Here is a 61,751-nt window from a genome sequence, read left to right as displayed (position 1 = left end):
AAATCCCTTGTAGTCATCTAATTCTACAGTGATTGGTCAACCCACTGCAGAGTTGATTTAACACACCTCAGCACAGATATAAATGAGCTGTAAGGAATCAGGAGGAATGACTGATTCCAGTACACAGTATAAACGTACAACAAGGTAATTGTGGGCCACTTTGCTGTTCAAGAAAGCAATAGGAGTATCAAATATGATTGTGATCATCTTTCCAGTTTACAGTAGCCATCGAAGGGGTTCCAACTAGTCAAATATGGGACAAGTTGAGCATAAAAAGCAAACAACTTCAATGAATTGAAATATGAAATATGTAAAAACTCATTAGTTCATAATAACACTCAAAAGATGAGTATACTGATTACTTGGGAGATTTCTACCACAACAACTCATTTTTCTTAACATTCTTAAATAACTAACAGGAAAGAACTAGCAATTAATCCTGTCATTCCTGTATAGATTAGATTTTAGGATAATCAAGTATTGATAAAAGAAAATGATCTGTAGAAAGAGTCCTACTAATAAATGCAAACAGAATGGTAGCATCAGAGTGACACCACTTTGCAACTGCTAACAGAATAATGGCTGTGAGCAATAGACATCCATCGATGCTAAAATCTTAAAGGCAAAGCTAATGGGAGTTTTGTAATGGAGAGAGCAGGCTGGCACCGCCTGAGCCCACTGACCAATGTTGTCATTGTTTTTTTAAGAATATATCAAGAGCTGTGAAGGGACCGAGATTTTATTCTACTTGTAAACTAACAAATTAACCTGCCACAGTTTCATGGAAGCTGGTAGAAGATCCAGATTCTGGGTCAGAGATTATGATAGTGGATTTTATGTGTCAACTTGACTGGGCCACAGGGTGCCCAGATATTTGGTCAGACATTATTCTGGGCATGTCTGTGAGGGTGTTTCTGGATGACATCAACATTTGAATCAGTAGGGCAGTCTGAGGAAAACAGACTGCCCTCCCTTTCGCGGGTGGGCCTCATCCAATTCAGCAAAGGCCTGAAAAGAATAAAAAGCCGAGTAAGAAACAATTCCTTCTCTCCCGACTGTGTTTGAGCTGGGACATTGGTCTTCTCCTGCTTTCAGACTTGGACTCAGACTGAAACTCAACCCTATTCAGCTCTCTTACTCCTCAGGCCTTTGGACTTGGACTGGAATGTAATTCATTGGTTCTCCTGAGTCTCCAGCTTGCTGACTGCTCTGATCTTGGCCTTCCCAGCTTCCCTAATCACCTCAGCCAATTCCTTACAGTAAAGCTGTGTGTGTGTGTGTGTGTGTGTGTGTTTCTCTGGAGAATCTGGACTAATATAGAGACCAAAGACAGTCTACTGATATAGCAATAGCAGTGGCCAGGGTATTATCATGTTTACACTGGTTCCCCGAGCCTCAATTCACACAAAGAGAGTCAGATGACCCTGTGCACATAGTGGGCTGCTTAGAAGAAATAACCCCCAAGCTTAGGGGATTCTGATATTTTATACTGTCCAGTGAGCTTTATGTGCCCTTTGCTCCAGTGGGAGACACTATCTTTCTTCTAAGACTGCTTCACTACACAAACAACCTTGAGAAGTAGTGCAGACAAAGAGCAGTCAGAGGCTCTTCTTGCGAAAGATAAGGAATGCAGAGCCCCATGGAGAACTGTCACTCAACAGCCAAATGAGCTGATCTAGCTTATCACTGAAAATGGGACATCACATGTCTCCTGATGAGGTGCAATAAGAAACACAAAGCACTACCTAGGATGTGTTCTTGCCAAAGAAGGTTTACCTGAATCTAATCAAGCCTGGAGATCTAGCTACCAGTTTACAGGAAATACAGGGAAGAAATACAGAAACAAGTTGGACAAGGAGGCAATCAGCCAAATATAGAAGATAGGAAAGTGTATGCAATAAATGACCCAGTTTCCCCAACAGATAACTGGAATTTTAAAAGGTGGAAGAAGAAGAAATAGTTATGGTTGAAAAGAGACTTGGGAAATAATGCAGTGTGCGAATCTTGTTCAATTATAACCTAAACGAACCAATTGTAGGACAATTTTTAGACAACGGGGAAGATTTGAGCCTGAGGGAATTAGGTATTATTAAAAGTACATGACAGCCCTGGCTGGTGTGGCTCAGTGGTTGAGCTCCGGCCTGCAAACCAAAGGGTTGCCAGCTCCATTTCCAGTCAGGGCACATGCCTGGGTTGCAGGCCAAGTCCCCAGTGGGGGCTTGCAAGAGGCAACCACACATTGATGTTTTTCTCTCTCTTTCTTTCTCCCTCCCTTCTCCTCTCTAAAAAATAAATAAATAAAATCTTTTAAAAAAATTACATGGCAGAAATATTGTTAGGGATGATAATGGCCAGGCCTTGGGGTAAGGTTATGTCTTGAAAAATCCTTGTATGTTAGTTTCGGAACTATCTATGGGTAAAATGATATAATGTCAAATTTGCTTTAAATTATTTTGCCACCACCACCAACAGAAGTGGAAGGAAAAAGATGAAATAAGATTAGCCAAATGTTATTAATTGTTAAAGCTGGGTTGCAGTACAGAAAAGCTCATAATACCATTTTCTTCTATGTAATTCTGAAATTTTCCATTAACATTTTTAATAAATAAAACTATAGACAAATGAAGAAAGAGAACCCCCGAAAGTGAGAAAACCTAACTGCACACCTGAAAGGTTGTAGGGGCCTCTAGCAGAGGTACTTGGACCTAGACTTCAGTAGAACATCTCTGGTCTGTGGAGGCCTGCCCTTCAAGGGAACAACTTCCACTTTTCCTTCTCAGTGCGGAATAGCTCACACCCTTTGTTCAGCGAAAGGACAGACTTCCTGTGGGGAAAAGTGAGGCAGGAAGAGAAATAGGAAGAAGTAGGGAAGGGAAGGGAGAGAGAGACTAACACAGATGGATCCCCTTCTCATGGATTTTATGGTCTAGTACAGGAGACATCCGTTAACCTAATAGTCACACAGACCGAGTGTCTAATTATTAGTGGAGATAAATGCTATGAAGTGAAAGAAGAAATTTCTTTGAGAGCAAATAACATGAAAACTTGGGGGGCTAAGCCAATCTCCCTAAGGAGGTGAACCTCGCTGGAGCTGAGACCTGAAGGGTGAGTGTATGGGCATTAGGCAGAGGGTGTGGGGAGGGTGGTTCTAGGACAGTCACATGAGAAGGCTGCAACCTTAGGATACAGCGCAAAGAACGAATTGAAGGGGACACTGGGGTGTGCAAAGAAGGGAGACTAGGAGAGTCTTTCAGCGGCCCCACCAAAGATAGTAACGGCTTACACCAGAATGATAGCAATGGAGGCAGACAGAATTGGACCGAGAGATATTTAGAAACAAAAATTCACTGGATTTGGTGATTATTAGGTGTGGTGATGGATATGGACATTTCATATTGTGCTCTTAGCGTTATTTCTGCACTGTTGTTGGGGGAAGTCCTCAAGGGGATGTGACTGCCAGTTGTCCCAGGAGCTGGACCCAGGCAATCAGAGGCTCTTTACACGGTTTCCTGCCCTTGGAAGGTTTGTCCTGCACACTGTTCCCACAGCGGAAGCCAGTTCAAAGACATAGACTTGAGAAAGTAGTGTTGCTGAGACCGTCCAGACTGAATATGTGACTGAACCCAGTTACATTAACTCTATTTAAACTTCTGAGATTCTGGCTGGTGGATGCACAGATCTACTCATCTTGCGGTCACCCAAGACAAGCCTCCTTGTAAGTTCCCTTGCTTATTAAACCTGCCACCTACGAATCTGGAGTCATCGGCCTCTTTCATCAGTTTTGATCTCCATGTACAGGAAACAGTTTCGGGGTTCACCAGGGACTCTCCCTTGGTTGCAAACTGACAGTTATCTGCCTAAGGCACTGAGTTTTGGTAGCTGCTATTACCCAGTTTACAACTGGATAAATTGAGTTGTAGGGTTTCAGGAAAAAGGACTAGCAGCTGGTCCCAAATAACTCATCTAAGTATTTTATTTCAAGCCTAGAGGAGAGAACTATTAGGAGAGAACTGGGGCTACTGTCTAGCCTCTCAACAATCCTACCCATTTATACTCACATACCTTCAAGCCCGCTGCCCAGGCTCTAAGGACAGAGGAATAGACTAAAGTCAGGAGATCTGGTCTGAATTCTGATTCTGGCTCTTACAAACTGAGAGAATTGGTCAGTGCAAGTTCCTGGGTCAATGCACTCAAGTGCTGCCATTGAGGTCTGTGGACCAATAGCCCCTTGACTCCTGTAATAGGCACCTGGGCTGAAATCTTGAGGGAAAGAACCTGGGGGGAGGTGGAGGCAACAAAAGTAGCAGTCCAGTTCCGGAAGTGATGAGCCCTACAGTAATACTTTGGGAGCTGGTCCTTTCTTCTTGTGAAATCACCCAAATGGTCCTTTTTAAAAAAAGATTTGTTAAATTTATTTTTAGAGAGGGTAAAGAAGGGAAAAAGAGAGAAACAGAAACATCAGTGTTGCACTGACTGGGAATCAAACCAGTGGCCCTTTGGTTCTCAGCCTGGGCTCAATCCACTGAGCCACACCAGTCAGGGCAAAATGGTCCTTTTTATTGTACGATGGTCCTTATTATTTCCTTTTTAAATGTAAAGGAAAGAACCTCTGTGAAATATTTCCATTTCAGAAGAGGGTCTTTGGCTTTAAAATTTGCATAACTAAAACCTGGCAGCAGTAAAGGGAAACCCCCGGGTTACATCTGAAGTTACCTTTGACAGATTATAAAAGAAGAGTAAAACCATTTAACAAAGCGTGTATCTCATGTAAAGGATCAAAGAAACCAGCAACTAGACAGCAGCCAGATCCTACACCCAGAACACAGGGAAAATACTGTGCTCTGGTCACCATGTACATTCTCATTCTAAAGGACCACCTACCCGTGAAAGATGCCTACCCTCGGGTGAAATAAACCCATCTAATAGCTCTAATTTTTTCCCAGACTACATTAAGCATAGAGATGTTAATTGTCTGAAAAAACTGCATTCACATTAATCACTGACCTCTATTTCTATATTCTGCTTTAAAATTCAAAGAACCGGTCTAGTATAGAAAACAAAGTCAGAATATAAGAGGCTGGTCAATATAGTATTTATTGCACAAAGCACTGGATTTAAAGACAAAGGTCAATGGTTAAAAGTCTTCATGGCCACTAACTAGATGTGTGATCGCGTGCAAAGTAACACACTCTCTGTGTCTCCCTTTCCCCATCCGTGCAACTGTGATAATAGAGTCACCTGCCCACTAGGTGACGTATGAACATTGAATGCAACACTCTGAGAGCAACTCAACATAAATAAGTGCTGATGGATAGCTTGCTTGCTTTCTGCTTATCTTTTCTGTCATCTGTCTTTGTCCCACAAGGAAAACTGAAGAGAGAAAACAGACTTTTACCCGGGATTGAAAGCACATGGACTCAGTCTGTCTCCAGTCACTTCTCAGGCTTAATGAAAACACCTGCCAGCCAAACCCAAAGGCCTGAAGACCCGGCCCATCACCTTGGTGGGGGTAGGGTGGGGGTTGCTGTAGTTCTACCCTGTTGGCCAGGTTCTGGCTTGGATGCTACCCCTTTCAGACACACTAGCACAGCCTTGACACATGAATGTTGACAAACCACTGACACATCTGCCCTATGGTGGCAGGTGTTGGCAGACACATTCAACACATTGATTTATTTGCTTGTTGATTATGAAAGCTTTGATGGATCTAACGATCAGTTCAACCTTGGATGTGACCGGGAATAATGGACCACAGCTTCTAAACTAGAACTCCCCTGGTCTCGTGTAAAAACATGAAAATCCAGTGTTTCTCAAGATGTGGTCCCTGAGTTACCTCCTCCTAAATCTGCTGGGGATCTCATTAAAATGCAGACATTTCCCAGGGCTACTGAATCCAAATCTCTGGGTACGGGCCCAGGTGCCAGCATTGTTAACCAGCGCCACAGGAGTTGGGTGCCCACTAAAGTTTGAGTGCTTAGTGCAATCTGAGTTTAAGCTCGTGGCAAAACCTAATTTTTGGAATTTTACCTACATCGACCGAGCACATTGGTTGCACTGAAATGAGCAGCTCTGTTCATCGTGCAACAAAATGATTGACATTAATGGCTTCCACAGGGTGTTACATCAGTCTCCGACAGTGGAAATGAGCACAGTCGATGGTTACTTGCTAAGTCAATCACTAATTGTAACAATTGACTGTGAACCCTCACTTCGGCTTTTTGCTTGTCTGTTTTGAATTTAGAATTGTATTTAGGTAGGAAGAGCACATTGCACTGAGTAGCAGAACTTCTAATTTAGGCTTCATTAAAGAAAGAATATAGCATCTCTTCTCCTTCCAGTTCCCTTAGTTAAGGTCAAGAACTTGGCTGGTGTCGCATGGTCAGTGGGGCTGGGGCCAAAGAGGCAGCCTGTACGGTCAGAACATTGGTTACACACGGGAGGAATGACAAGCTAAGTAAACATATTGAGGCTAAGGGAGCCAAGTTTCTCGGGGCTGGAGAATGGCACAGCAAATAGGTAAAAGAGGAAAGGATAAACCTTGTGGTGTTGGATTGGAATTGAAGGTAGAAATGTGAGTTCGTGGTGTTTTAATGTAGATGCAATAGATAGAAGGGCAGACAGACAGACAGATAAGGATGTGTGCATATATATATGAGTGGGTATGTGTGTATGTACCTATTTCCTAGTCGGCTGAGAAGAATTAAAAGTAGTGACACCTTTTTAAGAAGAATTAAAAGTAGTGGCATGGAGATCACGGTTTCTAAATGACAATCTCCCATAAAAGGAACCAGGACTCTTTAAAGAAGTAACTCCTTCCAGGGCCGTGACAAGGAAATGGCAGATGAACCTGGAACATCATGTTGAACCGTAAATTGAGGAAGTGCTTCAAGGAATGATGGAGACACATGGAAAGGACAGAGAAGCCTGCTTGAGGGGCTAATGAACAATCACAGTAACAGATAATAACCCACTGAACAAAACAGAAGTCCACAAGCCCATTTTTACACAAATAAATGAGTGAACATATAAGTACATGAAGGGAGAGATAAAGCTCTGCCTTTTAAGAGAAAGCCAGATAAAAATACAGAGGTACTAATGACATTAGAAAGTGACCAAAGACAAATTAACCGGAGCCTACTAAAGAAGTAGTTGGCTCTATAAACGATTGAGTTAAAAGCTTATCTACCTAATTTAGAAGGGGAAAAGGATGGGAGAGAGAAGGCCTTTCTGGGAAGAATAAGTAGGTTTCTTTGGGAAAGATGAATAGATTTTTAGGATAATAATCAAAGGATTAAACAGTTAGCTGATAATGGATAATGCTTGTCTACACAGACACAAATGGCTTTCTGTGCCCTCCAAGGCCATAAAACTGCCCCCAGAGAAGGAATTTAGAGTAGGTTTTATTCATGTTCTTCCTTGTGGGCATAAATCTGCCCACAGAAGAAATTTATTTGTGGCTTAGTTCCCCCAAATTATTGGTTCCAGTTAGATAAGGGAAGCTCCGAGAAGACATCTTTCCACCTGTTGATTCTCAAATATCTTCAGCTAAAAATAATATTTATACCAACTCTGGAGTCTTGAGTGGGTCCCTACATTAAATATTGGAAAATGTTGATGAGAGATAGATAAGGGTTCTTTGTAGTATTTTTTTCAAATTTTCTATACATTTAAAAGTATTTCAAAATAAAAAGTTTTAAAAATATATGCAACCCATCCTCACAAATGGGGAACTGAATTTTAAAAAATCACTGCCAGCTGCCCCGGTGGGTGTGTCTCAGTGGGTTGGGTGCTGGCCTATGAACCAAAGGGTCTCCAGTTTGATTCCCACTCAGGGCACATGCCTGGGTTGGGGGCCAGGTCCCCAGTAGGGGGCATGCGAGGGGCAAGCACACTGAAGTTTTTCTTCTCTTTTTCCCTCCCTTCCCCTCTAAAAATAAATCAATCAATAAATCTTTAAAAAATGCTGCCAGTCCATTTACTTTATTAAAGAAGTGCCAACTCTGAAGGGCAGATTAAATTGTAAAAGAAAACAATTCATTTCCATAAATAGGTGAGAAGTAAGTGTCTGTCCTGGAGGAAGAGAGCCCCGTAAGGAACATTAGTAACTCAATCCAAGTGGAGCAAGGTCTCATCCCAGGATCCTCAGGGCTCTTCAGGAAGAAATGCGGCCCTTCCTGTCAGACAACAGATCTCAGGCCGAGCGTAAGATAGGCACTTAGCTGAAGGCTCTGCTGTCTGGGTTGCAGCCCATTGCCAAGATGCCTTTGTGTCCATGGTTTGATTTTCTTGCCAAATTCCTATCTTAGAGACTAACGTAATGTTCAGATCTTCACCCTAGACTAACAGGTTCTTGCTTTTCTAGGTTGCGAAATAAAAGTCCCCATATTTTCCACTACTACTGATAATGCAAGCAACTCACGGTTACTAAATACATGCACTGTTTTGCTTAATCATCTCCATTTCCCTATGAAATAAGAACCATTATTATTTTCTTCATTTCACAGACCAGGAAACCAGATGCTCTGAGCGATTTAACACTCCAGATCACAAAGCTCCAAGTGGCTGCCCCAGGGTTTGAACCCAGGCTTTCTAATATCAAGGCTCATACAATCAGCCACGACATGAGATGCTGTGCTTTGCTTCAACATTCTGTGGTTCCCTCTAGACTCCAGCATATCACTTAGGATCAATATCCCATGACAAATATATCATCTCAGTTGTAAAAAAAAATCCTGGGTATTTGAGATGCCCAAATGGAAAACAATGGAAAGTAACCATCTAGTTACAAACCGCAGGAAGAGGGGAATGGCCCTGCAGGGAAGAGCTACCTTATGTCCTAGCTGACTCACATCATACCATTCTAGTGTAAAGGCCTCGGGTTGCTCCATTGCTACAGCCAACCGGTAAGTGTTTAGCTGTCTTTGGTTGCTTTGGTTAAAGGGCAGGAAGGAGAGGTTCTTCACAGGAGGCAGTGAAGAATACTCATCTCCAATATTAATTAACTTCCCTTTATATTCTTTTTTTAAAGATAAAGTCTATTTTTTAAAGATTTTATTTATTTATTGTTAGATGGGAAGGAAAAGAGAAAGAGAGGGAGAGAAACATCAATATGTGGTTGCCTCTCAGGCACCCCCCTCACTGGGGACCTGATCCACAACCCAGGCATGTACCCTGACTGGGAATTGAACCAGCGACCCTTTGCTTTGCAGGTCGGCACTCAATTCACTGAGCCACACCAGCCAGAGTATATTCTTAACTAGAGACTGGACTCAATTGTCATTCTCCCTCAGTTAAATTTGATATATGGCAAACAGCTATTCCTGAAGAGTATCTACTAAAATAAAATGGGATCATGCAAAAGCCAGAACCAGAAAATCATGACTCCCACCTCCTAGGAGCTCTCAAACTTTCTTTCCGCTCAGATACACAGTAGCTGAAACGTGACATACACCCTGGCACCTTTTTCAGAGGATCAGCTGGAACTCTACTCATTTCTCTTTCATACAAGAAAGAGCAGCAGAATCAAGCGAACTCAAGTGACATTATGATTGATGCCACTTACTCTAATTTATGGGAAAGAATACCTTTTGCAAACTTTTATGTGTCAGCTGTTCCCAGTAATAATTCACAAGTAATAGGTATATATCTCACTGGTATATGTATCTAGGTTAAATTTCATCATTGCTTCCTTTTAGGACTGTCTCATTTTCCCCTCTTCTTTTGCAATTACTCCATTTTAACCAGATCCCTACGAAGCTGATCTGAGAGGAGGATGATAGAAGCAAAGGAGTGTGTTAGAATTTGCTCCAGCCCAAGAATTCAGACTTACCAAGTCTAGGCCTGTCCCACGTCACCTAGGAGACAAGGATGGTGAGGACTGGGACGTGGAGAGCAGGCCTTAGGAATGTTTTTCAGCTTCATTGAGGTACAAGTGGCAAAGAAAAACTGTATCTATTTAAGGTGTACAACTCCAAGTTTTCACATACAGGTACATTGTGAAATGATGACTGCAATCAAGCCAATTAACATACCTATCACCTCATATAGCTACTGATTTTTTTAATGTGGTGAGAACATTTAAGATCTACCCTTTTGGCAAATTCCAAGTCTACAATACAGTATTGTTAGCAATAGTCCCATCGATATACACAGGGGTACACAAAAGTAGGTCTTCACTCTGCACTGAAGTGTGCTTGAGTATAGCAAGTAGACTACCGAAATGAGTCAATAATGAGGGCCAGCAATGAGCAACTATAAACCTACTTTTGCCAACCCCTGCATTAAGTCTCCAGAACTTACTCATCTTCTGTAACTGAAACTTTGTACCCTTTGGTCAATATTTTGCATTTCCTACACACACACACACACACACACACACACACACACCTGCCCAACCTCTAGCAACCATGGTTCTACTCCCTGCTTCTATGAGTTTGCTTGTTTTAGCTTCCACATGTGGGGGCACACAGTGTTTGTCTACATAATTCCCACATGCAAGGCTCCTCCCATTGTAAAACATTATCATCCAGGCCCTGGTGAACCAACTTTGGTAATCACGTTGGACTCAAAGGCAACAGGAGTCAAGGTCCAATGGGACCAAGGGCTGGGTGCCCCCACCCACATGGCGGCCCTACTCGTGCGTACTTACATTTGGGTCTGACCCTTGTACTCCTAGACCTCAGCGAGCTGGACAGGTAGACGTCACAAGTGTCATCTCCAAACCCTGCCCTTGGTCTCCCTGTGAGAAATAGGCCCTAAATGCTTTAAATAATAACGATGATGAAAATAAATTCGAGTGTATCATGAAACAGTGACTGGTATTTATCACCATAAACATATAAAGTAACTTTTTATTATTCCTTGTTCTCCAGGTGAGAAAATTGAGGTTTACAGTATTTAAATAGCTCATCCAAAGTCAAACACAGACATAATTTTGAACCCGAATGTCTCTGACTCCCGGGCAGTGCTTTTAACTCCAAGACGCAGTTTTGGTTGGGCTGAGCCCTGTCATTAACCTCCTAAAACTAGACCCTGGGCGAAGCTCAGATTTCCTGCCACAGTCCTCCAATATCCCATCAGTTCTTGCTGGGAAGAAACACAAAGATGGCTGGTGTTGAAGCTATTTATGAAAAGGGCCTCAGTCTCTCTTCCAGTCTCAGATCCCTTCCAGGCATGCCATGTGTGATTGCACCCGGGTTCCTTGGGAAACAGACCCTGAGATGAGAAATGGCCTGCAGGAAGTTTGTTAGGAAGCAGCTGAATGGAAAGCAAAGCTAAACTGAGATGCAGCTTCCACGAAGGTTCAGGCAATTCCAGGGGGAATTCCGGTATCCAGGCCCTTTGGCACTGGGGCGGGGCAGCCAGACCCTACAGGTGAAGGTCAACCAGGCTTTGCAAATGGGCTGCTCTGGGAAGGGGCATCACAGTGGGCAAAGCAGCCCTCTTTGGCTGTAGTACTTCCTGACACTGAGGAGTGTCTGCCAGCAACACTGTGGCACCAATAAAGTGTTCACACTTTATAGTGTGCAAGTGTGTGTTGGTATTGGTAAGTGCTATAAAATCCATAGTACTTACCAATACCTTTTAGATCTTTTTTAAAGAGGAGGGACAGAGAGTTGCTATAAAATGCTGATTATGGACTGAAAAGAGAATTATTAGACTGCTGAAAATGTCCAGCTACATTTGCATTACTCATATTGCCCAGTTTTAAACTGCTTATAAGAAGGATGGCTTCTCCCTTGCTTCCTAATTAATCCTTCAAAATTTCCCTTCCACAGCCCTGACTCACCATACAACTGAATGCTTATTTAAGTGTTCCCAAGCTTACCATTAATTTGGGGACTGCTCTCTGCTTGAAGAATACAGATGACACCAGGGCCCCTTAAGCCTTCAATCAGTGCTTCTTCTTCCCTTCCCTAGACTTCTGCTCTCTTGGACTGCACACACTATTTGATGCTAATAGAGTGGAAATTTAGCCCTGACTCTTGTAGCTCAGTGGATTGAGAGCAGGCTGTGAACCAAAGGGTTGCTGGTTCAATTCCCAGTCCGGGCATATACCTGGGTTGCAGGCTGGTTCCCTGGTGGGGGCCATGTGAGAGACAACCACACATTGATGTTTCCCTCTCTTTCTTCCTCCCTTCCCCTCTCTCTAAAAATAAATAAAATCTTTTAAAAAATAATGGAAGTCTTCTTTACAGTCCCAGGTGCAATTTCTGGCACCTAGTAGGGGCTCGATAAATATTGGTCAGATTGTAGAAGGGTGCAGCCAGGGTCCCCCCCATTTGTAATGGGGTCTAGAACTCAGGGTGTCCAGGAAATATTAAAAATATGGAATGTCCTCACCCCCACAAGTCTAAGTTGCGGGATGGAATACATGGAGCAGGGCCATTGAGTTGTTTTGCATAGCAACAGTTCTGCAGATAACTTCCAGAACAATCACTTAACATATCTATAAGCTTTAACTGGTTTTATAGATATCTTAAATAACCATGGCCACGCTTTGAGCCAGGGAGAAAGGAGTGACTTCCACCCAAGACATAACTGGGAGGCAACTCCCCCTGGTTACAGCACCCACATGAGAGCTTGGAGATGACTGGCTCCACGTCATGGGGCCACGCCTGCCCAGACTTACTATAGCAGCCCAGTAAAGCTAGAAGGATAAGGGGGTCCTGGCAAGTGTAGCCGATTATGGGAGGAGTCGGAAGTGGGGCTGCAGAGGAAGATTGGCGCAGGGATTTAAACCCAGACACAGCAGCCATTGAAGAGAGAACCACGTGCTTTTGGCAGAGTGGGGACCCCCTACAGCCTTGGTGAGAGAGAACCAAGCGGCTTAGGCCAGAGTGGGGGACTCCCCCTCCCCCCACCACAGCCATAGGAAGAATCACCGTGCGGCTTTATCAGAGAACCACCACTCCACTTTGGCAAAGAATTACCACATGGCTTTCTATTTCTTTCCCTGAGATATGGCACCCCAGACTGGGCAAAGGGGGGGAAGGAAGGACTGTGTGTGTTTGTGGGTGTTTTAAGTGACTTTGGGATTTTAATGAAGACATTAAGTCATTACTCTTAAGTCTGTATAACTTGAATAAGTAATTCCTTTCCTTTTCACCAATCTCTAACATGGAGAGCTAGCGATGGGAAAGGCAAACCTAGTACAGGGGTAGGTACCCCAGGAGAAGGGGGGGTCAATTCAGTAACATTGTGGGACCCCATTTCCTGGCAACCAGTCATGGAAAATCATGGGAGACCACATGTGCAGTAGCTATAAAGTAATACAACTACTTGTAATGTCCAGTAAAAGCCTGCCAAAACTAGCCAGGAAGGATCCGCCCTGTAAGAATAGAGTCCCTCCAGTCCCTGAGGTCAATCTCTGCTTGGAGTTGGCCTGCTCCCATGTTCTCTGCTATAAACTCCGGGTATTGTTCAATTCTTTGTCTCGATCACCAAGAACCTGGTTACCTGTGCCCACCTGTGATGAGATGACTAAATGGCGGGTTCTTGTTGGGAATTTAAACATCTCTTTGGATGCTAGCAGCGTTCCAGTAGTGTTTGTGTGCTGCATGGTTTCCCCCTGACGGCCCAACGCACAGATCCATCTGCCAGGAGTGAGGCTCAGGCTTGGAACCAGAAGGAGTAAGATGACTCCCCAGGGGTCCCTCTAAGTATCAAAATATATGAGCTGGTAGTTAATTGTCAAATCTCTGAGGTTTTTATAAAAAAAAAAAAAGGTGAGACTCACACATAGTTAGTTACCTAACCATTCATAAGGTAAATGAATATTTTGCAATTAAATGAAACGTACACAAAAGTCAACCACATTTCCCCTTGGTAAAAGCAAATTAAACTTCTCAAAGAAGTAACCTATCTTTTGAAGTAGATGTAATGACTTCGGCTGACATAGCATTTGGGCAAAATATGTATATATATCCTTGTAACATTTGAAATTTTCTCTTTGTAAAAATAAAATTCTGGAAAAAAAATAAAGTTCTACATCAAGACTTAGAAGTTTCTACTTCAATCCACAAAAATCTCTAATATTCTTTCCTCTTCTGCCTGTTTAAATAACCAGACTGTTGGCCCGCTGCTTCTATTTTTCTATATATAAATATGACCCTGTTTTTGGCCTTGATTCTCCTTGCTGTCAGTAGGCTAATTTGGCTAAAAAGTATATTCATTTTCTCAGTTTTGCCAGAAAATTGACTTTACAGCTGACTTGGCAAGGTTCTTTGTGGTGGAAGACAAAAGAGGTATACCATGGACAAGAATCGCAAAATTTGGGTTACAGATTAGAAAAACTTGAAAATGTAAGGTTTTAAAAGTACTGTTGATTTTACAGCATTGAAGTTAATTCTTCATCATTGAAGGTATATGCAAATAACCTTAAAACAAAGTGTCCAACTGCATTATTAGGTTTATAAAAAATGATTTCTTTGAGGCTAAAATATATAAATTTAGTATCTCAATTTCCATGAAACTTTCTTGATCAAATTCTTAGTTCTAATTTACAATTCAGGGTTGATTGCATGTGGAATTATGTGTCTGAGTAATTAAATGTTTGACACAATAAAAAATCTTTAGATTCACAAGAAATAAAGTTCTTTGCTTGTTTCTTTTTCAAAAATTCAGAAAAACAATTCAAAAAGAAAGGCATCTAGGATCTTACTGATTCTCCAGAGATTTTCCCTTGTCAACATTTTTGGCATCATAAAAAATAATTTAGTGATCACCTCTGCATATCACACAGAGCTTAAGGTAGGTCTGTGAGCCCCACAAGAGCTTTCGGTTGTCTCTCTGTCCTCAGTACCTAGCATGGTGCCTAGCCTGGAGCAGGTTCTCAGAGAATAATATTAGCAGAGGGTGCATATTTGCATGACTAATGCAGGGAAGAAGAGAGGGAGGGAAATATAGATTGCCTGCCAGTTCACACCTTGGATAACTCTGATGATTTTCAGTGTGAAAACTTTCTGTAGTGAACCTTAAAAAGCATTCTGCATCAATTAATACATTTATGGTATAAGCATTTATTTTGTGCCAGATATGTTCCAGGCACTGATGGAACATATGCAGCCATGAACAAATTCCTTATTGTCACGAAATTACACTCAAGTGGAACCCACATCACTACACTAAAAGGCGAATGTTGATGATGCCATTTTTATTAGTAGAAAAATAAAGATTTTCTCCCGTAGCATGGCCGCCACTCCTGAACTGTCCAGTGCTTTAAGTGGCACAAGTTTTGCATATTAGCACCCTCAACTTGAAGCCAGCTTTTTATAGACCAAATGTCATTTAACATTGTTATTATCAGCAGCTGACACTCCAATTCAAGTAAGGTTTTACCAAGAAAAGGGTCTATTAGGAAAAAAATTATATAAATATGTATATGTATCATACATACACACATATGCACACAGATACACAAAATTAATTTTCTAATGTTTGCATTTTTGAGGGTTAGCACTTGTTGGGAACTGCCCTGCCAGGTTGCAAAAGCTGTAACCTCCCACAGCTAAGGCTGAGTAAAGACACGTGGGGACCATAAGCCACTAAGGAGACAAAGCTTATCTTCCTGGCAGGGGCACCTGCCTCTGACCCCTTTTACTTCACCCTGCTTGACCCCGAGTGGATGATTGGTTAGTTAATGATGCCTAAGATTCCTCAAGGGAGAGATGGCCTAAGACAGGCGTGGTAAGGAAGGGGCCCTCAGGGAAGGACTTGGGAGACTATAGAAAAAGGTGATGGACCCTCACCCCTCAGCTTTGACATAGCCTGAGTCCTCATTCTGTCTCTGAGCAGTCTTCTAATCTCTTGGCTGCCCACATCCCCCACCTGACTTAAGCCTAAAACAATGCCGGAGGTGGGTGCGGCCCTGTGCTGGAAAGGGCAGATTCCCCGGAGCAATCAGACCTCGGAAAGAATGCATAAAATCTTGTGAAACCTGCTTTGCTAATACCCTCAATTTAAATGATAAGAGTCCAAGCACAGAGTTTGTGTCCCCCAAGTTTTATGGCCCTTTAGCTATCTGACCCTGACTCAGAATAAGCCCTCCTAGTTCTTTGTATGTTATCTATTGTTTGATCCTTACTGCCTGACAATGACTGATGGGCTTTACCTGTATCCCTGTGCAAACTGAACCCAATAAAAGCCCACCAAGGAACAGGTTCCTGGCCCTTCTCCTTTGAGAGACCGGCCTCCTTTCCTCCCCAAGCAGATCATGTCTTGGTAGACTTCTCATCCTTGGGAGCTGGGGGGGCCCTGCAGGCGGAGCCCATCCCCCACCACAAGCACTCACTATAAATTATTAGTACAGTAAAATTTTGCATATTTTTAAGTATTTTACATATTTTAGACTTTAAACTTGCTTAATAATCGAGGTAGTTTTTCTGCCAACTCCTACTCCTTCCTTTCCCTTAAAAATATATTTCCATGGGGTTATTTGAAATCTGACAAAGTAAGTTTACTGGGTGTACAGAGAGTTACATGCTAAAGCATGATATTTCAAAATGTTTTTATTAAACAAATTGTCATAATGAGTATTCAATTTTCATATGGGACAATATGTAAGGCAACTTTACTTTAAAAAAGTTTCAATCCCCTTGAAAGATACTACAGACCTAATTATTAGGAATCCATTAGATGTTAAGAAAAACGACTCAATCTTAAATGCTTTAATGGATTTTACAAATTGCACCTATTAATTTGGTAGGATTCATTAAAGTTTTGATTTTATGCAACAGAACCACACAAACGGAACTCTGTCCTTTTCAGGTTTCATCACGCACCAGGTATGATGGGAAGACGACTAGATCTAGGAGACTTAAGGGGCCTGGGGTCAGCTCTCATCACTGCTGCAGCCCAAGGCAGAGGTGTCATTTGTGAGTGTTGGTTTATCTCCATTGCAAAGGATTTTTTTAAAGATTGAGTAAAAGTAGGTGAAACTGCTTTGAAAACTGTTAGAAGGCAATCTCACTGCAGGCTATTTATTGCTCTTATTCTATTGCTCTCCTGGCAAAGAAGAGAGGACATTAATCATAAGTCTCTCCACCGCAAACTGAGGGGACCACATTCCAATGGCTGCGAGCATCCTGTAATCAGGTCAGACCACAGTGATCCTCTGCACAGTGTGCTGTGCAAAGATGTCCAGGTGTTGTTCTTCTGCCTCCAGTAAGGTGCTTTTACAGAAGGGAAATTGGTCTCACTGGTTTGAGAACCACAATTCTGAAGCTCATACTCCATGTGAATTCAGTGTAGCTGCCATACCAAAAAAAAAGAAAAAGAAAAAACAAACACGACTCATAAAATAATTTCCCAGTTTTATGCATTTCTGACAAGTCTAGTCAGTCATGAAGTTTAAGGTTTCCTTATAAATTCAAATAATGTCTGTGATGAATTTATCCTGAATTATTTATCTACTGATCCCTTTTTAACAATATTGGGGTTATTTCAATACAGGGTGGTCCTTATCCTTTCTCCACCTTATCTTTTACCAAAGGAAAACCTGTTTTCACTTGCTTAACCATCTCTATTAAAATTGTGTCCCTACACTACCTCTTTTTATTCTCCTGTTCACTATCTCTCTGCCATGCTTCACTGATATTTCAAAACCCCAACCCCTTCTCCTAAGTCATTCCTTTGTCTGTCAGCAGTTTTACCATATTTGTCAACTCCATCTTTCCCCAATATCTTATGGGAAAACACTAGGTAGTTGGGATATATAAGACACAGCTCTCCTTGCAGTGTCTTACCTTTACTTTTCAACTTGTTTTCTTTAATCATTTGTCTGTATCTCCAAACTTACCTAATAGGATGTCTACTGTCCTTGTAACAGGAATCTTTTATCCTTTTTGAAAGAGTAACCTCCTCTATAGTCATTACATTTACTCTCCACTTCTTATGCATCTCAATACTGCTATTAAAAAAATCCAAAAACTGGAGCATTAACACCAGTTATATAATGGTTAAAGATGACTGTGTGTGTAATGTATCATGGTATTGTTATTAAATACTAGGCTTTACACCCTGGCTGGGTAGCTCATCTGGTTAGACTTGTCCCTACATGCCAAAGTTGCAGATTTGATCCCTAGTGAGGGCACATAAAAGTATCAACCAATGGAAAAAAAAAAGTATCAACCAATGAATGCATAAATGGAACAACAAATCAATGTTTCTTTCTCCCTTTCTCTCTATAAAAATCAATAAATAAAAAATAAAATTAATTCTAAAAATAAAAATTAGGTATTATCATTTAAGTACATTTAAAAATATTTATAAATATAATATCATTTATGGATTCATTTGGGAAAAAATATCAGAAAGGTGAGGAATGGATGGCACCAGATTGGCCATGGGTATTGGGCCTGGTTAAGTACGTGGAGAATTCATTATACACTTGTCTACATATTTTAATATTCTCCACATAAAAAGGCAAAATGTCTTCTCTTCATTTGCTTCTGGGATACTCTCAAAAGATCTAATGTAATATTTAGATGACTTGAGATTTAAATGGTGCTATAAAACCCTATACCAACATTTTATCTATCTATCTATCTATCTATCTGTCTGTCTACCTAATTATTTACTCTGTACTACTGTACTGGGCTATTAGGCTCTGTTAAGGTGATTTAGATAAATTATGTCATTCATTCTTTACAATAAGCTTACCGGGTATTTATCACTAAAGGCTCAGAGAGGTTAAAAAAACTTGCCCAGTATCATCAGTATGAAAATAAGCCCTTTGAATGTTCATTATCCATTCCCAACATGAAGAAAATGATCATTCCCACAGTAACTCAGACACGATGCTCACATCCGTAACAATGGACTTCACTTGCAAATTATTGTAAACTATCAGGTAGACTTGGCCAAAGATAATGTTGAAATCAGTTTACTTTTACCTAGTTAAGTCAATACTTAGTAGAGTTACAATAATTTTATTTGCATTCACAATAAACTCAAATATAACGCTAGCTAATTGTGCAGAGTCACTATTAACAGCCACAACTGAAGGGAGGAAGGGAGGTAGCAAGTTTAAAGGCAGCAGGTTTAGCTTTAAGACAGCAGGTTCGGCCTCTTTAAAATGACTAACCATGTACAATCATGGGAATCTGGCCCTAAAAATGATAGAGGTCAATCCACTCAACGTTCAGGCACTGAATCCTGAATAGTTCACAATCATACATAAAATTTAGCAATTACCTTATATCAGCTTGCAAAACATTTATGCAATTCTGGGTTATAATATAGAACAGTCCTTAACATTGTCAATATTGTTCCCTTAATGGAACTAGTGCATTCCAAAAAAAACAAAAACATGCATTTTTACAAATTATTACTAATGGCTTTAACTAAACACTGAAGATTATTTTCCTCTGGAAAAATACTTAAACCCAATGAAATAAAACTTCTTAAGAATGCCTATTTAAGGAGCAAACTTTTTATTTCAGTTAGTGCAACCTGCTGGCTTTTAAAAAGGGTTTCTTTGGTACGAAAGTAAAACATGAGAAATACAAATCTTTGCAGTTCTAAGGGAACGAATGAGGGTGCACACTTCCTGGAGCACAAATCTCACTAAGTTATGTTTACTGAAAAAGAAACCTCAGTCAAGGGACCAGAAAAGACCATGATGTCTTCAAGAAACTTCAGATTGACTGACCACATAACAAATGTCTTTATACAATTTCTTTAAAAACCAGGTCCTTGCCCTAGCATAGGGTAAATTATTTTGCTTACAAAATGTACATAGATTCTCAGAGAATTGAGGTAGAAAACGGATATATTCATATAGCAAAGAGGTAGTCATGAAAATCGGTAACTAAAAGTGGGCTTATTTCCTAGCACTTTAAAACCTTACATTATAACCCCTGCGTTTGCATGTTTTAAAGCAGAAGATATATTTTGGCACTTTGGTGATGTTATTCCTCTTTTTTCACATGAAGATTAAACACTGACTATTCTCAACAGAACATGGGCCTTGTCGGCCCTAGTGTTAATGGGCTGTACTAAGCCTGGCACATCCATTCCCACTCCTGCCCTTTTGATGAGTCACTTACTAGATAGATGACAAGCCAGAATCAAGGGTGACACACTGTGGCCAGAGAACACAGCAAAATTAATCTGGTTCTCTCAGAAATAAAACCACTTGCCTTTGCATCAGCATGATCCATCTCCCAGGATTTAATAAATAATGAGTCCAGTACAAATATGATATTCCTCCATGTTCCACTTTGACCACCGGCAATGAAAAATCAACCTCATTTAGAAATGTAAAGATTTCAAGTTCATCTCAAATGAAAATTACGCTTAACTATGTAAAATGTTTTAATGCTAAACATGACAGCCTCATCAGAAACCAATTTTTTGGCACTTGAATCTGCGCACCTCCACAATCCAAGGAATTTCCAAATAACAACCGGAAAAGGCTGCTTTCCTCAGAAGTACCGCGTAACAGGGGCAGGAAGTGAGGCGGTGTCACGCAGGTACTGTACTAATGAAAGTCTGTCAACATAAACGGTGCAGCTCTACCCTACGGCTCAGGCGATTTTTAATCCTGAGCTTTTTGTTCCATATTTCAATAGTGTGGTCTTAAAAATCCTATACCAAACATGCTTTCCTTAGCTTTTGCTGCTTTAAATGCTATCTAAAGTTATGCTGTCCAATGCAGTGGCCACTAGCCACATGTAGCTATTTAAATTTCAGTGAACAAAAATTAAGAATTCAGTTCTTCATGCTAGCCACTCTTCAGGAGCTCAGTAGCTACATGTTACTAGGAGCTAGCATTTGGAGAACACAAACATTTCTATCATCATAAGAAGTGCCATATTAGACAGCACTGATCTGAAGAAAATGCAGAGTACCATATGCTCCTCTGAGAATTTTCAAACTCATCTTTTCTTAGTTGTTTAGAAGTATCACTGTATTTCTAGGCTAGAGATGAATATTAATCTCTGTTCACAAGTGTGAAAGAACAATATCGATTTTCTGGTCCTTACTTAGATAATTTATTAAGTGTTTAAAGCTCTATGTAAGAACCAAGTAAAACACAAACTCAGATATCTTCACAAGATGACCATTAAAAAAATTTAGTATGCACAATAAAAGTAGTTTAACAGTCAAGATGAAAACAGATCTCTTCTACTAATGTCCATAAATCTTGATAATGACAGTATATATGAATACCATTTAAAGCTGCTCACAAGAATGGGACAAAAAGCCCTTTATATAATGGTCTTTTTTACTTTAGGGTCTTAGTAAGGGTAAAAAAATTAAGTACAAACAAAAATAGAAAATTAGGCCCTGGCTGGTGTGGCTCAGTGGATTGAGTGCCAGCCTGCAAACCAAAGGGTGGCAAGATCTGCTCCCAGTCATGCAACATGCCTGGGTTGCAGGGCAGGTACCCAGTAAGGGGTGCGTGAGAGGCAACCACACATTGATGTTTCTCTTCCTCTCTCCTTCCCTTCCCCTCTAAAGATAAATAAATTATATTAAAAAATAGAAAATTAAAATAAAAACTCTCCTAGAATAAACTGCTATGGAACAAGGACAAAAAAGTTCTGATTTAATATGCTTATTTGTATTGATATCTGCCATGAGTTGACTAACTGAATACGTTTAGGGAAACTTCACGTTATTTTCTAATTTATTTTGTCAGAACACAAAGTAGGGATAACAATATATAGCACTTCTTCCAAATAACTCTAAGATGGGAGACAGGAAGTGGAGGAAGTGGAAACAGAATAGACTGCTCAGGTTTTGTTCTTAGTAGGTAAAACAACTCAATCATAAAATGCACACGGCTGTATCTAAAAGAAAAATGCAAACACAACGTAACCATACTTTATTTGACTGCATCTTATTTAGACAGCTTGCACATTTCAAATCCCATTAAATCTCTCTCTCCAAAAGGATATGGGACAATAGAAGAAAATTATGCAGCAATATCCAGTCATCAAACAGCAGTCCAATATTTTGAGATACACGTGATATTTTATAGATACTCAACTCATACCTGACGTCAATATAACTTATGGTTATGTCTTTACAAACCTGAAAGCCCTGTAACATTATAGCACTCATTGTAGTGATGTCATGGTGCACTGAAAATTCTGATGCACTACCAATTTGTTTTTAATCTATGCTCTTGGAAAGTGATGAATTTCATGATTTTTAGACACCATAATATACGCATCCAGTCTTATACATGTCAGCCAATACCATAACACAGGGCAAGGTAAAGTTAAAACACGTGACAAATGAACTCCTTTACATAGATCTGTCAAGCAAGTGGAGAGGGTTATTTGGGGAAGAGGCAGAAAATATTAAAACCAATTTTTAATAGTAACTTTTTAAAATTTTGCTGGCTTCAACTTCAAAAACTACTGTCTGGTTTCTGATCTGTGGACTTCTCTTGAGTAGTTTTAACATAAGGAAAATTAGAACCAGTCCACACATCAAAAATGGTAGTATACCCGTTAGCTTCTTCAACACTAACATACATATAGCTTCATGGTAGCATGTATAAAAAATGTTCAGCAGTATTAACTGCCAAACCAGTGTCAGTGGATAGTACAGTCAGTCTTAAAGAGGCAGCACCCCTTTAAAAGAAAGTTGCACCAATTTTGCTCAGTTTTAGCCAAGTGAACTCACTGTATCAATTTTCAATGGAATTGTTTTAAGATTATGGAAGAAAAATAAAAGTCCAATACCAATGCCCCTTCAAATGCAAGAGATTTGGTTCTGGTACCAGGTGATCACGTTAGAGGTTAAAATTTTAGTGAGCAATTTTTGCTTTCCCAATTAAAGACATCAAATAGGTGCTGTTATTCAACATATACCAGTTTAACAATATGGCAACCATATGACTTTTTAATCACATTGTTAAGGTCATATTTACAAACACCCAGTCAATTCAGCAAAACCTGGTCAATGCTGGGGGAAAAGGTCAGTAGTGATGGTTCACTGATGACCTGCCAAAAACATAATGGTTGAAGTGAAAATCCAGCATGTACCTACTTTAAAACTGTCCCCATTAGTGAGTCAAACAAATGTACATTCATCAACAATCATTACCTATGAACCAGCAAGTCAAATATAAAGTAGTAAGATAAAATCTGATAATGTAATTACTGAACTGTTTTAGTTCAGCTCTCCTCGTATTAAAAATAACAAGCATCACAATGACTGGTATTCTTAAATGCTACAGCCCAAATGAAGTTTGACCAAAAACATTCTCAAAATGGTTAGCTGGAAAGCTGAGTATTGTAATGTAACCAAAACTCTACCCATTAAACTTTCAAGAGCAATACAAAATGTAAAGAAAAAGTTTCCTTTAAAAACAAGAAACTATAAATGACCCCACCAGCAAAAAGACTTTATTTTCATCAAATCTGTGTATCTTTATTTTAAAAGTACTTGTCATGTTCACTTTCAAGACATTACACTGAGCAAAGAGCAGCTTTCCTTAAAAAAAACAACAAACAAAAAAACAGACAGCAAACTTTCCTGAAAGGGGGCTTTTACCAACTGTTAACGGAGGTAGGGTTTTTAAAAATACAGTAATTATAGTCATAAAATAAAATTTCAACCAAATCCTAGAGCAGAAGTAAAGCATATCCAAATTAAAGAAAAAAACATAGATTCCTATAAAACATTTTCACAGAGAATGAATCTTTTTTTTTCCATGGATACTGAGGCTTTCCAGTTAAACAAATTATCCATCACAGGTTTCCTGACTCAATTAAAAGCAATTTCACTTTAAGATTTGTTACAGTGCACAGACTGGCCAAAACATGGGGTAACTGATGAACATGGTGATGGCTACTGAAAACCAATAAGAATGTATTCCAAAAAAAAAAAAAATTTCCATTTCTCCCTTTTGTTTTTCTAGGAACTAAGCAAAGCTCTCCAAAGAATTTTCTCAAATAAGTGGAAAGTATATAAAATCAGTTTAAAGTGAATACAATGCACTTTGAAATTTATTTCCAAGACCAAGAACCAAAAGCCGAAACATGTTAAGAAATGAAAGCAATGTGAATCCTAATCAGGTGGGAAAAAATTCCAACTACATTGTAAGGCTGTTCTTCACAGCTTAGCAATAATTTTGATTAAATAAAATCATACCAGTTTACATTAATTTTCTATGCTTTTCCAAAAATTCCCTCACTCTCAAAAAAGAAAAGTGCATCCAAAACCCAGTAATTCCCGGCTCCATCAACTTTTCTCACCCCCTTTGAGCCATTTCTCAAAGATTTTCCAAGTAGACTCAACGTCTTACTTTAAAGTAAACCACTGTGTCACTCACCTGGAAAAAGTATCCAAATTATAAAAATCTGAAATAATTTATTATCAAATTTAGAATTTAAATAAAAACAAAGTTTGCTTGCAAAGGCCTTAAAAAAGGAAAAGGTAGCATGCATTTAAAAACTAGAGATGAAGACAAATGTACTTATCTACACAGGCACTGGCAGACGCAATTTAATTGTTATCTTTACTCATTGTAAGACATACCCAACCCTAAATTTTTCATTCACTAATCACTGAGGTACCAATATTCAAGAATGGAAAATTTAATATTGAAAAAATAAAACCTAAAATTGAAGCTTTTCCCCCACCCCCTTCAGAAAACTATGGCAGGTTTCATGTGAAATGTTAGAATACTTAAGAGACTTTTACAATCTACATTGGCTTTTTTAAGGAACAAAAAGCATGTTCCACTTACTGGTTCTGTGGTAAAATGATCACTGTGTAAATAACATTGTCAGCCAACTTTGCAAATGAACAAACAAGTCTTGGCTATCAACTGGCACATCTTGTTGGTACCAAAAAAACTCTTTAAGTTTAAAACAATCTCTTTTAATTCAGAACAAATGCGCCATGCCAAAGTGCAACAAATATTGTGCGACACTCAATGAGACACTGACAGATAAGAACTGCATGGAAATTACTAAATCCATCTGCAAAGCAATTCTGTACAAATTGCATTGCATGCAAAGGTCGATTCTGCGCGGTTGGAAAGTTGTTCCTTGATGTCAGTTTCTCAACGCAGCCACAATTTAAGTCGCAGTGCATCAACTCCATTTAAATAGTATCTGAACAGCCTCTTATCTCGAACAAAACCAAGATTTTCATAAAGTTTCAAAGCAGACTTATTCGTTATTTCTGTTTCCAAAACAACCTTCAAAAAATAAGAAAAACTAAGTTATAATGTTATATATTTGAAACTAATTTATAATTTCACAATTTGACATATCACTTATAAACAATAGATGACATATTTTTAAAAAACATACCATAGTTGTTTTAAAATTTATGGCAACACAATAATTATTAATGATACACAGAAAAAACAAACAGTCATCAAAAGTTTAACAGCAATTCTTTTTGGGGGCAAGTGGGTGGGAACACAGATATATTCTGTACTATTGATTCTTGTGATGTTTGGAATTTTTAGTAATGAGAATATATGTTTTATACTAAAACAAAGATAAAGTAGTTCCCCTTGTGGAGAAAAACAGTGTGACAAAAAGATAATGAAAAGAAAAAAAGTAACAATCTATGCTTTAAGAAAATAAGCCAGCGTTTGAAGGTATTCACTTCGACCTCCAACTCCTATATTTTCCCTTGTTCATCATCATTTGTCCTGGTGACAACTACCACACTTGTCTAGAGCCTAGACCAGAGTCCGCAAACTACAGGTGCTGGGTTGAATGTGCCCACCTCCTGTTTTTGTAAATAAAGCTTTATTGGAACACAGCCAACCCCAATTGTTTACATGAGGTCTATCTATGGCTTCTTTCTCAATTTACAAGGACAGAATTGAGTAGTTACAGCAGAGACCTATGGTCCACAAAGCCTTAGATATTTACTATGCAGCATTTTGCAAAGAAAACTTGCTGAACCTAGACCAAAGGTATCCAAACTTTAGTGTACCTGGAAGGCTTGTTAATATAGATTGCTGAGCCTCACCCCCAAAATTTCTGAGTAGGTTTTGGACGAGGCCAAGAATCTGCATTTTTAAAAACTGCCAGATGATGCTGGTGCTGCTGGTCAGGGGACTAAATTCTGAGAACCACTATCTAGACATTATAAATATCAACACTTTAGACAGAGAAACACATAAAGTATTAATGTCTTTTTTTAGTATTACTGAACCAAAGGCCCTGACAATGTAGAACTGATACTTTTGAATATTGTGATTTTCTTTCCTTACTTTTTTTACCCTCCTCTACCCAAACATCATTTATCCCACCACCCTAACTTTCATATTCATAGCTCTATTTGCTTTTCTGTTGATTCTAAACCTACCTCATAGAGAATTATCAATAGTGAGCCAATTACTGTCTGAATGTCATAACCCTCAGATGTTTAGAGGTGGATAAAAAAGGGCAAAACATAATTAAACAAAGGCCCAAGCGAGGCCTTTGAATCTCTTCCTATTCCAACTCAAGCTAGAATTCAACCAAAAGATGCAAATTATACAGAAAAGACTGTACCTCGACTCATCATATACAAAATTGAATTCATGATCAATTCCTCCTCCACAATCCCATGTCAGTAGTAAGATCTCCATCCCACTAATGCCTCAGACCTGAAGCCTGGGAGTCATCTTGGAACCTCTTTCCTGTCCACCTACATACGTACATCCAAGCACTAAGTATTTCCAATTTTCTCTCTCAAATCCCTCCCAAATTGATCCTCTTCTTTCTATCCCCACTGATACCACTCTAGTACAAGCTGCCATCAACTTTAAGTACAAGAGCCTCCTAACTCAAAAAGTCTCCTATTCTAAGTAGTGTGATCAATGCTCTTGTTTACAACCCTGCTTGTCCTCAAAATAAAGTCCGTAAGTAAAGGTTAAAGCAGCACAGGTGGCAAACACAAGGCCTGAGGGCTGCATCTATCCCTCCACCTTGTTCTATCGGGCCTGGCACCTTGTTTCTACCTGGCGGCAGTACTGAACTCTCGCTTAACTGCTAAGGAGTAGTTACATTTATACAGTCCTAACCTAAAGTTAGGTTTCGGTCCTTTGAAGGCAACGGCGAGACTGATGTGGCCCCTGGTGAAAGTGAGTTTGACACCCCATCTAAAGAGACGTAAAAGGCCAAACAAAATTTGGCCTCTATTTACCTTGCCAACTTTACATCTCTCCCTTTGCTTTCCACTATCAACACTAAATTTTCTGTTTCTGGAATCCACCCAGACCTTTCCTACCTTACACCTCTCATATACTCTGTAGAGAAAGAATGCTCTTCCTACCCTCCTTGCTTTCAGCCGTAGCTTGTCACTTCTAGACTGAGTGGAGTTACGTCCCTTTCCTTTCATATAATGCCACAGCACTCCACACTGCTCCTTATTCAACTGCTGTCATCTAGCACTTAAGGAGCACGTTGTTTCTCCGAGTGGGTGAGCCCAGCAAGGGCAGTTGGTCACAGGTACCTCCTTCACAGCTTTTTCCTCTGCCTTAACATACTGCCCGACACACAGAAATCTGAGACATTTGTTAATTATAACATACATGTTCTCAGCACCTTTCATGATATTACATAAATAATCACATGCCAAATACAAACTTTTAAAAGATCTAAGAACAAGTAATTAATAGTTCAGGATCAAGAGAAAACGTTCCTAAGAAGGCATGAAATAAAAAGTTGTAGAGCAAACATACTGGTTTAAGATAAGTAAAAAGTCAACAATTTCTCTCTGCTCTCAAAAGACAGAAGGGATTTAATTTTCAGTAATGCATGCTATCCAACACTCCAGTCTGGTCAATACAATTCTGAATAATTCTCCTGGTTACTCTCTAGAATTGTTTTAGGCCAGCACCTATTTACAGCTAAAATGTTAAATCAAAGCAATTAATATAAGAAACAATAAAGCTACAACAGCACAAAATATGGAACTGATTTCAAAGAAGTTAAAAGGAGTAACAGGTTTTTTAAAATTAGGTAATACTTATTAAAGGGTTACTAAGTGCTATATAAAGCATTTTACATGCATTATGTCATTTTACATGCATTTGTCAGCTATTTTCACAATAACCCTATAAAAATATTATTATCTCCAATTTACAAATAAATGAAACTCAGGGCCAGTCTTTAAATCTGAACTAGAGCTTAATAATATCCTCTCTTCTACACTCTTCCTGATTACTTTCCAAAGTAAAACAATGCAGCAAATAGAAGCTCTAACCTACTCAAGAAACTGTAAAGGAGATCTAAGTCCATGTTCATTAGTATTTGGCAATCTAAAATATTCAGAACATCTGCAGCTAACTATGACTACATAAAATACACAAAGGTTTTGAGTTATATAGAAAAAAATTACACAAAGGGCTAACCTTAGATAAAATGAAGATTCTCTTGGCATATTCACATTTTCTAAACAAAGAGGTCATGTATTATTTGACATAATAGAAAATGCCAGAAAAACATAACTACTTTTTAATACTAAATTACTTATATCCTTATATTAAAAGAGAATGTGGGTTTATACTGGAAACTCACTATAAAACTATTCTTTTGGTCCACATCACAAGACTATTACATAGGAAGCCAATGGATAATGAGGTTATTTTGGTTCTAAAGAAACTTGGCAAAGTTGAATTCTACTTAACAGAAAAAAAAAGGATTACAGTGAAGTCCCACGAATTCTCTTAGCAACAAACCACTGCAGTTTAGAAAGCTTCTAAAATACAAAGCCGGGAAGCTGCTGAGGGAGGACAGGCTTCCTCGCCGCTGAGACTAAGCACTAGCTCACTGTCTGGCATCCCGAAGGCTACCTAACACTAGTATTGTTGAAAATACCTTCACTGCTCTTCATAATATCCCTTTAATGTTAAATTACCACCATACTGTATAGACAAAGAGACAGGCCACAAAAAGTTGAATGACTTGCCTACAATCACACAACTATACTAAGAGACAGAAGATAGATGTGGATGCCAGCTTTCTCATACCCAGATCATTAGTTAGGCTAAACTCACCCCAAAATCCTTACAGCTTCAATAACCCCATTTTACTCTGTTCTTTACCTAGCAGCCTCAGTCTCATAGTCAAAATGTGTTTCCAGTTAAACTAAAAATGTTAAACATACAATTATTAGACACAGAAACCTTAAAAGTCATCTTGTACATTATCATAAGACGTATGATAATGTTAACATGTAATAGATTATTTAAATGTCAGGCCACTACTGGTGGGAATGTGAACTGGTACAGCCTTTATGGAAAACAGTATGGAGGTTCCTCAAAAATTAAATATAAAACTATCATATGATCCAGCAATCCCACTTCTAGGTATATACTTGTACATCCAAAGGAACTGAAATCAGAATCTGAAATCACTATGTGAGCTTCCATCTTATGGCATTATTCACAACATTCAAGATACGAAATCAAATGTCCACTAAGATATGAATGGATAAAGAAAACATAGTGTGTGTACACACACACACACACACACACACACAATGGAGTATTTTTTAGCTGTAAAAAAAAAAAAAAGAAAGAAATCCTGACATTGTGTCAACATGAGTGAACCTAGAGGACATTATGCTAGGTGAAATACATCAGACATAAAAAGACAAGTACTGCATGATCTCACTTACATGTTGAAACTGAAATGGTCAAACTCATAGAAGCAGAGAGTAGAATGGTAGTTGCCAGGAGCTTGGGGGAGGTGGAAATGGAAGATGTTGGTCAACTAAAAATGTTTTAAGGTCACACAGTGCACACGTCCACTCTATTAAGAAGTTTGATTCCAGTGTATTCTTATCATATGAATTAGTACTGAGTATTAATATCACAGTAATCATACCTTAAGTCTGAAAATAATTTTAAAATTTTAATTTCCAGAGGTGAGATGTCAAAGACACGTACAGATTAAAAGTAAAGCACTGTTCGTGCTGTTCAATCACTTGCTCCAGTCTAAATTATTTCATAAAAAGTACGTCAGATTACATGGCCACCAAGTGGGTTCATTATTTTAGGTACATAAGAGTACTCTAAAAATTACATTTCAGAAACTCACTCATGCTATTTGTATGTTTTCCTTACTACTTCCCCCAGTTGAAAAGTAAACCCAAGACACTTGTTCTAGTAGCCACAACAGGCCTGTTAGAGAATAGATGTAAACAAATTTAGGCTAGATTAGCAATATGGGTAATGTATTTATTTATGAAGCAATGACTCTACTTTTTCTTGATACTGTAACTTTCTGGTCAAGCTATATAAAAATGAAAATATCTTTAGTTAATAAGCTGTTTTAACATGTCTAATTCTGATATAAAAAGTTAGGAAAATTATAGTAAAGAAAAATAAAAACATATGGAGAGTGTATCACTATTATTTGGGCAAAAATCTAATCCACAAAATATATACATATATTTCAACTCTATGATTACTAACTTTGTTTTAACTCACTCTGAATTTATCTTAAAATGACAAGTGGCAACCAAAAGTAATATAAACATGACTCAAGGCCATAAATTCTTCAAATAGAATAGAAAGTAAAAATTGCCTGGATGTGCATGGGAGGGCTTCGTAAAAGTTTCCAAATGTGTATATTTTATATCTATTTTTGTAAGAATAATTAAAAAAAACATGCACCACACCTAAGTAGTAGAAAAGGTCATTTAAAATCCTTCTCAAATGTCGTTCTGAGAATTTATTAAAATCCCTTAACACTTTAAAAGAAAGGAAAGTTAGTCTAAATTAATGAAAGTAAAATCACATGTTTATGTTTTATAATTGTTCACTGTATTCTTAGAGAATTATAATTTCTGAATTTTCCTCAAAACGATGAATTTTATACAAAACTATTTTTACATATAATTTTGCTTTTATCAAAAGGTATTTTAACAACTTAGTTAATTGTCTGGATACATTTTTCCATCTTACTATGTATGAAAATAAGTAAGGCAACTGCTGTTCCTAGAAAGGAGGTGCAGATAAGATACTGGAAACAAAGAACTAATCACTCATCAAAGACTGGTTCACACTCTCTATCATAAATGCCACCCTCAGAACACAGAAGTAAACACGAAAAAGTACCTCTGCCCTCCTTAGCCGCTAAGACACACACTCTGCACAGGAAAACTTACGTGAAGGACTGCAGTTGTCCCTTACCTGCGGGGGATATGTTCCAAGACCCCTTGTGGACGCCTGAAACCATGGGTCGTCCCCTACCCTACATGTACTATGTTTTTTCTTATACATACATACATGATAAAGTTTAACTTAGAAATTACGCAATTTCACATGTAGAAGATTCGTTCTTACTACAGATCTTAGCAACCTCAACATACAATTTTTCAACTGAGAACTTTCACTTTTTCACTTAAAGGAAGCACCTTATGGTTTCTCTTTGGCGTATGTAAATTGCCAGCACACTGCTCTTATACTCTGACACCACTGCTAAGTAAAGTAAGGACTACTTGAATACAAGCGCAGCAATACTGCAACAATCAATCTAATGACCAAGATGGCTACTAAATGACTAAAGGGCGGGTAAAATGCACAACCTGTACACAGTGGACAAAGGGATGGTTCAAATGGAGCAGCATGTTGCCGGTGTGAGACTGCAACATGCTACTCAGAACTGCAGGCAAATTAAAACTTATTGTTTCTTTCTGAAGTTTCCCATTTAATATTTTCAGACCATATTTGACCACAGATAACTGAAACAGGAAAGCAAACTGCAGATAAGTGGGGTTGGCTGTATTACAAAAAGGGAAGTCAAGAAAATCAGAGAAGGTGCAGGGGATTGTGTCCAGAAGGATTAAAATAAATTAAAGAGGTTGTTGATATTTGAATTTGAATTGGGTATTAAACTGAGAAGTATTTTAATAAGCAGAGGAGGACCAAGAAGCTACCAGTTCAAGCAAATAATCAGTTAGAAAGTAGTTACAAAGGAGTACAGGAGGAAGAAAATAAACCCAACGGGATGAAATGGCAATAGAAAGTGGAACCAACAAACACGCTACTATAAAAAACTAAAAAGAGAGATGTCCAGTCAAGATAGTGGCACAGGTAAACACACAACCACATCAAAATTACTACTAAATATAGAACAACCATCACTAAGAACGGAAGTCTGACTACCAAATTCAAGAAACCATATTCACCCAGATAGGGAGGAGGGGCAGACACACAGAACCTCCAGTCCGACATCCCTGCTTGTTGGATAACATCCCTGCATAGTGGATAAAATTTCATAAGGGTTATCTTGGGAGTGAGGAGTGCCAGCCAGTCCCACCCCACAGTTCCAGTGCCAGGAAGGTAAGTCCCCATAACTTCTGGCTGCAAAAACCAGTGGGGACTGAGTTGGTGGAACTGCTGGAGTCCCAAGATGTTCCCCTTAAAGATCTGACACATGGACTTAATAAGACTGAGCTTCAGCACCTGGGTAGCAGCTTGAAAGGCACCAGTGGCACACAGAGAGGGACTGAAGTATCTGGTATCAAAGAGAGAGCTGGGGGACAGCTTTTGCCCAGACAGAAAAGTGAGCAGAGGCCACAGTACCTTTTCTGAACCCTCCCCACACAGCCACAGAGCCACCAGGAGACACATTTAAAAATCCACCAACCTGGTTAACACTATGCACCCTACTCTGGAGATTCCCTGAGGTTCCATCCCACCCAACCTATGGGACCACCCAAACTGTTAACAGTGACTTTTTCAAATGAATGGCAGGTCTTGGCTCATGCTTCACAACTTCCTAAACCCTATCAAACAAGTAATAGCTGGCCTCAATAATCCCCCTACCCCCCAAATCTCTTAAATGGCTCCAGGCCCAGCACTAGCAGCAGCCAGCCTAGATTTACAGTTTGGATTTGCCTGGGAATCTCCAAGCCCCGCACTAGTAACAGCCATCTCAGATTGCTTTAAGCTCAGGCAGGGAGGCTCCAGGCAGAACACAGGTTGGTGCTGATCCTGGTCTGCACCACACAGGAAACTCCAGTGCCTGTGTACCCATTGGGCAGCTACAGACCAGATTGGAGCACCACTACCCTGCCCCTGCATATCTGATCCTCCATGGAGGGCAAAGGCTGGCAGTTAGTGGTCACAGCCAGTCTTTGCAATGAACTGGCCTGGGAAAATCACTCCCACTGACCTGCCAATGGCAATCAAGGTTCAACTACAAGATGAGGATGTACTAGGCCCACACAAAGGGCACACCTTGAGCATCCAACCTGGGTGATAGGGGAGGCTGTGACACTGGACCCTACAGTACACCTACTATGTTACGCCATGCCATCAGGACAGGGAGTCATAGCAGCTCTACCTAATACATAAAAACAAACACAGGGAGGCTCCTAAAACAGGGAGACAACAAAACATGGCCCAGATAAAAGAACAGATCAAAACTCCAAAAAAAGAACTAAACAAAATGGAGATAAGCAATCTATCAGATGCAGAGTTCAAAGTACTGGTTATAAGGATGCTTAAGGAACTTACTGAGCACCTTAACACCATAAAAATCATTCAACAGAAACAAATGATTATGATACACTAAGTGAAATAAAGAACAATTTACAGGGAAACAACAGTAGAGTGGATGAACCCAAATATCAAATTGATGATTTGGAACATAAAAAAACCACCAGTCAGAACAGTAAGAAGACAAAAGACTCCAACCCCCATTCCCGCAAGAGTATTATAAGCAGCCTCTGGGATAACTTCAAGAATTCCAACATTCACATCATAGGGGTGCCAGAAAGAATAAAGAAAGAGCAAGAAACTGGAAATCTATCTGAAAATATAATGAAAGACAACTTCCCTAATTTGGTGAAGGAAATAAACATGAAAGTCTAGGAAGCACAGACAATCCCATACAAGATGGATGCAGAAAGGCCCACTCTAAAATACATTATAATTAAACTGCTAAAGGTTAAAGATAAGAGTATCTTAAAAGCAGAGAGAGAAAAATAGTTACCTACAAAGGAGTTCCCATAAGACTATCAGCTGATTTCTCAAAAGAAACTTTGCAGTCTAGAAGGGATTGGCATGAAATATTCAAAGTTGTGAAAGGCAGGAACTTAGCCAAGATTGCTCTACCCAACAAAGATATCGTTTAGAACTGAAATGCAGATAAAGACCTTCCAAGACAGGAAAAAACTAAAGGAGTTCATCATCACCAAACCTTATTACATGAAATGTTAATGGGACTTATGAAAAAGAACATCGAAACTATGAACAATAAAATGGCAATAAATACATATCTATCAACAATTAAATCTAAAAAACCAAACTAAGCAAACAAGAAGAGAGATGGAATCACGGACATGTAGACCCTTTTGGTGACTGCCAGATGGGAGGTAGTGTGGGGGAATGTGTGAAGAGGTGAGGGGACAAAGAAGTACAAATTGGTAGTCACAGGATAGCCAGGGGGTTGTAAAGTGCAGTATAGGCAATAGAGTAGCCAAAGAACTTATACATATGATCCATGGATATTAACAAAGGTGTGAAGATTCCCTGAGGGAGTAGGGGGTGCAGGGTAGAGGGGGACAAAGAGGGAAAAATTGGGACAACTGTAATAGAATAATCAATAAAATACAATTAAAATTAAAAGAAAAAAGGGGATAGAAGAGTTTATTGCTATGGTTCAAAACTCAATGAAAGGGAAAGTAAAACCCTTATAAAGAGTAAATAAGAGTTCCGTCCCTTCATACAGCAAATGCTTTACCTAAACATTTTTTTAAAGCATGAAAGAGTCTAATCCAGACTGCAAACACCATTTAAAACCACACACCTGGAATAGGTTCATGAAACCATTCCCATTTCAGTCTAAGATTAAGTACTACTCACTGTTTCAAAAGAAATACGATCAGAATTAAGTTTTTAGGCCTCAATGAAAAGGCTATTTCTACAATAAAATATACTACTAATTTAGGATTTAACCTTAGACTAAAACAATATAACCGAAATCTCCATATCCTTCCTCCCACTTTCAAAGAAAACCAATTCTATTTAAATATTTGATCAGTGAAGTAAAGTGTGTCTCACAGGCACCTAACCAGGATAACTCGGAAAAGGCTTAACCACAGGGACATAGTACACCCTGCTCATAGCGCCCTGTTCACTGGAAACCACTCTACCCAATAGCTGTAGGAGACCAAAATGTGGTCTCATGACACCAAAGTTTCTCCCAACTGTTACATGCTATTTTGCAAAGCTTGACATTCTTCTTGATGAGCTGTTTAAGCCAGTGTGGCTATGGCCCAAATACACAGACGTAGACTCATAAACGTATGCAAAGTTTAGTTACCAGCCATGTAAATTATCAAGGTCACTGTACCTTTTACTTTTTGATATTAAAAGCTGCGAACAATATGAGATCCTCCACCATGTGTAATTATCTTATTTGGAGTAAAATTAAATATCCTTAAATCCCAGGACTTCTCTGTGCTGCTTAGTATGTCTGTAGGCCTTCACACACAACCACCATTTAGTGTGATCTGTCAGAATACAAACTAATGTGAACAAGAAGCATGAGAATACTCTGTGCTAAATCTCTATATTCTGACATGGAAATGTGTTCATGAGATAGTTAAATGGAAAAAGTAGTACAAATAATAATTATGATTAGATTTTTATAAAAGAGTATTATACATTTGCATACAAGTGTGCTTAGAAAATAGGAAGATGCATATCGAAAGATTAATGGTAGTTTTAAGTGGAAAGATGAATGAAGAGCTGAAGAGCACGAAGACAGTGAAAGAGACTTTATAAAACAAAGTTCACACACGCACAAAATGGTTAATGACTGTGTCTAGATTTTGTACAAAAAAAAAAAAAAAAACAACTTAAAAAAAGTAACCAAGACAAGTAACTTATTAATGTCAGTCTGCTGGGGAAAAAATACCTGATTTCAAGTACATCGTAAACTTTCTAAGGCACACTTGCCCTTTAATAACAAAGACAACTGTCACTTGTTTTGCTCATAAAGTTACTATACATAAAAATGCAACTTTGTTCCTTCTCAGTCATCATTGCTATATGGACATCTATACTTCCCCTAACTTACTCTTTCCCAAATTATTCAATAGTAAATTTTAACATTTCCAACCATTACAAGTATTTACTGAACATCTACTGTGTTTAAAGCCCCGGGCTACAGCACACAAAGAAATTATACTTGCCATCAGGCCTTACAAACAGGCTGAAAAGAGATGCCCTTAGGTTAATATATAGAGAGCTCTACATTTAAAAAGTGGTGCCCCACCAAACGCTATCACTATTTAATGCTAAGAGGTGTTTTTCAAATATGAGGAGAGAGCCAACAGCTAAAAAAATACTTAGAGAGAAAATAAGGCTTAAATGCAAATAAATTACAATAAGGTTTGCAAAAAGAGCTACCTTAAATAACCAATAAGTCCTTTGAATACCAATTCCTCTGAGTATCAATTATTTACTGAAAATGTCTAAGATTTTAGCTTTACATTTTGACACAAAACAAATTTTAGTTCCCAATATCATCTTAAAATTTACTCTTGGTCAAAATTCATGTGTGTTTAAATAATGTATAATTTCACTACAAGCTGTATTTGTACAGTAATAGTTTGTAATAAAACCTGCAGTACAATTATTATGGGCTACTTATAAAAAATACCCAGGAGAATACTGCCCAGGATAAAAGGTCTTAAACATTTAGAAAGACTTACCTCATCACAGTCTCCTTCAACCATGGCATATATAGCTTTCTTAACCAAGTTAGTACCTAGAACATAGATCTGAGTATTAATGAAGAAAAAAATGCAAGTGCTTTCTTAAAGATACCTAAATTATAATATCATAATAGGCACAGGAATGTCAAATGCTGACTTCTACCTTGAATGCAGATACACAGATTATCTAAAATCAAAGTGAGAAAAATTTCAGATTTAAAATGAGAGGCCAACAGAATGTACACATAGCAACATAGTAAGTTTCCCCTTGAAAGACCTCAGTCCTGACATATTCCTCTTTCTCAGGTGTAATCATTTGCTCCAAGCAGGAGTTTGTGCTATTCTGTTTGAAGGGAAAAGGGAAAAAAGAAAAAAGCAAGATATACTACAGCCAAGCAACCCAGGAACCTCTTGAGATGGCCAGGACTCAATATATAACCCTTGAACCAATGTTGCCAAAGATCACACCAGAACTGTTATGACTTAAAGCCCGCCCCAAACACTGGGTTGGTTCCTACAAACCTTACAATGAGCCTAGGCACACTAAAGTCTGGTACTCCCAAATGATGTCAGAGGTACGTCTGCAAATGCCTAGCAAAACATATCCTAGTTTAGAGTGGGATATATTTGGTGCATTAAAGGGCAAATAACTATTGAATGTGATTTTTAAGAGAAGAAAGAAATCCACATTTTGTAAGAAATCTTTTAATTCTCAAAACATGAGCAAATACGCATTATATGGGCCAAACAAAATGTCTGAGGGCTAAGATATAGGCTTCTGCCCTCTGAAAGAGCCAATTGCCTATCATTTGCCATGAGTTCCTATCAGCTCTTTTTAACCCATCAATGCCTCAAACTTGACTTACATACTAGGCCTGATTCATTAAAAATCTTAGTGGTAAATTACAACATTGTAAGTTGGTTAAACCTAATGTAGTAAGTAAACCTATTCATAATAATTTCCCATAATATCCAAGATTCTGCCTTAAACTGGACAATAACAGTTAACAGTTGAAAAAAAACCTGCAAGTGACGAAACTCCTAGTAATTAAGTACTGCTACAGCATCAAATATTCTTTCATGAATACTAACTTAGCTTCAGTATATCCCAGAATTTGACATACTCAGACAGCTGCTTGTCTACCTGATCTTCCATCTTGAACAAAGAGCTAGTAGTTCCTAAACACTGGGACAGGCTTACATCACTGTCACCTGGGGAAGCTTCAGCCCTGCTTCTAACAGGACAAACAAGATTCTCAGGGGGAGGGACCCAAGTATTTGTGTTTAAACTACCCAGGTGACTCTAATGGCCATTATAAGATTAACTGAAAACCACCAAAAAAGGAAGACCCACGAAAAAGATGATTGGAAACAGAAAGAATTCTCTTTGCAGGTCTTCCCTGAATTGTTAATATATAGTATTTGATAACTACTACTAAATAGTGGTTAACAATTTCTCCATAGTTTTGCCTTCATTGAGGTCCACTTCACCCAAGTACAGACAGCTGCGTGAGGGCTATGATCAACTGCTCTAATAATGCTATCAAAAATTGCAATACTTAGTACATAAAAAAACATTCTGAACATTAAAAAAATGTTTGGAGGTAAAAAAAAAAAAGGTCACCTGCAAACAAAACAAGACCAGAGGCATGGATACATGGCACAGACTGACAGATATCTGAGTGGAGGGGGTGGGAGGGTGGGTGGAGAGAATGGAAGAGATTAGCCAAAGAACATACAGGCATAGCCCATGGACACAGACAACAATGCAGTAGAGGCCACAGGGCAGGAGGGAATGGGGGACATCTGTAATAGTATCAACAATAAAAAAATGGTCACCTGCTACTTATGAGAAAGATAATCTTTCAAACAAGTAAATCAATAAGAAATTCACTAAAAACATTTTGGAAATAGTTTGAAATAAAAACAATCTTAGCATCATGCTCATTTCTACATATTTACATTTAAGTCTTTTGCTTCAAAAACAAAAAAGAAAAATAACTTAATGCATTCTTTTAGTGATATAATATTTTTCTTACCAATGCCATTTCTCCTGTATTTGGAATCCACAGCTAACATGGCTATATAACCTCTGCGGAACATCTTTTTGTGCATGTCCAACTTGCAAACGATGGCACCTACACACTCCTCCCCTACCATGGCCTTAAAAATAAACAAACAATTATGAAGAACATACTGCCATCAGATACTGCACCCAGGGAAACAGCAACCAACTACTGGTCAGCATTTTTGAGGGAGGAAGAAATAATGAGAATTCTAGCAAGAGAGCACAAGTTTCAGAAATCCCAAAGCTCCTTCAAATGTTCTAGTTTTAAAATCTTTCAAGAGTCTTTAGAACGTAAGTTTCTTCTGCTTATTATCAAAGCATGGGGAGGGGGAGTGCAAGAATTCCACAAGGTAAACAAATATTTGAGTATTTTACAAAAGGGTTCTAATTATAATTAGCTTTAAAAGAGATTTAAAATTACAATTATTTGTAATAAAGACCTACATATTTAAGACTTGGGAAAGGGAGAATATGTAAAAATAGTTTCTTAAGAAAGTCTATTTATTAAAATATGATAAAATACTATGAAAATCACTTATCAGCAGAGTACAATAATTTAAAATTTAATTATAATAAAGCATTAGCGAAAGATATAATATTCATACTTGAATAGTAGTCTGATCAGGGAAAAAATGTAAAAAATTTTCAGAGAAATGATTGTTTCAAGGTATTCCTTGGATCCTACCCAAGGGGTTTTTATTACTGAAGTACTACAAAGATTAGAGACATGATGGTCTCACTTTTAGGACACTCTTTGCAGTGTGAGTCATTCTCACACAGCTCACAGATCACCTAGAACTCAATATGAGAGCTATTTCACTGAAAATGTACAGCTTTCCAGAGTCCTTAAGATTCCCAGTGTCACCACTCAAAATGTTTTTCAAAAATTCCATCACTGATAGAAAGTTCCAGTAGTATGGTATTCTGTTAAATGTAAATAATAAAACAGCTCCAATTGTTTAATAATGTGTCAGTGAGAAATACCTGTTTGCTGTAAACAGTCCTCATTAAAAAAAATTAAAATTTAAAATTCTCTTAATGAAATTGACTTTTCAGAAGAAACGATTTCAATTAAAAAAAACAGGAATGAGTTAAAGATTATTAAGTAGAGTCCAATTTATACTTCTTATTTTAATTTAAATTTGTTGTGAGATTGTTTTAGTTCATCATTTTATAAAATGCATTAAAAGCCCTTGGTTTAAAAAAAAAACTGTGGAGAAATCTTTTAGGCAAGATCATTTTAATCCATTTCATGCAAGCCTCAACCTCAACTAGGTCAGGAAAATCCTTTTGAAAGAATATGAAATTCAACAATCCACACTAATTAATTTGTTTTATCACACAGTCCTATTTTGAGCCAACAAACCTCTAAAATTATTTCCATTTTCAATCATAATAAATCAATCTGGTGCTTTCAAAATCTTTTGAAAACTAAAATTTCTTTCTGTATTAAGACCTGAAATATACACAAGACTTGTTTGAACTCTGACAGGATTTTCTGATACGAAAACTCACTTCAAAAATATTTGTGTGCTTGTGTCAGTGTGTGTACATGTCACAGAACAAATAGTACATTAAAAAAACCTGGACCTAACTTCATTAGCTAGAGAAAGTGGAAAGCTATATAAATCTGTAATACAAAACTATAGAAGAGCTATTCTTCACAGTTAGTAAGCCATCCAAAAAAGGAAAAATTTAAAACCACCGGATACACTATAGCTGGACAATTCTTTCAAATTAGTAAATCTTTTTTGTCCTTTAACCAAGGAAGCAAAAAGCAAACAAAGCATATTAGTTCCCTTTTGGACTAGATTGAGTTCTTCCTGATTAAAAATCTGTAGGAGCAAAAACCAAGTTGTTTTTATACATTATTACTAATAGGATGTTAGTGATGAGGAAGCCCAATGCTATTTTTTCTGATAAACTGCTAATAAATATATGCTTAGAAGAATCACTAAACGGCTTGTCAATTTTTCCGAAAAGCTTCTACACATACATTTGGAACTCATGCATCAAACATGTTCTTCTTTTCAGATGGGAACTGAAAAACTCCAGCAAGGTTAATTAAGATAACTCCAAAGGCCAAAAAGGCTTAATAATCTATAGTACTTGAAAAATAGAAATTGTGTGAATTAGAGATTCCTAAATTCCAGAACACTAAAAATAGGATAGGAAAGAAGTGTTTCCAGAGGAAGCCGGAAAGTTAAACTTAGAACAAATAAACGGAAGTACTATACATCACTGGTATAAGTGTAAGAAGTTCAAAAACACACCTACAACTAAAAATACCATGAACTCACAAAAGATGTAGTGAGAAATTAGTTAAGTACACAGTAACTGACAGTGCCTCCCATTTGTATAATACTCTTTCACATATTATAATTATTAGGAAGAATCATAACAAAATGTAATTGTTAGTCAAATATAATCAAGTATTGGCAATTTTCTAAGGTCCAACCTCATTAATTCCGTTTAATCCATTACAGGTTACTCATGAAAACCAGGGACAGTTTGGAGATTTCTCATCACTGAGATTGATTTTGGTAAGAACAATGTGTCCCTTGATGAAGTATAACTTGGTGACAATCATGTTCAATGAATGGGTCAAGGTTATGTCATTTTTCTGGTTCTTGTTTCCATGAGGCCAGGAGATTTAGGTTCTAGCATTACCTCTCTGACACTACATATCTAGAGATTTAAAGATTGTAAAGTCACCCTGGTCCTTACTTTTCTGCATTAAAAAAATAAAGTTCAGCTGGATTATCTCTAGGGTCCTTTAGTGTTCTAAAATGATATGATTCAAAGTAAACACACACTTAAAATTTGTCTTATATTAGTTCTCATAGGAAATTCAAAATTTTTTAAATGCCAATACAAAGGCCCCAGCACTACAATGGCCTCTGATTGTCTGGCTATTGCTTTATGTTCCATACCACTAGATTATATTTGCACTAGTAAACCTATATAGGTCAACCACTTGTGCATATCTCCATGTCTAGATATTCAGAATTTATGTTAAACTGACTCTCAAGGGCTAAAGTACAAAATAACTGGTGAACTGGGAGGAGTCTACATAAAATCAAAATTAAAGATCACTAATACTCAATTTTTCAGAGTCTAAAATGGCAGACAAGTTGAGAGAGGCCTATCAGAACTCAAAAGTTTACTAAATATCATATACTAGGGTGGGCAGAAGTAGGCTTACAGTTGTTCGTATGAACAGTGATACAATAATTAATAAATAATACAATAAATTGTTTCACATATCCACAACTTTAAACCTATTTTCCCCACTCTTATATATTTTTTCTGAAATTAACAGAAACACATATACTATATTAAAGTGTAACTCAACTGTACACTTCTGTGGGTTAATTTACTAATAATTAAATCTGTAATTTTCAGTAATTACAATGGCATTTGATATGACATTTGTAACAGTGGCAAAAAATCATCTTCCCATTTTTTTGATACAATGGTTAGAATCCTAAAAGGAGTTTCGTAGAATATAAACGAGTTTCCACTGTTTATAAGGCAGAAACCTTAAAACAAATGTACTAAACTGAAGTTTAGCAAAGTGAACACAGAAAACAGTAGAACTACAATGCTAGGATATATTTTCAAATTACCACTTAACTACAGAATGAAAAGGATGGATTTCTGAAGTATCGTTAAAATGTCTTGCAGGGAATTACCAAGTGCAACTAAATCAATGCTGAAATAATAAACAGTGGCAGTGGCTTTTCCCTTTACATATCATAAAATCCTCCTTAAAAGCATGTTGCCTTTCAGTAAAATTCAATGGAAACAACGTGCTTGTGAGCACACAATACAAAGCATATATCTGCAGTTAATATTTTAAATGAAAGGTTTCAAACAGAATGAAATTGCTAAGTATAAATGGAAAGAAGGTCTAAAAACTTGTTCAGCTTATTTGTAGCCAGGTTTTTTTTGGCTTACACACAAAAATCTTTGCCAATTATACTTCACACAAGCCAGTGTTACTACTAGTATTTAGGCATATCTACGACCAGTTTCTCAAAACATAATAAATCAGTAAGTTAAAAAGTTATAAAGGAAACATTTTCCCCCTAGAAACCCGCTTGGAAAAAGGCAGGTATCTGGATGTGGAATTTAGTAACAATTTCACACTTAGTTTCCTACACTTCGCAAAAAGGTATTTTGTTCAAGTTTCAGTTTTTCAGCCACCAGAAGTGTGAATAGCGCCTTCTGCAATCAAGCACCAGAAAACAAGCTGGCTACAACTGTTAATTGTCCTGCTGAAGTAAAAGGAAACAATCTCCATCATGATAGAATACGCTTGTAAGATTTCATTCTCCAATGTGACCACAGTAAGTTTACTGACAATCACCTTCACCAAAACATGTGTATGCATACACCCTTCCCTGATTATAGCTGTAATTGAGAGATTAATAAGGTCTGCAACGAACAGAATCATGTTCAAATTAAATGACTGCAAAGTACTCTGAGAATGAGGATGGGTAATTAAAGAGGTTAAACATTATTATAAGCTAATGCAAACAGGATACAAAACCCCCAACACCCAGCGTGCGGGCCTGTTGCATTCACATCAGTAGGAAGTTACCCGAGATCCAGAGGTCTCACCTTCCGAAGTTTCATTAAATACTAGGAGCGCGCGCACGCACTGCACAGCGCGCCAGGTACTCTGAGAGGCAGCGCAGACCCACGCCACTCTGCCCTCACGCTCCCTGCCCTGCGCGGCCTGGGTCTCTCGGCCGGGTTCACCCTCTTTTCATTCCATCCCACTTACCAAGAAACATAGCTGTGGCCAGTTGTGGATAAAATATCTATACGTATAAATGGAGTAGGGTTCAGACAGATCTTTGGTGATCAGTCTCATGATATCGGGCATTTGTAGCTCGGATTCATATCGGACATAACGTATCGTCCGATCCTCCCCAGGCTCAACCTCCCGGCCCGAGGGGCTTCTTAAACTGCAGCCGGCGCTCAGGGACGAAGCCAGCAGCCGCACCTGCTCGTCTTCCTCCTCCTCCTCCTCCGCGCCCTCCGCCAGTCCATTGCGGGCCGCCGCTGCCTCCGCGGGGCTGGGGAGCGCAGTTCTTGCATTACTGGGGAGGCAGTGAGGGGGGCTCTCGCCCGAGGGTACCCCGGATCCTTTTGTTGCAGTCGCTCTGGGGCCCCCGTCAGGGGTGGCCGTGGTCGTGGCCGCCTCGGCCGCGCTTAAAACCTTGCTCTTGAGAGAGGCGGCCGCCCGGAGGTGCCGCAGTTCGGGGCTGATCAGTCCGTTGAGCTGCAGCTGCTCCTGCGGTGGCTGAGGGCACCGGCGGCACGGATGCCCCTTGGCCGCCGCCTCGCTGCCCGCCGCACTCCTGCCGCCGCCGCCGCCTTCGTGCTCCTCGTCGTCCTCCTCGTCCTCGCTGCAGCAGACGAGGGCGGCCCCCGCCGGGAAGGGACAGCGGGGCTCAGCCACTGCCGAGGCCGGAGGTGCCGGTGGTGGGAGGAGGCTGCTAGGCCCAGGCGGTACCTCCGCCATCCTAGAGGCGACACAAACCGAGAGCGGAGGCCATGAGACCCGGCCGACCAGCGCGGAGCAAAAGGGGGCGGCGGGTGGGGGGCAGCGGGGGTGGGGGAAACAAAGGCAGAAACCGTACCTCACCGAGGCGTCCCCCCAATTCTGTGGCTCCCCCCCGACCCCCTCACGCTCTTCAGCGCCGCCCAGCTGCTCAGCCGGCCACCGTCCTCGTCTGCCCGGGCCCATCCGCCAGCCCTGTCACCGGTGCCCCTCCCTGTCCCCCCCCCGCGGGGCTCACCCGGCACAGGTCCCCGCCGCCACTGCCGCCACTCCTCTTTTTCCTCAGCCGCTGCCGCCGCCTCCTTCACCGCCGCGGCCGCCTCCACCGCCAAGGCTCACACTCAGCCGCCGTCGCCGTAAAGCGCCTCGGCTGTTACCCCGGGTAAAGTTTCCTGGGCCTGGCTTTACGACACTTCCCTGCCTGCCGGCTGCCGGGGCCAAGGGAAAGGGGCGTGGAGGGAGGTGACCTGTGGATGGGCGGGGCCGGAGGTGTCTCCTGCGGGCTTCAGGGGAGGTGCGTGCTAACGAGTGGGGCGATGGGCGGGGTGGGGGGGAGTTGCTGAAGGCTCTGGGGTAGCTTGCTTCCAACCTACTCTCTCGGGCCTTGGAGTTCCTCGGAGTTCGCCGCGCGGGGCCGCAGAGAGATGGGCGGGGCGGGCGCTCCCTGTTGCAAGCCAGCCGCCCCCACGGAGCTGCGGCGAACCCCGCCGGCTCCTGGCCTGTCGATTCCATTTACAATTCTCCTAAAAATGTTTTTGCTCAGTTGTATCTCTTTTAACGTTTGCCCGAGGGCAACGGGTTGGGGGGCGGGGGGCGGTTACCCGAGTCTCTTAAACTGGAGCAAATCGGGAGAAAATGGAAAAGAAGAGGGAGTTAAAATGTCACTTAATTAGACTTTGCCCCTTTAACACTAGAGAAGGTGGACAGGTACTCCTCTTCCTCTTTAAGGATACCCCCCTTCACCCCGCCCAGAAACATTGGAGGTAAATGTGATGAACAGGTGTTGGGCTGCAGCAAGCAAGCAAGCGTGGGGGAGAGTTAGGGTGGAAGAGAGTGAGAGCGACTAAAAAAGCACATTCCAGTGCAATATACAGATCATGTACCACAGAAATACACACTTGAAATCTATATAATCTTATTAACCAATGTAAACCCAATACGTTTAATTAAAAAAAAAACTTTAAAAAGCAGATTCCTAAACTTGTGAGTTGAAATAGGACTAAAAAAAAAGCGACCTGAAGCTCCTCCCCCTTCCCCGCGGAACAGTCCGCCCACGCGGATGCTGAATAGATAGCACTGCGGAGAGCCCAGGACTGTGGCTTGCTCTTTCCGCTGGGGTCCACAACTGATGGTTTTCAGCAGACCTGTCCTAGGAGGAACGCAGGTAGTGTAACTCACCAGCACACGGAGCAAATTAACTTTTTTAAACAAGAGATTGATACAGCGGGTCAGGTGTGCAGCAGACGGACGTTTTCAGGAATATAATTCTATGACTAATTAATTATGTTTGCCAAGTGTTTGCCATAATCTAAACTGTAAACAGTATGCACTGGACAGATATAGCTGCTGTTAGATCCAATCGCGAGGGTCCTTCTCACTAAAGATGGGAAGGAAAAACTACCACTTTCTATATAGAAGTTCAACTTATACTGATTCAAAAGTAACAAAAAAAATTTTGTTACTATTTGCCAGGCACTGTTCTAAGTTCTTACATGTATTTATTAACTCATTTATAGGTTTCTATAAAAAACTCCCCTGGGCTTTTGTAGAAATACTGACATTTGTGCACCAATAGACAAAGAAGCTTATTTATTTCAGCCTTGTTTATAAGAGGAAAAAACCCAACCACCGAAGTATCAACACGAGAATCACTTAATACTCATATGATACATAAATACTATAGTATTGTACAATGTCATTGTTTAAAACATTGAAATAGATATATAAGTGCTCTTCCAGTTACTCTGGCTGCATTGCAAATTCCTGGTAATAACACAGTGATATATAAAACAAGCATTTATTACCCTCGCAGATTCTCTGGGTCAGGAACTCAGATAGCACAGAAGGGATGACTTTTCTTTGCTCCACCCTCAGTAATCTTATCAGTCATACAGTGTCAGTTCGGTTTTGCTGCATTCAATTTACGAATGCTATTACAAAGCCTCATTCAGGTTTAAGAGTGGGGGAAATGGACCCTACTTCTTGATAGGGAAGAGGCAAAGTGCTTAAAGAGTGTTTGAGACCAGAAATATTGCTGTGGCCGTTTTTGGAAAATACAAGTTTGCCACAGGAGCTTACACCTTAAAAATAAATGAGATGCATACTAAGTACAATGTGATACCATTTATGGTTTACAAAAAATACGAAAACAAACTCATATTTCCAAGTGTTTATACATTGTTTAAAGATACGTATTTTTCAAAAGACATGGTTTCTAAATGTAGCCTGCATGTTCAGCAAAAGAAACAATCTGTTCAAGTCATGCAGGAAAAACTGATCAAGATGGCCCTATACAACTTATTAGGACGTGTTTAAGGGTAATTTTTACTTGGAGAAATGTCTATTACTCACTGTGGAATATAACCTTGTCATTAGAAAGCTGTGACTCTATTGTAATGAATGAGTGGTGGCAAGTCTTCACGTTCTTTCCGTATCATAACTGGGCATTGAGCTTTCTCACACTAAGAAGCTGACCTGATGTCACAAAGTTACTTTCAGAAAGATGAGAGTTACAAAGACCTCTTTGAGGTCAGGGACTGAGTCATCTTCACTTTGTATTCACATATCTAAAACATAAAGGGGGAGCTTAGGGGGTTTTTTTACTGAATTATGCTAATCTCTCATTCAGCAGTCCAGGATGTTTATAATTAACCAAAGTAAATTCTGACCTCCTCACTAATTAATAAGCTAATAAGCATTCTGATATCTAAGTTCTGGTGACTCCATTTTATATCCCAGTATTAAAATTCCAATAATGATCTTCTATGTCAGATGACATCTCTAAGAAAGCTGTACTTATACTTATGAAATCTTTTTTAAAATTTTTAAAATTTACTTATTTTTAGAGAGAGGGGAAGGGAGGGAGAGAGGGAGAGAAACATCAATGTGTGGTTGCCTCTCGTGTGGCCCCGACTGGGGACCTGGACTGTATGCAACCCAGGCACATGCCCTGACTGGGAATCAACTGGGGAGCCTCTGGTTTGAAGCCCGCTATCAATCCACTGAGCCACACCAGCCAGGGCGAAATCTTTTTTTATTTACTCACATTTATGAGTAAATTATTTTAGGAACAGAAATTGAATTAGTTCACTCATGATTTAGGTATATTTACTTCTAATGAGCTCTGAAAAGACAACTATATCTCATGAGCAATGACTTCATAGGAACAAATGGTCTCAGAGCAGGTAAAGTGTAACCAATGATGGTCTTCTATGTGTGTAGTTGGTATGTTCATTGCTTTGTAATACCTTATGATGTCATAGTCACTTTTTTTACTATTGTCTTTGTTCTGTTTTTGAACATCAAAAGGACACACCTTAATTTTTTTAGAAGAAATAACTCCTGTCCCTGAGTGGTGTGGCTCAGTTGGTTGGGTGTCATTCCACAAAGGAAATGGTTAGGGCACATACCTAGGTTGAGTTTGGTCCCTGGCTGGGGCATGTACTAGAGGATCCATGTTTTTCTCTCACACTGATATTTCTCTCCTTCTCTTTCTCCCTCCCTTTTCCCACTGTTACAGAAAAAAAGAAATAACTCCTCATTAAATCAATTAAAATAACCAATAGCAATTTCAAAAACAAAAATCCTAAAACAACTTCCTAAATTTAGCTTAGAAGGAGAAAATTTCCTTCCTAATTCTTTATAACAACTAAACATTTTTCTCTTATTGAGGTTTAGAGGGGAATCCTAGCTGTGCACTTACCTGAAAGGTAACCATAAGAATGAAGACATTAATAAAGGAGAGATGTTTTAAGTTCCTTTGACTCAGCAGGATGACCTGTTATATGGCATAGGCACACACACTGAATAATTTAAATATTTGTGTAGTTTTATTTTACATGCCATGTGGTTCTTATTTATCCTATCTATTATACATAAAGCATTGAATATTGAGTCCCCTTAACTTTGTTTTATCCTAAATGAAAGAAAGAGCATACATCAAATTTGTGGGCCATAGAATTCAATCAAAGACTGAATATTAGTATATTGTTTTCCTACCTGCAATCCTGGGACACTGAGATTCCTAAGTAAAGTGCTTTAATTAACAATATTATTCTTCCCTTTGGATTTTGGGGTATGACAGTCTGTGTTTTAACCTTCTTTTCCTTTGGGAACAGTGATTGGCAGTCCCAATTATATGCACAGATTTTGTTTGTAGAACTGAGGCCTTTGGAGAATATCAGGAACCATCGAGAACTATGGCCAAGTGGTCCTCATTTCCATTACTTTTAGCCTCACACTTACTTTCATAACAGGGTGATTTTCACATCTCCACCAGGGCTTATGGTGATACTGGAGAAAATTATATTCCTACATAGTTAAAGCCTTTGGAAGTTCGTGGTCTCCAACTTAGCTATGCCATAGCCGTCGGGACCCTAGAATTATTTGATCCGTCTTCCAGGCTAACTTCGCCCCATGGTGACTATTCTGGGCCGCAGTGTGCTTCACACTCTCCCTCTCAGCAGAGGACCCTGTCCCCGTTTCACTAAGAAGAATGAACTATTCCATAGGTACACTCTCTCAACTCCCGCTCCTTCCCCTTACTTATACATGAATCTGTATCTGAACTTGCACCTACCTCCTTCCCCACTGCGTCTTAGAGGGGGATAGATGGCCCGATTCTTCAAGACTGAGGCTTCCGTCTGCCTCTGGGCTTGATGCCATCTCTGTCAGTTTCCTTTGGGACTTGTCCCATCATTGTTTCTCTCTTGCATTTTCAACAGTACTTTTGCTAACAACTGCCTCAGAGTTTATAAATGTACTCCATCCAGAAATTTCTGCTACCATTCTTTCTCCCTCCCCTTTCCATCACAGTGGAACTGTTAATCTGCAGTAGGTAGCCACTGTCTCCGCTCATTGCAAGTCCACTCTTCAATCAGTCTGTTGGCTTCCACGTCACTTCCACTGACACCACTCTGGCAAAAGCCACTCATTATGTCCCAAAGGCTGGACCCATTCGACTCTTTTCGACTCTCCTGTCACTTCCCTCCCCCCATGGCACTTGATCCTGGTCTGCGCTCCTGGAAACTCTTCCCCGGGCTTCTGTTATACCACTCTCTATTGCTCTCCTTCTCTCAACAGTTCTTCTCGGTTCTTCTTGATAACCGTAGTCTCTAATCATAATAGTAATAGTTAGCATTTAATGTGGGCCTATCAGACATTAGTATGTCATGAGCAGCAGCTCATTACTTCTCATAATAACCCTATGAAGTATACAGTATGAATCTGCGGTTAGAAGCCAGACCAGAGTTGGGTCACCAGCCTATTTCTGAGGCAATCACTGGACAAGGCTGGGTTTACTCATATCAATTAGGCCTATTTAAGGCTGAGAGTGAGATTTGCTGCTTCTGAAATACATATATATTTATAGTAATAAATATATATTTATCTATAGTAAGCCTTTCACATGTGGCAGCAAGTCCCCCATCCTGTCTGTCCATCCTCAGCACTCCTGCCACTGCTTTTCTCATAAAGTGCAAACTGATGCTGCCAGTCTCCTGCTTAAACATCTTCTTCAACAACCCATTGCTTAATAAAACCTAAACTTTGTGTTTTGGACACAAATAACAGGACAACTAATGCAATCTAACTTTTAAAAAAATAAGGGAGAGAATTAGGTCATGTAAAACACTACCAGAGGTAGTGTGAAGTTCAGGGTTAGTTGGTTCAATGAGAATATTGAGAACCTAGGTTTTTTCTCTCTCCTGCCATTTTTAGAGTCAGCTCCATCCTAAAGCTGGTTTCCCTCATATTATTAATATGATTGCCATAAGCATTTCGAGCTATGTTGTTTCTCTCTTTTAAAAAAAATTTTATTTATTTATATATTTTTTAAGAGAGAAGGTGAAGAGAGGGAGAATGAAAGGGACAGAAACATCGATCAAGGACCTGGCCTGCAACCTAGGCATGTATCCTGACCGGGAATCCAACCAGCCACCTTTCAGTTTGCAGGGGAACACCCAGCCACTGAGCCACACCAGTCAGGGCAGAGAGCCATGTGCTTCTTTTTTTTTTTTTTTTTAGAAGTTTTTGTTTTTTTTTTTAAATATTTTATTTATTTATCTTTAGAGGGGAAGGGAAGGAGAGAGGAAGAGAAACATCAATGTATGGTTGCTTCTCGTGCATCCCCTGCTGGGAACTGGCCCCTGCTGGGAACTGGCCTGCAACCCAGGCATGTGCCCTGACTGGGAATCGAACCATGATAATCTGGTTCATAGGCCCGCGCTCAATCCACTGAGCTACACCAGCCAGGGCTGTGCTTCTTGATTCATGCTCAAGTGAGAGAAAAGGAGAGACTTACAGTGATTATATGAGTTGCCTTCCCAGTCAGAATTAGTCCTAGGCTATTCCTGACTCAGTCACTAGAAAGACACTAAGCGTACCTCCATTTAGGCTACCTGGGGCTAAGCATGGGTGAGCTTCTTGGGAGGCAGATAGGTGTGGAGGGAAGAGATGTATACTAAGTAGCATTAAGTTTCTGTTAGAAAGAATGGGAGTGGATTCTGGGAGGACTACATTCTATGTTCACTGGGTAAACAAGGTCCTCTTTTTAAAAAAAATTTTTGTTTATTTAGTTTCAGAGAGAGGGGGAGGAAGGAAAAAAGAGGAAGAGAAACATCGATGTGCAAGAGAAACATAGATTGGTCGCCCCTCACACAGCCCCAACTGAGGACCCAGCCCACAACCCAGGTATGTGCCCTGGCTGGGAATTGAACGGGCAGCGTTTCAGTTCACAGGCCAGCACTCAATCCACTGAGCCACATCAGCTGGGGCTAAACAAGGTCCTTTTGATGATCTTACCTTGAAGCACAAGTTACTTTTGCCATTCACAGCTCTAACTCAAAGAATTCAATGAATGATTATTATGTATATGAATGAATTAAGGTTGAACCAAACTACTACTTGTAGTTCCCAAAATGTGCAAGATGATTTCTGGTCTCTGTGTCTGTGCTCACGCTGCTACTGCTCCTTGAAATCATTGCCCCCACCACACCTGGTCAGTCTCCCTCTCTCTCTGTCTCTCTCTCTCTCTCTCTCTCACACACACACACACACACATACACACACACGAACACGCGCACACACACACGCACACACTCCTTCTCACTACTTGCAAAACTGGCTTTTCCATGCTGCGAGTGCTTTGGATTTCCATGAGGATACTTGTTTACAGCACTTTTTTTTTTGCTCACCTGCAGCTTCTTCTAGAATGGAAGCCTTTTAAGGGTGGGAATTATGCCTCCTTCATTTTTAACAAGTAGCTGAGTGTATGACTCAGAGATTGGCCTTGCTCTACATCTTTTCAGATAGTAGATCTCTCTCGGTGTAAATGCCTCAAAACAAGTTTGTTTATACAGGACTGCTCATCACTAGAAGTGATAGAAGTGACTTCTAGGGTCTTTTGCTTAAAGTTGCTTACAGATGCACGTTTTATTATTAAAATGAACACTCGGAGGCAGTGTGTTCAATGGCAGCACCACAGTCTACATACACACGACCGACTGGGTTTTCTGGGCTATAAAAGTCACCACAGCCCGAATGAAGTACAGTAGCGAAGAAACAGTTTCATCATCACGGGGACTGTATCTGTACGTCCAGTCCAGGAAAAGATTTTGTAGACTTTGATAGCACATTAAAACACAAACTATGTGAAACAAAAATGCTTGCTTTATTACTTTTTTCTGAATGAGAAAATACAGGAACAATCAAGACATTAAAAACCTAGGTTCAGCAGGCACAAAAAGAACGTGATACCAGGAATGGTGCTTCAGCGCTCATTGCGGCTGCATAGGGTCTGGTCCTAATACATTGGGATTGGTGTCTCAATCTGCATACAAACCTCTACAACCTTAAATGCAACCATAGAAGGGAGATAAAAAGAATATGGTAATCAAGATATTTGTAATGTTATATTTATAGACTGTAATGGAAGTCTGTGAGTAACCTGTAAACTCACAGCAGCTTCTCAAAGTTCCCATAGGATAAGCCTTTGAAGTTCGGGGAGTGGCTAATGGTTCCTTTGATCTTCTTAGTCTTTTTGCACTTCAGGGAGATTTGGAAGAGGGCAATCTTGCTTATCACTATACCTCTTGTTAAGCAAAAGAAAAAGCAACTTCCTAGATCTGTGGAGATGGTAGGGTGGGTGAGGGGTTTTCCCAGACCAGCACTCTGAGCTGCAGCTTTGGGCCTGTTTCCAGGGGTGATTCCCGCCAAGGTAGCCTCGCCCCAATCCACTTCAACTAACCACAGTTAGCTGATTGCCTGTAGCCTCTCCTTTAGGGCTTTTTAAAATGTCATTTTTTGTACTAGACATAATAAAATACATTCATTTTCTTTGAAAACCATTTCACAAAATACTCTTTATTTTATTGTTATTTTTTTCTTTTTTTAAAATTTTATTGTTATTTTTTTCATGTCAGATGGGTAATGTGCTGATGTTGTAACAAGGTTTGTGAGAGACGCGTGTCACACAAGAGCGTGAACACCCAATCATCACGCTTATGAACTACGAAAGGATCGACAAAATACTCTTTAATAAAATTGTCTTCTCTTGAGAAATATGAAAAACTCTAGACATAAGGATATTTGAGAAGTCACGTTCAAGATGGTTATAGTTTCTAGTAGAAGAGTTGAGTTGCTGGATTATAGTCTTCTAGTAGCATCTGCATTGAAGGTCATTGCATTACTAAATCTACTCAGTATAAAATGTTTTAAAATATGTATGTGCTCTCTGAAAAAATATTCATAAAATATCCTTTAGTCTTAAAACAATTTTGGGGATACCACCTACACATTAAGGAATTAATCTTATTATAAAGAGTTTTTGATAATGCTTCATGTTTTAACAAAAGTAATACGTGCTTATTCTAAAGAGAAATACTGAGCCCTGGCTGGTGTAGCTCAGTGGATTGAGCGCGGGCCTATGAACCAAAGGGCTGCAATTCGTTCCCAGTCAGGGCACATGCCTGGGTTGCAGGCCAGTTCCCTGCAGAGGACACACGAGAGGCAACCATACACTGATTTTTCTCTCCCTCTCTTCTTCCCTTCCATAAATAAATAAAATCTTAAAAAAAAAGAGAGAGAAATACTGAAAAGCTTAAGGTAGAAATGACCTTCAGAAATAATCACAATATATTTTAATGCATTTCCTTTCAATATTTTTATTATGTAAATATATAATACATACTTTTTTCATGTGGGAGATAGTAGCTTATTTTGTATCTATGTAGTTGTGTACTTAAAAAAACCTTACCATGATATTGCTATTTATAATAGCATTATATTATTATTTAACCATGTCTTTAAAGATTTTTATAATTCTTTTATAAATTATAGTGTATTTATTCCCCTATTGTTAAATGAAGATTCATTATTTTTTAAGGATTAGAAACAATTGGTCAATAACTCAGAAATTTTTTTCATGAAAAATAATATGAAAAATCTATTGAAATATATACACACCTACGCACATATCTGTTAACCGAAAACAAGAGTTAGGACCTCAGTGCTGAATGGAGAACTCACAGCATCCCAGGACTACTGCCCTCAGAATGTGTATCCCCTACCTTAATTTTGATATGCATTTGCATCAGAATACCTCTTTAAAGAAAGTTCAGGGGAAGTTAAATTTATTCATCCATTTATTCATTCTTTAAGTAAACAGCTGTTGCTCCCCTGTTAGGCATTGTAAGTACTGAAGTGAATCGGCCTTACTTAGCCTTTGCCCTCCCAGAGCCTCCAGTCCAGATAAAAACAATTAAACCAGAGAATTTAATAACGTATAGAAAGACATGTGATACAGAAAGCAGTGATTTCAATGGGTGCATATGGTGGTGGCAGCTAAATTTTCCCAGTGAAGGCAAGTGTTTAAACAGAGACTTGCAAAGGAAGCAGGAGTTAGAGACAGAGCAGGTCCCACTGGAGAGTGTGCCAGAGGCAAAGCCTGGTGAAGATCAGAAGCCTGGAAGGTAGAGTGAGGAAGCGGAAGGGAACCACAGAAGTAAGACGAAGTCAGATCATTAAAGGCCTTGTCAGCTGCCATGAAAAGTTTAGAGTTTATCCACGGGGCACTGGGAATCTGTTGAAGGTTTGCTCTTTGAAAAGATCACCCTCTCTGAAGTATGGAAAATGGATGGAGATGGAGGTTAAAGGGATACAAGGGATGTTGCAGAAATGTAGATAGGAAGACTGGCTCATTAGCCACAGATCTACCTGAGGAAGTCCTACAGGATGGCTGGAGGTCAGCTTCTGTTAACTATCCTTTGCATTCAGCCATTTATCACATTCAACTTCTAATCCTTTCAACCAACCTAAGGCATTCAGCATTTAATAAGTAGTTGTTGCTCTGTTATATCACCTGTTTCTTCTTCTTTCAAAGAATAAAGATTTGGGAGGAAAAGTATCCATTCTAAGGACCTTTCCCACTCTTTTTGCGACCTAGGGCCCCTCCACTTTCCTACAATCACTCATCTGGATGCTACACCCTGACCTAGTTGCTGAAGTCCTGGTTTTCTTTACAAAAGCTTTCTGAGCTTGCATAGAAACCCCACCGAGAATTCCTGATTTCTATAAAGAGGGCACTACCTGGATCTGGTGATGTTAGGAACATAGGGACTTCCCCTATTATAACAGTAGGTCATAGGCAACATGAAAACTATAGACAAGTCAAAAATAGAGAAAAAAAAGCCATCATAGTTCCACTCCCAAATGACAACCACTATAATATTTGATGACATTTCATTTTAGCCCAGATTTTTAAAAACTTAAAATCGTAACATAGGAAAATGTTGTTATTTTAAATATTAAAATTTTAATAGTTGTGAAAGATTCCACAGTGTGATTGTATTGCAATCTAATTCAGCACAAGGCTATATTTAGGTTGTTACTGATGTTTGTGCTATAAATTATGCTATGATGAGCAGTTTTGGCATAGAATTCTTTGGGTACTTAGGACTGCACTCTTGAGATAAATTTCTGGAAGTAGACCTAATAATCCTTTTTTAATATACTGCCAATTTGATTTACAAAAATGTGTACCAAGTTGACATTATTACCAGCAACATTTGAGAGTACCTGTTTGAATTAGGCAACATTAGAAAAAAACTTTGCTAACTTAATAAATAAGGAATGTTTTTCAAAATTATTTAAAATGTTAATTGTGTTTTTATATACCCATAATAGCTAAGTAAGCTAAAGGAAGAAATTGATTGCAAGGATATTAAGCTAACCTATACTAATAGATTAACTGCCTGCATCCTCTATTACTTGGTAATATAAACAGTTAGTACCAAGGTTTTAGTGTTCCTTAACATTATTCTAAATTTTTCTTTATGTATTTATGTCTGTTTGAGTCTGCCTTTTCTTAACTTTAAGCCATAGTATTTTATAAGTTAATTCTGAGATTTAAAAGAATAGAGTGGTACCATGAGCCCAGATATGAACGTTAACTTATGGTCTGTGTGGTTTTGAATGTACAGCTTTGAAGTTCATTTAGTAGTGAGTGAGTTTTAAATGCAAAAGTTAAAAGCTGAATGTTAAATTAATAAAAATAATAATGACCTAACTAGACAAAACACAAGAGGGCAATCTTGTACAGCAATAAAATGTTTGCATAAAATAAAAATAATTCAGCATTTTTAATCAACTGTGATTTTGTTCAATAAAATGTAAAATCTTGTCATATGTACTGTCTTTTTATTATCAAAGAAATATAGTATCAACATCCATGCAATAAATTTTGCATAAATTTGAGTTATATTTTTTTATCCAGGAAAGAAGTGAATCTGTTTTCCATTGGTCACTACATTGTGCCTGATTTCAGTTTATAGAAAAGTGAGGAACCAAACCTTCTATAAAAAAGACACCAAAACAATGTATTTTTTCTCCTGGATTCATTACATTTATTTTTTCAAAGTGGAAATTTTCTTTTTTTTGTAGTTAGGAATGTGACCCACTAAATCTCAATGAAAGAGACTATGTTTTAAAATAAGAAATGAATAAATTGCTAAAGGAAAAACATGGTCTCATGATTAGATCAGGAATCATGTATGATCTTCTCCATATTTTAATTTCCTGACACTGACATAGAACTATGATTTATGTTAAATCGCTAGGCCCTACAAATCAAGGGCATGAGGAAATAGGAGGTTTAAGACAACAGCATCACTTTTGCATGTGCAGATTCTCACAGATCTTGATTTCATCTACGAAGCAAACGCGGAGGTAGCATATGTGTAGTGGTGCTTCCCATACTCCCAAACCCCACCTCAAATGAATGTGGCGTTTAGAGTGCCAACCAGGACAGGAAAAAAAAGGAAGTGAAAATAGGTGTTTTCTAATCCTCCTGGTAAGAGCAAGCCTTAAGAATTCTGTCATCAAGTACCTGGTACTTAGAAAAGCAATATAGCATGGCAGTTAATCACCTGGAGTTTGACTATGCAAACAATGGTAAACAAATAATTGTACAGCTAATTAATAAGTTAAAAGCTCAGAGTGAAAAGTCTTGTCTTGGGGGCTATAAGGCCTGTGATGGGGCATGACCATCAAGTAAATCATGAGGAAAGACATTTTTTCTGAGGTTTACAATTTGGTCTTCTAAAAACTTATTAAATATGTGTTATAATAATTTGTTGTTTCTGTCTTCACAGTGGAGACACATGTTCTACAGATGAAAAATTAACCGTTTGCCTGTTGGGGTTCTCCAATTTCAATTTGAATTTTCAGCTTCTGCTTTTCCTATCCTTTTATACAAGCCCTTTTTAATTGTTGACATGTTAAAAATACACTAATACCATGGATCACTTTATATAAAAGAAAGAAGTTCTTTCAGCCTCAGAGACTTGTCTTTTTCTGTTTGGGTAGAGTCGCTGAGTCTGTGCGTTGTTTAGTACCCCTCGTAAATACTTGTGGCAAAACCAAATAAACTTCAGAAGTTAATGTATGCTCTCATCAAAGTCCTGTGCCTTGGGAATGAAGTAGTAGAAGACAGCCACCCAGCAGTGGTATAAAAGTTCATAGCAGCGTTATTCACAATAGCCAAAAGGTAGAAACAACCCAAATGTCTATTGACAGAAAAATGGATGTACAACATGTGTGGTCTATCCATCCGGTGCAATATTATTCAGTCTTAAAAAGGAACACAGTTCTGATACATGCTGCAACATGAATAAGTCTTGAAGGTATTATGCTAAGTGAAATAAATCAGACATAAGAGGACATATACTGTATAATTCCCTTTCCATGAGGCAGTAGAGTATTTAAATTCATTGAGACAGTAGATTAGAGGTTACCAGGTGCTGAGGGGAGAGGAGAACGGGGAGCTATTGTTTAATGAGTACAGAGTTTCTGTTTGGGATGATGAACAAGTTCTGGAAATGGATGCTGGTGATGGTTGCACAACATGGTGAATGCACTTAATACCACTGAACTGTACACTTAAAATGGGTAAAATGATGAATTTATGTTACGTATCTCTCACCACAATGAAAAAATACAAAAACCAAATTATGTGAAAAGTGCCCAGATGCTATCACTATGGGATGTCTAATGTTTTGTGTAAAGCTAAAAACAAACAAAAATTCCTTAATTTTTCTCCACTACAGTCACTCTTTTCACCTCTTTCATTTACCTTACAGTTGCTTTATTTTGTCATCCACAGAATTTTCTGTATGCAAGTCATACGGCATTATCATTTCATCATTATTATTTACTCTTGGATTCCTTCCATTGTCCTGATGTCCTGTTTATACTGAGAGCTTGACACACCTAGTATGAGCCTGTAAAATGTGGAGCAAAAGGAGAGTATGATACATTAGTGCTGTTGACAGCACAGTAGTTTTGTCTGACTCTATTAAGTTTTTGTTCTTTTCTTCTTGACCTTGAGAGGGTGCCTGAAATATGATAGGGTGCCATGAAAAAACTGCAAGACTGAAGATGAACATGGTCTTCCAATACAAGAAAAAACACTTTTTTTAATTGAAAACATATGACAAACCTTTTTATTCTTCTAACAGTTACTTGGCCTTGAAGAAATAGTTTAACCATCACAAATGTGTTTTTTGCTACATTGGGAGCAAAAGAGACATATGAGGCCAGTCTGGAAAAAGCCCAGCCATTGCTAATATAAATGAGAATGTTTTGTGTGACCTGGCATCCAAGGAGAGTGGACTGAAACATGGATGTGTGAATGATGATGACTTCACTGTACTAGTCAGTGGGGGCTGGTAGACACCACTGAGTGAGCATGTGTACTGTGTGGCTGTCACATTCAAAATGACTGAGCAAGTAGCAACAAATCTGCATTAAATTTGCATTAAGCTTGAATATTCCTCCACAGAAACTATTCGGATGATCCAGAAGGCTGCAGCTATGGGCAACTGGTGATTGGCAGCTTCACCACAACTACACACCTGTTCATGCATCACGTCTAGTGGAGAGATTTTTGGCAAAACATCAAATCACCCAGGTGACTCCTCCCCTCTACAGCCCAGATTTGGCCCCCTGTGACTTCTGTCTTTTCCCAAAACTAAAATCACATTTGGAAAGGAAGAGATTTCAGACTGTTGATGAGCTGCAGGAAAATACAGTGGAGGAGCTGATGGTGATTGGAAGAACTATGTGAGGTCCCAAGGTGCCTACTTTGAAGGGGACTGAGAAGTCAATGTCCTATGTACAATGTTTCTTGTATCTTGTATTTTCTGCAGTAAGTGTCTCTATTTTTCATATTATATGGCTGGATACCCTCTGGACAGACCTTGTATTATCATAATATATTCTGAAGGTTGCAATAAAAGAGCAATTGCACCTTCTAAGGAAAAAATGTCTATGACTGAAGTGTTAGGCTGCACAACTCAATGGGCCCCCAAAATACTGTCCCTTCCCCCCACCCTTCAGTCCCAGGGAACAGCTTCCCATTGTTGCTGGGCCCTTCATGCTTCAACATTCCTCTGTGCTCCCCTTGACCCTGCTCACAGCTCTGTAAGTTGTCCCTTTACTGAACTCCCTTCAAAATTTCAATTAAGTATGCCAAAGGGTTGATAATAGGCAGAGAATGATGCAAAAATTCCTGGTTATGTCTAGTTATGTCATATTTTTTCAATCCTGTTCAAAATTGTATTTAAAAGCTATGCTACTGTAATTGGTTGACATTAATACATTGATATTTTATTAAAAATATGTTTATGTTTTGTAATATTTAATGTAATCTAAATATTTCCCAAGGCTCCATGTGGCTCAGTCTCAAATGAGAGATACATTCAAAGGAATTATAAATCTGACATCATAAATTCTGTACAACATTATAGGTATTTGCTGTAAATAAAGGGGGGACTGAGGTGTCATTGCCTTATGTACAATGTTTCTTTTATCTTACATCTTCTTCAATAAATGTTTATATTTTTTATGTTCTATGGCTGGATACGTTCTGCACGTACCTCATATTTTAATTTATAAAGGAGAAAAAAACCAATTCATGAGTTTCAGAATTAGCTAAACCTCATAAAGAACTTGCTTTTTTAAAAAAATTATTTATTTATTTTTAGAGGGAAAGAAAAGGAGACAGAGAGGGAGCGAAATATCAGTGTGTGGTTGCCTCCCAAGCACGCAGTACTGGGAACCTGCCTGCCACCCAGGGAATTGACTAGGAATTGAACTGGCAACCCTTTGGTTTGCAGCCTGCACTCAATCCACTGAGCTACACCAGACAGGACAAGAACTTGCTTTTTGATTTAAAAGGATTGTAAAAAAATGTTGGGGACCACTTTGTGTGATATCGGAGACTGTAGTCCCAAGGGACCAGGACCTTGAAAGAGGCCTGTAAGTCTCGACTAGAACGCTAGGAATGCTGGGGGCAGGTGTGACCTGATACTAGCATAGAGGGTTTCTGTGGGAGATCAGGCCTAAAGAATGCATTTTACCCCTGGAACCTTGCTTTGCTTTGGATTCCTGTTGCCAGGAATCAGATATCTCAGTCCAAAAGCAGAAGGAGTGAAACTCCTTATCTCATGAAACACGCCTTAACAACCAGCTGCCAGACCCTGACCTGAGGAAGATCTCTGTGTTCCTTCGATTGTTATCCATAGATAATATCTGTTTTCTATTAACTGCAGCCTTTGAGCATAGTCTGATGAGCTGTGCATGCATGCTGCATACCTCTGCACATACTGATCCCAATAAAAGCCATTTTGGAGAAAGGCTTGGAGCATTCCCCACTGGAGGGAATTGCCACCCCTTTTTCTGCCTGTTCTGGGACCCCTTTTGACCCAAACCACAAACTGTGTCTGGGACAATTTATTCTCATTCGAGGCGGCTGGGAGAGCTCCATGGGATGGGGTATCCCACAAGAAAGCACACCATTATTTTGAAATAATCAAATTTAAATACAGATATTTTTTATTATTTAAAATTCTTAAATAATATATTTATTTACAAATCAACCTTGTTAATAAAATAGTGAACAAGCATGAGTTTCCCTCTTTGCCCTCCTATGAAATAACAGGTCTAGCTTTCATTTATCTAATACATATAAATGAAAACATAATAATAATAGTAAAATAATACAGGTTACAAATAATATAAGAACAGCCCTTACTGGTGTGGCACAGTGGATTCAGTGCCAGCCTGCAAACCAAAGAGCCGCTGGTTCAATTCCCAGTCAGAGCACATACCTGGGTTATGGGCCAGTCCCCTGTGGAGGGCGCACAGGAGGCAACCACACTTTGATATTTCTCTCCCTCTCTTTCTCCTTCCCTTCCCCTCTCTCTAAAAATAAATAAATAGAATCTTTCTTTAAAAAGAAAGCTGGTCATAAAAAAATATAAGAACAAAAAGACATTGTTTTACAACTTGATGTTTCAGTCATTTATTTGTTAAAATGTTAAGGAAAAAAGGTTATTAGATTTGATTTGTAAATATTACTTCTTATTTCTTTATCCACAAGGTAACTATAAATCATGGGGAAAGCCCAAAGAGGAAACAATATCTTGTTTATATCTTTCTCGCCAATTTTGCTTCAAGTTCCTTCAGGTCAAGGAACCATGTCTCTGCTGGACTTTGTACCCTCAGAACCTGTGGGAGTGCTTGGCTCAAAGCAAGTGCTCGGTAAATGCTTGTTAAGTATTGTTGACTCAACTGGGCAGTAGTACGTTGAGTTGGTAGAATGCAGACCCAGGATGTATATTCCGGGCAACAACACATTGGTAATAAAGTTTCTGAACCTGGCCTAAGATACCACTA

At 39.1% G+C, this 61,751-nt stretch overlaps 1 protein-coding gene and 1 non-coding gene across 3 annotated transcripts; both read right to left on the bottom strand.

Moving 5' to 3' along the window:
* Positions 1-21,809: 21,809 nt before the first annotated feature.
* NAA30 (N-alpha-acetyltransferase 30, NatC catalytic subunit) lies at positions 21,810-44,707 on the bottom strand. 2 transcript variants are annotated; one of them, XM_037054383.1, is made up of 5 exons: positions 44,539-44,703; positions 43,518-44,262; positions 38,697-38,820; positions 36,655-36,710; positions 21,810-25,168 (listed from the first exon to the last, which is right to left on the bottom strand). In XM_037054383.1, the coding sequence occupies exons 2-5, from the start codon at positions 44,259-44,261 to the stop codon at positions 25,031-25,033; spliced, it is 1,062 nt and encodes a 353-aa protein (XP_036910278.1). In that variant the 5' UTR covers position 44,262; positions 44,539-44,703; the 3' UTR covers positions 21,810-25,030. The 2 variants fall into 2 exon arrangements, with proteins under 2 accessions (XP_036910278.1, XP_036910279.1); XM_037054384.1 differs by lacking the exon at positions 21,810-25,168 and adding an exon at positions 35,120-35,448 and having other exon boundaries at positions 44,539-44,707.
* Positions 44,708-52,933: 8,226 nt separating this feature from the next.
* LOC118992667 (small nucleolar RNA U13) lies at positions 52,934-53,037 on the bottom strand. The gene has a single exon (XR_005067686.1). It is a non-coding gene; the product is annotated as a small nucleolar RNA U13 (small nucleolar RNA).
* Between the last annotated feature and the right edge of the window lie 8,714 nt (positions 53,038-61,751).

The sequence above is a fragment of the Sturnira hondurensis genome, unplaced genomic scaffold, assembly GCF_014824575.4.
Source record: "Sturnira hondurensis isolate 20B ecotype Veracruz unplaced genomic scaffold, ASM1482457v3 Scaffold0008196, whole genome shotgun sequence".
Taxonomy (NCBI): domain Eukaryota; kingdom Metazoa; phylum Chordata; class Mammalia; order Chiroptera; family Phyllostomidae; genus Sturnira; species Sturnira hondurensis.
This window is presented reverse-complemented; position numbering and strand designations above follow the sequence as displayed.

Excerpts from the sequence above, each read along its gene's own strand:
- NAA30 (XM_037054383.1), bottom strand. The coding sequence starts at position 44,261 with ATGGCGGAGGTACCGCCTGGGCCTAGCAGCCTCCTCCCACCACCGGCA. Across the intron at positions 38,821-43,517 it reads GGCCACAGCTATGTTTCTTG|GCCATGGTAGGGGAGGAGTG; the intron begins GTAAGTGGGATG and ends TTTATTTTTAAG. Across the intron at positions 25,169-36,654 it reads TTGAAGGAGACTGTGATGAG|GTTGTTTTGGAAACAGAAAT; the intron begins GTAAGTCTTTCT and ends TATTTTTTGAAG.